The 72,089-nt window shown below is 37.7% G+C and overlaps 2 protein-coding genes, 1 long non-coding RNA gene and 1 pseudogene across 8 annotated transcripts; 3 read left to right on the forward strand and 1 right to left on the reverse strand.

Moving 5' to 3' along the window:
• The first annotated feature begins 8,659 nt into the window (after positions 1–8,659).
• Positions 8,660–9,739, forward strand: LOC141627194 (uncharacterized). The gene is made up of 2 exons (XR_012536748.1): positions 8,660–9,369; positions 9,541–9,739. It is a non-coding gene; the product is annotated as an uncharacterized LOC141627194 (long non-coding RNA).
• A 21,477-nt stretch (positions 9,740–31,216) lies between these two features.
• On the forward strand, positions 31,217–39,947 carry LOC141634429 (uncharacterized). 6 transcript variants are annotated; one of them, XM_074446611.1, is made up of 11 exons: positions 31,217–31,318; positions 31,966–32,058; positions 32,857–32,959; positions 34,853–34,997; positions 35,593–35,661; positions 36,985–37,100; positions 37,694–37,751; positions 37,884–38,004; positions 38,603–38,650; positions 38,748–38,842; positions 39,330–39,947. In XM_074446611.1, exons 4-11 carry the CDS (start codon positions 34,896–34,898, stop codon positions 39,429–39,431), a joined length of 711 nt encoding a protein of 236 aa, XP_074302712.1. In that variant the 5' UTR covers positions 31,217–31,318; positions 31,966–32,058; positions 32,857–32,959; positions 34,853–34,895; the 3' UTR covers positions 39,432–39,947. The 6 variants fall into 6 exon arrangements, with proteins under 6 accessions (XP_074302712.1, XP_074302713.1, XP_074302708.1 ...); XM_074446612.1 differs by having other exon boundaries at positions 37,697–37,751; XM_074446607.1 differs by having other exon boundaries at positions 31,239–31,318; positions 34,892–34,997.
• Positions 39,948–53,841: 13,894 nt separating this feature from the next.
• LOC141626524 (uncharacterized) lies at positions 53,842–54,321 on the forward strand. The gene has a single exon (XM_074440278.1). The coding sequence runs from the start codon at positions 53,842–53,844 to the stop codon at positions 54,319–54,321; it is 480 nt and encodes a 159-aa protein (XP_074296379.1).
• A 13,979-nt stretch (positions 54,322–68,300) lies between these two features.
• Positions 68,301–72,089, reverse strand: part of LOC141626528 (7-deoxyloganetin glucosyltransferase-like) — a 5,836-nt pseudogene continuing 2,047 nt past the window's right edge.

The raw sequence follows: 72,089 nt of genomic DNA on the forward strand, positions 1-72,089 counted from the left end.
TCAACTACATCATAAACTCTCCCGACACTAACTCCATATACTACCAACTACCATCCACTAACGCTGCTAGCTCCATAATATATCATCCACTACCAAATCCAATATCAAGACTGTAATACCCGCCCTTTTAGGGACCCTTTGACCATCGTTGACTGTCCTCGGGAACGGGAGTAATCTTAGAAAAGTATGCCAAAGCCTCTTTGAGCTACGTGTTAGGAGTGGTACTCGATAGAGTAGAGGCTACTCGATCGAGTAGCTAGGGCACTCGATCGAGTAGGGGGTTACTCGATCGAGTATGTTGGGTACTCGATCGAGTGCCTGGTTTTCAGCGGGGGTTTTATATCGCGTTTTGTTAAATCCGCAAATCACTTTCGCCACTTTCCTCCTATCCTTCAGCCGCCTCTTTCCCTTCCCTTCACCTCAAAACCTCCATGGATGCCTTTTGAAGACTCTTGAGCCTTAGGAGAGCGTCCCTTGAGTCGGGTAGCGGTCTTTCGCCTTGTCTCTCCCTGTTAGGTATGTCATAATCATCATCCGTGCCTTTGTTTCCATAGTTAGGGTTTTGCTTGTAGTAATAGATATTTACATGATGGTAATAGGCTTTGCTTGTGCGCTGGATCTTTGTGTTTGTCGGCGTGGATTGGTTGCGGATGCGTAAAGGTAGGTTCGCCTACTCGATTCTTCGTAGATCGTCTAGTGTGTCGATCGTTGTGATAGTATTGTGGTTGCTTGACATGGTAATTGTATTGTGTTGTGGTGGTGGTTGTGATCGTTGTGATGGTTCTCGAGATGCGTTCTCGGAGCGAGTGGGGTCGCTTGCGGGAGTGACTTCACGCCCTAGTTTCGCCTTTCGTGGAACCCGCCACCGAAGGGATGTGCACATTAATGAGCAGGGTTATCGCTCGTACGATGAGCGGGGCTTAGATGGGAACGGCTGCGGTCCCCATCGCAGGGGTCGGGTCCAAAGGGGGACGATCGATGAGGAGGATGTTGGTGTGTTGTGGTTGAGTGTGAGCCGTTGGCATTGTTTTGTCTTGCTAGTTGTAGTCGTATTCGCCGTGTTGTATCTCGATCGACCTTGTGTGGTTGTTTGTTTGTTATGTGTCCGCCGTGATCCCTTATGGTGAGCGAGTCGGTCTTAGCGAGGAGTTGATGTCGTGGATAGTCGAGTCCGGGCGGGGATGAGTCTTCACGAGATATGATGGTCATAGCGTGTAGTCCTTGAGTTGTACCGTATTGTATTTTGGTTTGAATCACTTGTAATATAACTTAATAGTTCTTTTATTGACGTTTGATAATTACTTTCCTCGGGCAACCGAGATGGTAACGCCCTTATATGCTAAGGAAGGCCTAGTTAAGGTTCCTCTGAATATCGGGGTGTTACAAAGTGGTATCAGAGAGACGATTTTGGAACCTGTAACAAATGAACATAATGAACGTAGAGAGTCTAGTAAAATGAACCTGGTGTATGTGTAATGGGAGCCCCGGCTGATGCTAAATTTTGGGTGAGTAGGCGCCCTCATTTCAAAATCTTGGCCCCATGACACTTAAGCCAGTCACACGGGATGGGAATGTGGAGTCCGTGTGTCTATATGTGCTATGTATGTTAATTGTGCCGGAGCTACCTCCGGTTAAGTTTGTTAGAATAAATAGAGGTGTGATAGTAATGTTTGGGCCGAGTATGGTAATTATTGACGAGGTTATCAAAGCTCGTTGGATGATTAGTGAGCTTATAGAATAGCTAGGAGCTATGTGACGAGATTATACGTCATGGAGATGCGTGAAAGTGTGAATTTGAATGTGTAATATGAATAGCGAACACGTAGGTGTTTGTCATAAAATTTATGATGACGGAAGTTGTAAGTGAACTTGTAGATCCTACCGCGGTGACTATAATGATAATTATAGTATGGATGAGTAATAATTCGAATCACGGGATGTGGTAATGTGTATATGCTTCGCTATTTAGTTGAAATTTTCCATTTGCGTAATATTTGATTTAGGCAAAGTAAATTGCTTATGATAGAATGTGAAACATGGTAGATTAGTTTGTTTTGAAAAGTACGCATTTATGCAATACGTGAAAGAATGAACTCATATTAGTTTAAATGTTTCAATTTAGTAGTAATATACATAAAGTAAGCTTAAATGTAGTATGATGGTGTGATTATGTTTACGGAAAGTCGGTGGCAGGTAAAACCGAGTAGGGTAAAGGTTGTAGTGTACGTGGGATAAGCTTCATTTGTTTGGCAATATGGTAGACTTTGTTCATAATGGTAATACGTGAATAAATTTGATAATGAGTGCCGAATTCGAACTTAGTGGGAATCGACACGCAGTTGTTGTTTTTGCGGAATCTTCAAGTTACTTCGTACTTTTGATCGAGCACTTAGCCATACTTGACCGAGTGCGAGTGCGTACTAGACCGAGTAGACCTCACTCGATCTAGTCAGGAGGCTATAACGTCGGAATGTGGGAAAATTCCCGCAGTTACTCGATGATTTAGCTCCTACTCGATCGAGTAGGGTGGTACTCGATCGAGTACCCCAGGCACTCGATCGAGTAGGTTCTTGTGCAAAGATTCCTACGGGTTTTCTTAAAACCCTTCACCTTTCTATTTCTTCTTCTTATTCCTCCATATTTCGGCACAACCATCCTATATCACTCTTAAATCCCTTAATCTCTCCCAAATCCTCTCTTTCTCTTGGGTTAGTAGTGATTCTTGGGGTCGATTTTCCTTGTTTAATTCGTTTCTTTGCTCTACTAATCAATCAAGGTAAGTTATTCTTCTCAATTTATGTGATATGTTACTTTGAATGTGTTAGAATGAGGAGGTAATCTGAAATTTTCGATTCACATGATGTAATAGTTGCTTTAGATAGTTGAAACATGATTCATATGCCTCTTTTCCATGTTTGTTGGTGATTAATTGCTGTAGATTAGATTAGAAAAGTTGCAAAGATGAAATCGAAATTTCTAGGGTTACAAATTTGAAAATTGATTTTTGATTGTTCTACATTGATTAGGTGATGGAATTAAGTATTATACATTGTTTATATCATGTGGAAAGGTGAATTCTGATGATTATCACCTTAGAAAGTTGCCTTAAAACTCCGTCTTAAAAGTGCCTTATGGGAAATTCGTGACTTAGAATTGGAAAATTGAAGTGGTAATTGACAATATAAGTATAAATTGAACTTCAATATAATAATAGAAACAATGATTGATGAATACATGCCACAATTTTCACAGCTGTAAAGACCGTCTGAAAATTTTGATTGAGTTGTTTTACATAATAGTGAAGAGTGATATTGATTTGTCATAAATTATTCTTTCTCTTGCATTAGTGACATGTAGTTTGCAATGTAAATGGAACGACCTTTAGAAGCATGCTAGGATATTCAAATTGCTGAGTATATGTGTCCACATGCCAAACTTTCGTAATTATGGTTTATAAGTGGCTACAAACTGAGATCATATGATAAAATTGAGGAAACTATTGATGAAATATGAATACCTAGCGAAACATCTAAGCTTAATGACATGAACTATGAGCCTCGAGTATGGAATTGGTTAACGAGTTAGTGAAGTTGCCAATTATATAAAACTCGAATTGTATGAAGTGTATGCCTACATGTTTTATACAAATTGCTTGAACTTGTATGTCAAAAAAAAAAATTGGAAACTGTTGATAAACATGTGCACTTATCTTAATATTCAAGTTTAATAACATGAATTATGTGCTTCACATGTCAAAATTGTTGGAAAATTGTGTGCTTAGCTGGATATGTGAATTCAAGTTACATGAAATAAGTGTTTGGATGTTTATACAAGTTGTTTGGACTTATGCCTAGAACAGATGCCGAGACTAAACCTTGGAACCCGTCGGAGTAAACGGGAAGGGTTGATCCACTTGAGAGGGGGAGGCTAGTGGGCCGGTAGTACCCGCAGCCTCCGAGTACCCTTCATTTGTCTTCGTTGACTTTAAGCAAAGAGAGCGTTTTGTAGCTTTACAAAAACGCAAGATGAGACCCACAAAGTGTATAGACACCGGTGTGCTAGAGGAGTTGGAAATAGAGACGGATGTCCGTCATATATTCGTGACCTTGGGTTTTATTGGTTTGTACCTTGAGGAAGCACACTTACCCTTTTCTTACCCTAGAATTTATGAGTTCCTTTAACTATGACCCAAATGGGTCGATGTGGAGTTCGGACTAATGAATACCAGTTTCCTTTTGACCATGGATTTGTTTGCCTCTCACCTTGGGTTGGCCAAGCCTCCCAAGGACTCCATCACCGACATTCCACCGAAGTGCGGCGTCTGCGCGCCTAATGCCTTGCTTGATCGGGAAGCAAGCTCCCACCGCGAGCAATATCTTTGATTAATGACGTTCAAAGACATCACTTTGAGAATCTTTCTCCGTTCCCTCTCAAACCTCCTCTATGATCGAAAAGATATCGATAAGTTGAATAACCATGAGGTCTTGCTTTTGATGTCGTACCTCAATCCGGAGCGGGCCAAGAAAGTGGTCTTTAATGCTCCTTCCATAGTGTGTCTTTGCTCTTGCCTTGATGGCTTCCTCTACTTCTCGGTACACAGTTTGTGGTGCCATTGCCACTCGGTTAGGCTGAAAAGCTAACCTCCTTTGAGGCTTCTTCAAAGATACGTGCCTCTAGCTACCCCTGTGCCTACCATGGATCGTGAGTACTATCTCGACCTGAAATGGTTGAGAACCTTGGCTGACGGTAGCCTAGCGTGGAGGGTGCTTGGCATGAGTTGGATGAAGATTCCGGCTCCAGCACCTCCCAGCCACGAGCCCTTGGAGCGCGGTGGTGACCGTGGATGGGGACGATGAGGAGGAGGAGGAGGAGGATGAGGACATACCCGCCGCCACTACGGACCTATCTCATTGATGGCACGATCCTCCAGGAGATGCCGGAGCCGACGAAGGGCGAGAATGCGGAAGTTCGGAGGGTGGGGAGACCCGAGTGGTGAGGGGACCCCGTCGAGTGAGGAGAGGGCCCCGGAGGCTAGGCCACGGCCGGTAGCACCACCACGGCGCAGAAAGCGGCCCTTCCCATGCTACCCTTACCTTGACACCCGGAGACGCGATCCGATTACAGGCGGAGAGAGTGTCATCTACCTTGACACTCCGGAACATGCACGAGGTGGCGTACGCCCGGGGATAGGGACCGAGGGGACCGCATCCGATCTGGTGGAGTGGCGTTGGGGATTACTCGGGGGTTTTCCATTCCTACGGGGTGGAACAGTCGACATGGGGAGCACCTCAGTCCTTTCCTTATGGAGGCTTGACGCCTTGGTACGTGGGCCCGGGAGCAGGAGCAGGGGGTGATGCGGGAGTAGGTTCATCTGGAGGTGGTGGTGGTGATGATGAGGTGATGTTCGAGCAAAGGCAGCGGCAGGAGTGATACTCCTTGTTTTTATCTTCGTTCGTGATTGTTGATAGTAGTTGATGTTAGCTGGTGGTATTGTTGTTAGACCCTGGTAGTTGTTTCCTTTTGTTTTGAGACTTAGTTGGATCTGTATGATTGGCCATAAGGCCGAATGTGATATTCTAACTGTTTGCAGGGTATTAGAAGTCGGGGAGTCGTCCCGACTCGATTTTGTATGTCAAGTATGCGCATTGGTGTTAGCTCGTGATGCATTTATGAGGGGTTGGCCTGTAGGTACTCGATAGAGTACCCCGTACTCTATCGAGTAGCTGCAGGATGACATGAGAAAAAGCATTCTGATCTCGGGCTACTCGATCGAGTAGCCAAGACACTCGATCGAGTAGCATGGCACTCGATCGAGTACCTAAACATACTCGATCGAGTGACACCTTTATTACAGGAGGTTTTTGAAAATTAAAAGTGTTCAATTGTTTTATAATTACGATCTTAATGATTAAAGCGATTGTGAGTGCATAGTAACACATTTGAACCGTTAATTTCATATGTTACAAGTCATGATTGAAGTTTTATAAGCGTATTTGTCACAATTAGTGAGGCGATAATAATTTCTTGTTGCTTTTATTTTGTATGCGCCTTTTTACGATCTATTTATCAGAGTTGTAGCTTCTCGTACTTTTGTGCTTACCATATTAATATATGTTATCAATCGGTGGCTTGTTATTCCGGTGACATGTGTATGATTTTAATTTAACGAGTGTATAATTAGTGAGTAATGTCCATAATAAATAATATGGTTATCTTTAATGATTAGGATACAAGTAGTAAATTATGTACGTGATAATTTGGGGTGGTGAACTTCGGGGACGAAGTTCCTTTTAGAGGGGAAGAGTAATGTCGCGGAATAAAAAGGTTGTTTTGAATAATGTCTTGCTCGTTCATAATGTTGTTAATAGTTGTTTGTAATATTGTTGGTATCATGTATGGATAATGTTTTGCGTGTTTATAACATTGTCGGTAGTTGTTTAAAATGTTGTTGATGTTATGACCTGCCTTAGCATAACGAATTATCTTAGTCCTTTAAAATGAAAGTGAGTGTGGTTGTATGTTTCATTATGATGGAATCACGTTGCCAAATAACAGGGCGGTAGTTGTCACACCACATGAAAGTTGATATGAGACATGTTCCGTTGACAATTTGATAATTGTTATGGTATGTTGGGAGATCACGAGTGACGTTTCGCATTGCGCGTTGAATGTTTTATATATATATACAAAATAAAGGTTAACTGTGATAAAGTTTGCATGATAGTGGCAAGAGTCGATAGGTATATATGTGGTCGGTGATGATGATGACATGGGGGGGGATGGTATTTTCAAGAGGTATTGGTTTGGCCGGGAAGTTTGGTAAGGTCGCGTTGTTTCCATGTGAGCGGGAGATAGGTGAGGTGAACTTCGGGGACGAAGTTCTTTTTAGGGGAAGATCGTAATACCCGCCCTTTTAGGGACCCTTTGACCATCGTTGACTGTCCTCGGGAACGGGAGTAATCTTAGAAAAGTATGCCAAAGCCTCTTTGAGCTACGTGTTAGGAGTGGTACTCGATAGAGTAGAGGCTACTCGATCGAGTAGCTAGGGCACTCGATCGAGTAGGGGGTTACTCGATCGAGTATGTTGGTACTCGATCGAGTGCCTGGTTTTATTGGGGGTTTTATATCGCGTTTTGTTAAATCATAAATCACTTTTGCCACTTTCCTCCTATCCTTCAGCCGCCTCTTTCCCTTCCCTTCACCTCAAAACCTCCATGGATGCCTTTTGAAGACTCTTGAGCCTTAGGAGAGCGTCCCTTGAGTCGGGTAGCGGTCTTTCGCCTTGTCTCTCCCTGTTAGGTATGTCATAATCATCATCCGTGCCTTTGTTTCCATAGTTAGGGTTTTGCTTGTAGTAATAGATATTTACATGATGGTAATAGGCTTTGCTTGTGCGCTGGATGCTGTGTTTGTCGGCGTGGATTGGTTGCGGATGCGTAAAGGTAGGTTCGCCTACTCAGTTACTGTAGATCGTCTAGTGTGTCGGTCGTTGTGATAGTATTGTGGTTGCTTGACATGGTAATTGTATTGTGTTGTGGTGGTGGTTGTGATCGTTGTGATGGTTCTCGAGATGCGTTCTCGGTGAGTGGGGTCGCTTGCGGGGAGTGACTTCACGCCTAGTTTCGCCTATCATGGAACCCGCCACAGAAGGGATGTGCACATTAATGAGCGGGGTTATCGCTCGTACGATGAGCGGGGCTTAGGTGGGAACGGTGCGGTCCCCCAGCGGGCGGCTGTCCGTGGACGATCGATGGAGAGGATGTTGGTGTGTTGTGGTTGAGTGTGAGCCGTTGGCATTGTTTTGTCTTGCTAGTTGTAGTCGTATTCGCTGTGTTGTATCTCAGTACTGACCTTGTGTGGTTGTTTGTTTGTTATGTGTCTGCCGTGATCCCTTATGGTGAGCGATCGGTCTTAAGCGAGGAGTTGATGTCGTGGATAGCCGGAGTCCGGCGGGGATGAGTCTTCACGAGATATGATGGTCATAGCGTGTAGTCCTTGAGTTGTACCATGTATTGTATTTTGGTTTGAATCACTTGTAATATAACTTAATAGTTCTTTTATTGACGTTTGATAATTACTTTCCTCGGGCAACCGAGATGGTAACGCCCTTATATGCTAAGGAAGGCCTAGTTAAGGTTCCTCTGAATATCGGGGTGTTACAAAGACACTCATAGACAGCAAACGGAATGTTACAATCTTACCTTTCTGTCACATAACCCGTTCATGCTTGTAATTGTGAAAGCAGAAATCTTCGGTATAATTCTGATTTCTTTGTGTATTGTGACGAAGGGGCATTATATATGACAACCAGTTTACGGTCATCAAGTTCATCTAAAGGTCTTCCAGTCAACTACTGCTCTGGCTTTCACTCTTCTATCTGTCCTATTTTTGAAATTGATGGTCCGTCATAATTTGCAGCATACTTGTGTGTTTACATTTCAAAGGTAATATGTATTTATATCTGTTGTTTATTTATTTTATTTTTTCCCCACTAAAATCTAAAAGCTTACTCCATATGTATCGTGAGAGAGTTTCAATTTTGAGGTGAATGCTGAGGACTATGGTATCGAGCCCACTGATACAACGAGGACTGATAGATGGGTAAGGACTATGGAGTATATTTCTTTATTTGTATGTTCATCTAATTTATAACGTCAATTTCTTACTCCATTCATTTATTTAATACGGAGTACTGGATAGCTCACATTCAAAGCACAAAATGCATTTCCATTTTGAGGTGCTGTGTATTTCAGGTTCAATAAGTACACTGGAAATGCAATTTTTGTTTTGTTATCATTGATCTTTAATTTTGGTTGTTTGCATTATCCTACTCATTAAGTTCAAAGATTTCTAAGTAAAAAAATTACACGAGAAGCAAGAAACATGTTATTGATTTAAGTAGTTTTTTCCCTTTCAGTTTTTTCTTTCCGCCCTTCGATCTCTATGTACTTTTTATTATGGGTCATCTAGATTCCAGAAGTAGTCTCTTTGTGCTGTTGAAACCTGTGATTACATAATGGTAGTTTGGGTCCTGCAAAAATATGTCCCCGAGTCCTTGATTTGGAGATTTTAAGGATCTCGCACTCGGATCCCTACCTATATCAGATCCTTGTACCGAGGTCGAGCATCACATGTTATATAGTCGTAAGACTGTGTACACCTCACAACCTTGTTCCGCCAATTATGAGTGAACTTAAGGCATTTGGGTTTATATTATTGTTGGTGATGACTGAAATGTATTTTTAATATGCAGCTCATTCAATGATGTGCCTCCAAATGAAACTGTTGTTGACCATTTGGACAGGACCTTTTCATAAAAGAATAGAACGATCTCCTAACTGATCTTAAAGACATCCCAAAAATCGATGAGTAAGTTTAAAGTTTTATCTCACACTAAGAATGATCCAACCAACAGTGCTGGTGCACGTTTGTTTAGTCTGTGCTGGTGCACGTTTGTTTAGCAAGTTTAGTTTGTTATATGTGTGTCTCTTTTACTTGATTATTCTCTAAAGTTGTGTGCACACCGTTAATATTCTTTAGGGGGGTGTCACAGAAGAACAGATGCTGCAATACATGGGGCCGAACACACGCATGATAACATCACAAGCAAAGCAGCTTATTGAGGTCTATATATGAGTGAACGGTTGATCTAGATACTCGAATAGTTAAGGGTTTATATGTATGTGATTTTGTTGCCGGATACAATTCCTTGAATGGCTGTATTTTATTTGGATTTGTTGGTATTGAACTTATGAAATTTGGATTGCTCAATTTATGAAGTGTCGAATTTTCTATAGCGTTTAGAAAATAAAATAATGCAGGTATGATTGTCGAATTTCTATAGCCAATAACTTATTTATTGGCTAGGCACAAATTTTTTTTATTGATGATTGACATCGGTTCCTAAGTTACAACCGATACCAATAATGCAAAAATTGGCATCGGTTTTTATGGTACAACCGATGCCAATATGTTTAAATTGCCATCGGTTAGAACCGATGCCAATTGAATAACAACCGATGTCATTGGCATCGGTTAGGAACCGATGCCACCAATCACTGTTTATAACCGATGCCAATTGCATTAATTATACTAGTGTGTGTGTGTGTGTGTGTGTGTGTGTGTGTGTGTGTGTGTGTGTGTGTGTGTGTGTGTGTGTGTGTGTGTGTGTGTGTGTGTGTGTGTGTGTGTGTGTGTGTGTGTGTGTGTGTATATATATACATACATACATATACATATACATATACATATATATATATACATATACATATATATATACATATACATATATACTCGGATTACTTTGCTCAAGTCATTCTTGCTTGCAGTTTTTGATTTTGGTGGAAAATAATCTTTGCGTGACCGAACTCTTATTACGGGTGGTTTTTTCTTCAGTACAATAGTGTTTCGCCCCAAATCTGTTAATGATCTGAGTGATATTTTCAGGCAGTTAAAAGACAAACGCAAACTACATGGAAATGTAAACAATTAGCTCCATTTTTGAACTGCCTTAGTGAAGCTCCAACATTTTCGAAACCTCCTACTTGTTGCTTGCATAGCTCGTGTGTCAAACTAGCACCAACATTCGCTTTTGAACTGTTGACAATCATTTTCATATGAAATTCGTTTATACTTTCTACAAGTGTCTCAAACTCCCTATTTCACCAAAGCGAGTGGGTGATTATGACCCTCAATTGGTCAACCTGGTATATGTTCTCATGGAATTTGAATTTGATCATCGCTGGACAATCCCACCTTCTCAGTTTTGTTATTCTTGTGGGTGCTTGCTTATTTGAACTCTTCGCCTCATCTGCACCTCCACTTTTTTTAGCCCCTGTTTTCGCAGCAGTTTTAGCACGTGGCTTTCTAGGCGCACTTTTTTCACCAGTTTTTGTTGTTGCACCAGTTTCATCGGCCTTTTTTTGTACCACCAGCTTTTGGAGGGCAACTTTTCTTCTTATTAAACCCTTCACGGTGGCAAACCATGCATTTTGTTCGAATTATACTATCACGAAACCTCTTAGTTGAAGACTTCCTTACTTCAAACCCGCAAGCAATAGCATACATTTTGTAAAACAGCATCGTTAACTCTGAGTCCACAAAAGTTTTGCCAATCATGGGTGTAAACATGTCATCAATACTAGTTATCCATTGCTCACTGTCATCCGGTGTTTAAGTTATAACAGTAGTTGTCGTGGAAATAGATGGAATTGTAGGGCTTGTTAAGACACTAGAACCTTCGCCATCCTGATCAAAACCAACATTAGAGCAAGAAGCTTCACCGCAACTGATACGAGGCATCACACTACCCTCTGCGTTGGAGTTGACATTGGAATCAACACCTGAAAAGACTATTTATTCACAAATCAAGCTCTAAGATTCATTAAATAAGGTCTTAGATTCACAAATAAAGGAAGAGAGCAAAATAGGTGATTCACAAATCAAGTCTCAGAATATTATCTTCGAGTTACACAAATTAAGCCTTAAGATTCACAAAACAAAGTCTGAGAATCACAAATAAAAAAAAAAAAAAAAAAGAGCAAAATAGGTGATTGCTAACACTTATGATGACCAAGTTTAAGAAAATGATCTTACAGGTTCACAAAACAAGCTCTAGGATTCACAACACAAGGACTGAGATTCACAAAATAAGGCGAAGAACAAAATAGGTGATTCCTAACACCTATGATGACCAAGTTTTAGAAAATTATCTTACAGGTTCACAAAACAAGCTCTAGGATTCACAACACAAGGACTGAGATTCACAAAATCAGGAGATGAGCAAAACAGGTTATCTCTTATCACTTATAACCAAATTTCAGAATATTAGCTTCAAAGTTCACAAATCAATCTCTAAGATTAACAGAATAAGGCCTGACATTCACAGAATAAGGCTTGAGATTATCAGAATAAGGAATAGAGCTAAAAAGATGATTTTAACCACTTATGACCACCAAGTTACATAAAATTAGCTTCTAGGATTCACAAAACAAACTTTAGGATCCACAAAATCACCTTCAAGATTCACAAACTAAAACAACAGTATAAAACAATTATTTAACATGAGATTATACAATACCTGTTTCAGTACGACTATTATCATCATGCATTGTAATATCTACAATCTACATAACAATTAGAGCTGCAAAATCATCAAAAACGATGTAATAATTAGTATTAAATCGCGAGCTAAAAGAAGTCGCTCAATTTTGATCTAAATCGAGCGTTATATTAATGAAATCGCTCAATTTTGATCCTTATATTAACGAAATCGTTCAATTTTGATCAAACAATCCTTATATCATCAATTTATGAGTGAATTAACAAAATTATATGAATATGCTCAATTTTCATCAAAATTATGAAATTACCTGGAAATTAATAGAATAAATTCTTCTCAAATTGCTTAAATCACGTTCTTGTATGTTGTTTTGATGAAATCTACCAACAATTTTCGCTACAATTGATTTTTCTTATTCGATTTTGGAAATCGCCGCAATCGTCGCTTTGAGGAACAACGGTTTTGCTTGTGTTTTATGTTTTAATTGTGGGAGGAGTAAGAGAGAGAGAGAGAGAGAGAGAGAGAGAGAGAGAGAGAGAGAGAGAGAGAGAGAGAGAGAGAGAGAGAGAGAGAGAAAGAGATTAGTATAATAAGTTGATTTGTTTATTTAATTAACAACCTCACCGCCCTTCGCCCCCTCTCTCTCTCTCTCTCTCTCTCCATCCATATATATATATATATATATATATATATATATATATATATATATATATATATATATATATATATATATATAAAGTTCTAATGAGTCCACAAATTTGGTTGAGTCCATAAGAGCAAGTGCAATGGTAATTCTTAAAATAAAGTTCTTCATTTCCATGTCATATTTTGACAAACTTCATAAACTTGAAACTTTTACCTACAATAGAAAAACCTAAATAAAGTTCTTAAGAGTATTGGTAATGAACAAAATTAAAATAAAGATGTGTATTCATTGGTCAATTTTTTTGTTTTTGGGACAAACTTGGTTCTTATTTTCAAACCAAGGTTGTCATATGAAAAACCCAAGAACAAAAACTTTTTGTTACAATGGACAAACTCATCAAAATAAAGTTCTTGTGACAAACCCAAGAAGAAAAACTACCCATTGCTATTGCTCTAAGTCCACATCTTTACCATTTAATCTTATAAGATGAATGGTTGCGATTAAAGAAAAAAAAAACTCACCCAACATGCAATTAATGCTTTGTCTCTCATAATTTCAACTAGTTTTCTTGCTCGTGCATTGCACTGATATTAAAATAATGTGTGATAAATTTCACAATAAAATGGAATGTAGACATATAGTACATCGTTCATCTAAGATTTTATGCATGCCGCATGACCAACAAATAATTCCCGTTAACATAATATTGACATAAGAAGAGTATTTGATTAATAAAATACTTTTTTTAGGAAAATAAAACCAATATGAAGTTTATATATATGTACTTGGACTGATAGTTTTTAGAATTTGTTCATTAATACCTGTTTGTTTTTCAATTGGTCAAGGAAAATAATAATATCTACTCTGCATAATCAACTCAATGATGCAACAAATCTTCTTCTTTCGATTAACAACCATAATTTAATCATTGCTGGATAAAATTGTAATTATGTAAAATCATTTAGAGGTAGTTAGAATGTTATATCTCCCGGTCAAACTATAGAAGTACGTTTGAATGTGAACCAAATTCTGACACAATACCACATGGCTAGGGCTACTTATCCCCCTCCCCCCCTTCCTCTCTATAACAATAGTCTTCGCCCCCATCTTCTCATTTGAAACAAAATCTTTCACGCAGATCTCTGTTTTTATTCTCTATTCACACACATGATCTAAAACAATCTCATCCTTAGAAAGATCGATCCTTGTCTCCGAAACTTATCTCAAATTTATCCAACCAAGTGAAAAACTAAACCCCTACTTCTAGAAAAATCCACCATCCAATGGAAACTAACCCTTGCTCTCGACAATGTATTTTTTTAGGAAAATAAAACCAATATGAAGTTTATATATATGATACTTGGGGACTGAGAGTTTTTAAATTTTGTTCATTAATACCTGTTTTTTTTCAATTGGTCAAGGAAAACAATAATATCTACTTTGTATAATCAACTCAATGATGCAACAAATCTCCTTCTTTAGAATAACAACCATAATTTAATCATTGTTGGGTTAAATGGTAGTTACATAAAAATATTTACAGGTAGTTAAATGTTATATCTCCCGGTCAAACTATAGACGTACATTTGAATGTGAACCAAATTCCAACGCAATACTACATGGCCGGGGCTGCTTATGACACCCCACTATAACAATAGTCTTGCCCCCCATCTTCTCATTTGAAATAAAATCCTTCAGGTAGACCCCTATTTTTCTTCCTTATTCACACACATGATCTAAAACAATCTAATCCCTTGAAAGATCGATCCTTGTTTTCGAAACTTGTCTCAAATTTATCCAACCAAATGAAAAACTAAACCCCTACTTCTAGAAAAATCTACAATCCAATTGAAACTAACCCTTGCTCTCGAAAATGTTGTTAGAATTAAGATTTTACTTTAATTTGGATTGATGGGGTCAAGATTAAGTTTATCAGTATGATCTTTTGAGGTTTCTTGTTATTATTCATATTACCAATATGTTTTAATGTAAGCGATATTTTACGGATAAATAACCTTATTTATTATCACTATCCTCGTTAAACTCATCACCCTCCACAAATGCACCCTCCCTCCACCCCAATAATTTACCCGCAAAATAAAACATCAGCCATTGTGATTAGTTCTCACTACTTGAAACAACCTCCAATCCACTACCATTATCACTACCTTTCTGCCACGTTTTACATCTAAGAAGTCATAAATCACATTCAGCTCCATGGAACACCAATCTTTACTCTAGATGATATGGATCCTCGTCTCCCTTATCGAAGATAATTTATTTCTCCTTCAACAAAGAAAAATTTAAGAAGCAATCTTTCCTCTTATCCCTCTCCCTTTCCCTTCTTAGTCTTTTTCTCGTCCCCTACCCTACCTCCATTCCAGATACTCAAACAAAGTGTTTGGGTACTATGTTTACGTAAACTGAATAAGTTTGAATATTATATATATACACGAACTTTGCTATTTATTTCATTTTGCATAAATAAATATTACTACCTCCATCTCATTTTTATTGTCCTTTTTTCTTCAAATTTTATTATCTCATAATTATTATCCCCTTTCTAGATCTAGTAAGGAAAAACTTTAGTCAACCAACTCGTCGCAATCAACCTCATTCCCACTCGAAACAACCTTTAGCCCACTACTTAATCCCTTCGGTTCACACATAAAATGGTCTAAAATGCAAAGCTTTCATCTCTCTCTTGAAAACTGCATCTAACTAACAGAAAACTAACGCTACTTTCTGAACTTCATCATTTTTACATCCCGTAAAGATCAAGTTGAACATGACAAAAAAAAATGCAGAAACTTAGGTTTTCTTTGATAACGACAGATTGGACATTTTTTTTTTTTAGCATTTTGAGAGTTTTTACACTATTTAAATAACAAATGTGCTATTTTGAGTGTTGATCATCGACATATTGAAATAGTAGATTGTGGTGTAATTTCCTATTTTACATTATGGCCTTTAATTAGTATATTATAAGAAAATAAAACTTTAGTTTTTTTTTTCTCTGTGGAAATTAAAGATCAAACTTTATCTTTATCATATTTATAATTAATATTCTTCACTTAAAATATATAAATTTAAGCAAGTTCAAATAAGTTAGCTAAAAGTTATAAATCACAAATTATACGAAACAGTATAATCTTTTTTTTTTATTAATATGAAATAAATGTCATAAACTTCATGAGAATATTAATGCGGTAGAGAACTATAGAAGAGTTGGCAAGTACGTGACCCCCTTTTAGGTTTAAATTTTTTCATTTATTTTTATATTTTTGCCTAAAGGTGGTTAAAGTATCGTATTATTCATGACGAATATGTCTCACCCTTTCCTAATTTGTATCTCTCTCTAAATTATAGTGATGATGTGCTCAATTTACACACACACAAAAAAAAATTATAGCATCAACAATAATTAGTTTGCTTCATATAATTGAATAGTACCGTTTTTTATGCATGTAAATTTGTCAGAAGAAAAGCTTGAGAGAGACGGTCTTCACTATGTTAGGGAAAGACTACTCTTACCCTTTTATGTGTTTATCATGACTTTTTTTTTAATGTTGATCGTTGCTTGAATTGAATCTTAACCTTATAGATATTTCTATAATAAGTGTATCTAATTTACCTTCAAGCCTCATTCAAATCAATTTTATTACTCGTGGTTCCATTTTTACTTTAAATTGTAAAACAATTGCACAATAAAGTTTTTCAAAACATTTACTCATTTGTCATAATATGATATTTCGATTCGCATATTAGCAGCAACTTTTTTTATATTTTAATACTCCTTGAAAAATAGATATCAAACTTTGTACTTATCAATAATTTGTGAATATCTTATTTAAATTTTGATTAATATACTTTTATATAATGACAAATGAATGTAAATAATATAATAATAAATTATCAATAGAAGTTGAAGTGTATTGTGAGGGAAATAACTTTAAAATTAGTAGGAGAAATACATATGACATTTGAAAAATAAACTTCGTATTATGTATAATAAATATGACATTAGCAATAACAAAAGACGTAGGGGCATATTTCAGCGTTCATTTTACTCTTTACATGAGTAAATTCCATGTAGTACGTATTATGCATGCACATTTGTCACAACCCAATTCGGCCTAGGGTCTTTTAGCCTCACAATACCTCATTTTTCTAATCGAAAGTTGTCATAAAACTGGATATTATAAATATATCAAAGGTTTTTTTCCTTCTAATTTAATAAAAAAGTGAACAAATACTAATGAATAATTTTTTAGTATTAATAAATTGTAGATAATTAATTTATTTCCTGTTTCTAATTTTAAAATTGTAAAATAATTAATTAATTCTCATTTCTAATAGGAAAATCATATTCCTAATTATAATAAAAAAAATTTAAATAATTATTATCTCCTATTTCTAATAGTATAATTAGTAAAAAAAAACCTTAATAAATTGTTAATTTATTTCCTATTTCTAATAGGAAAAATGTAAAATAATTAATAATTCTCATTTCTAATAGGAAAATTATATTCCTAATTATAATAGAAAAATTGTAAATAATTAATTATCTCTTAATTCTAATGCTAATAGTATAATTAGAAAAAAAGGCTCCTTTAGTTATATATATACTAGTATTGTTGTATGTATTAAACTATTAACTGTTAGGAATCCCACGTTTAATATATATCTAAATTTGAAAAGATAATTTTTATTTTATTTAAGTAGCTCAAAAAGGTTGGACTCTTTGTAATCGCTCGGAAAAAGTTTCCTTTAATAATATAAATAGATATTGATTGCCAATTTTTCTAATCAATTATTTTCTCTTTCTTATCAACTAATTTATTAAACTAATATATCATTTATATTTCAATTATCAAAATATAAGATTTAAAAACGAAATTTCATACCCGTGTAAAATAAAAGCGGGTTCGTAAAAGACTCTGTAAATCTTCATTCGGACTCCGATTAAGACGAAAAAAAATCCTAAACTTACTATTTTTTCGAGCTCGACGCAATGGTAATATTTTCGTATACCATTGAGTTTTCAAAATTTTGAGTACTGCTAATTACTCGGAAGTTACACCCTATTTGCTTGAAATTATCTCATTTGCTTGAAGTTACAACATACCCGCTTGAAGTTACACTATTTCTACTTGAACCTAATTAATTAATTAATTTACTCATTTAATTAATTGGAGTCTGAATGAAGAGGCAAGGGTGGTAGGATGAACTAAAGTTACACACTTGCTTTATTAATGTTATACACGTCACCTATTAAAGTTACAACTTCAACAATTCAAATTAGATAGACATGTGATAAAATTACAGAAATTCAAATTTTATATATACAAAATGACCTTAAAAGACTAAAGTTACACCCGTCAAGGATAAAAGTAACACTCGTAAAGCACTAAAGTTACACTCGTAAATTAATAAAGTTACATAAACTTGTGCTAAAATTACAAAAATTCAAATTAATATATTCAAAATTTTATATACAAAATGACCTTAAAAGATTAAAGTTACACTCGTGAAAAATTAAAGTTATACTCATAAAGCACTAAAGTTACACTCATGAAACCCTAATTTACATAAACTTGTGCTAAAATTACAAACATTCAAATTAGTAATATTCAAATTTGTATATACAAAATGACCTTACAAGATTAAAGTTATACTCGTAAAAGATTAAAGTTACACTCGTAAAGTACTAAAGTTACAGTCTTACAAAATAAAGTTACACGATGTACAATTGAAGTTACACACTACACCCTTACAAAAATAAAGTTACACACTATATAATTAAAGTTACAACCTTCATCGACAATCATCAATCCAAACCAATCAATCCAAATCTCACATCTTCATCGTAAATCTATAACACCAAAGACTCATCAACATCTTCATCATCAATCTATATCGCCAAAGACTTATCATCATCATCATCATCATCATCATCTTCATCTCCATCTTCACAAAAAACTACAATTAATAATTCAAAAATGTAGATATAATTCATCAAAAAACAATCATACAAATCACTATATATATTTCAAATTATCAAAACATTTTAAATACCTAAGCAACGATTTCAACAAAATCCAACAAAAATTTAACAAGAAACAAACACAAACCATTATATTTCGAGCACAACCAAGTAGTACTGAATATTTTGAAAACTCCATGGTATATAAAAATATCACCATTGCGACGGGATCGAAAAAATAATAAATTTAGGCTTTTATTTCGCCTTAATCGGAGTCCGAATGAAGATCAACGGAGCTTTTTATGAAGCGGCTTTCATTTTATGCGGAAATGAAATTTTTATTTGGTTTGCAAATGAAATAAAAATGAGAGGTAGAATGAAATTCTAAGAGAAAAAATTAATTAGTGTATGGAAAATTGTTGCATGAGGGACAAACAATTAATTATACATAGGGAGTGTGAATTGTGTGTTTTTTATCTTTTAATCTCAACCATCCATTTTTTGAGATTCAATGGCTTAGATGAGGATTCATGGACTCAACTTAAAATTGTGGACTTATATATATATATATATATATATATATATATATATATATATATATAGGATTCATATATATATATATATATATATATATATATATATATATATATATATAATATATATATATGAATCGAATCAGATCTCGTGCAAACTAAATTAGGGTGCGAACTTACGAACTCTCTTATAGCCATTAGATCAAATCAGATCAAGGGCTCATATTAAACCTTTTAAAAGACATTACCTCTCCTCTCCTTTCCCGTAAAACCCAACTCCAACTCCAGTACTCTCCAACACTTAAACTTTCTGATGCTTATCCATCCTCATCGTCATATCGCCGGAGCTCCGGCATCAAACTCGCCGGTGCGCTACTGCAACTCCACAGTCATCGGCGGATCACCAATTCCTATCTTCGTCCATTTATTTCTTCTCTTTGTTCTATCTTCGTCGTCGGCCACCACCATCACAAATGGAGTCGGTTTTCGCAGTAATCGACTCTTCTGGACTACAATTTGTCCGATTAGCTTGTAAGGACAACAATTTTTTTCAAGTTCTTCATTTTTTAGATCTATGATTAAATTTGAAAAAAACATGAGAAAATGAGTAAATCTCGATGGTGCGAATCTGAGGCCGAATATGGCTGCGCGGTGGTCTGAAGGATAGAGATGGATCTATGGCGGTACGAGTAGTACAGTGACGATGTTGGAACATGGACGGTTGGGGTGGTGAGATGGTGCGCTGGCTAGACGTCACGATGACTGGAGGAAGTGATGGTGGTAGGCCGCGACGACAACGGTTGTTATAAGGTTGTAGATGGTTAATTAGGATTGAATGCATCCTGGTCTTGGAGGTTGATGGATTAGGCAACATGGGTTGACTGATGTTACTCGGATACACATAATATTACACTAGGTACACGTAACATTACCTTCACATACACAAATCGATTTGTGCATTTGGGGGTATAAACTTGTGTATTAGATAGCTCATGGTCGTGGTGGTGGTTTGTTGTGGTGTGGGGATGGGCTTGGTGGATCATGGTGGAGCGGTGGATACACAAGATACCATTCCGGATACACACGGTATTATTGTTGGTTACACAACTCGAAAAAACTACCCCAGTTGCACGAGTATAGTTCTATAGATGCACAAATTGACTTGTGTATCTGGGTGTACTAATTTGTGCATCTGACATTACTAATTTGTGTATCTGACAAGTCACGACACCTCTACTATTCCGGTATTATAATTTCATGAATATTACCGCTACTACAATGTCGAAATGTTCAATTTTACGACGACAACCTCGACTTGATGTAATTTTGTACCACTAAAATTCACTACAGAAAAAATGGGTTGACAGATATATGTATAATTTTAAATCCATAATTGATCTTAGTTTATTTTGACATAAATTGTGTACATCAGTACATGTGACAATCTTTGCTAAAACTAGTTAGAACTTACAACCATTAAAAAAGTCAGAATTCACCATTCTTTTAAGGGATCCCTTCTTTTAATGCAAGGTAAGTTACCATTTTTCCATAAACTATCTAGTGTTATGTAGCTCTGCAAAATTCACTATAGGAAAAAATGGGTTGACAGATATATGTTTTCGGCTCTTTGGGTTGGTTGACAGATATATGTGAAGTGTATTAAACCAGACAAAATATTGATCAAGAATCAAAACAATGTTGACAACCTTAAACAATGTTGACTTGAACTAAGTCACTAATTTCTTGAACTCAAGAAAGAGATCATGGGCATTCATTATTTTCTTTTAATTTAGCAGAGGAAAAAAAAGGATTTGGGTTTGAGTGAACTGATTTTTGGATGTATATTGCGATGCTTAAATGACATTGAAACTACATATTTAGGTCTAAAGCGATTTTATATAAGAAGTTTGTACAACCGATCTTTTAAGTGCCCATTTTTTAGTCAAAAATGTGTAATCATGTGTGATTTTAAGGTCGTCTTACAGAATAATACTTTGTCCCCCTTCATTAAGTCGTTAGATACACTTCTTTAAGTTGCTAGATACGTACCTTTAGTTAGCTAGATACATACATGTATCTATCTAGATATATTCCTCTATGTTGTTTGATACATACCTCTAACTTACTAGATACACATCTCTCACAAGGTAGATACATTTTTTTTACACTACTAGGTACATTATTTTACCTTGCTAGATACACATCTCTAGTGAGCTAGATACACTCATTTGTTTTGCTAGATACACATCTCTAGTAAGCTAGATACACTTCTTTACCTTACTAGATAAATTAATTTAACTTGCTAGATACACTTCTTTACCTTGCTAAATACACATCTTTTGCTATATACACATTATTAAACGTGGTCCGTATTATTTATATACAAAATACAATATCGTACAATAATTGTGCAAGGACTGAAGCTTTGTTCTTGTTCTATGACCTCAGTTTATCAAAAATGTTACTGCAACACGCGAACAAGCATTTATTCCAATACAATTTTTTGACTCTCATTTGTATGTTATACTCCTACTAAACCATCCAATTATCTTTCAATACACAAGACCATAATGCCACCACTCATCATGAACAAGTAGGATCATCTGCTACTAAAAATCAACATGATTTTTATAGTCCTCTCCAAATATAGCAGCCTCCATAACAGCCTCAGGTGAAGACCATTGTTGCTAAAAATTATATCCCGAAGCTCCGTCGCTATAATTATCAAGAAAATGACCGAGTCACCATTGTTATGGAGCTAACTTCTCGGTGGCTGGTGCGACTGTTCTGGACCCGATAACTGTTATGTCAAGGGAACAGACAAGAATAACAAACAGCTAGGTGCAACATAATACAATGATGCAATTGGATTAAAACTAAAGCCCTTATAAGTTAACATTTGAATCAAAACTAATCTAGTAGCTTCAAAAGCAACCGCACCAAGTTGCAAAGCAACACCATATCTGGTCGAGGAAACTGGTAAATGGGCACCAAGCATTTTTTTCCATTAATTTTCAGAACTCAAGTGACGACATGGTCATTATAAAAGGCGTAGATTGGGTTGTGGAAATTACCATTCAAACGGAGAAACATCCAAACATTTAACAAAGATGTATTGCCCACTTCTGTATTTAAATCCTTCAGGTTTTGCAATCACTAGAGACAGAGCATCTCCTGTTGATTTTTTACCAGATGGAGAATCTTCTCCATACACTGCAAACTGCAACAAGAACAATGTTTTTCTTTTAGTAACAATTTAGATATGACTAAAAAAAAGTGTAAAATTGAATATACTAGAACAATACTGTAATGCAAAAATTACCAGCATTCAAAATCTTCACTTTTTGGTTACTCGACTTAAGTGCCTTGACGGTTCTTTCATAAATGTATAACAGAAGTGGCACGCTGATATACATCTATGTCTATATTCATCAAATAAATTTCATTAGCAAACTTAAGTACTACAGTATTATTTTTTAGCCTCACCATATGCAGCAACAACAACATAAATAGACATCGTATTTAGAAGAGACAACATTTACAAGATCAAAACCCGGAAATCAAAGCATTGTACCTGAAGCTTCTACCATTATAGAGCCGTCTCCATATTTTTCATTTTGAGTGATTGACGCATCTCTTCAACATGAAAATCTGCAATAAAACTCAAAATACCATCAATTAAAATAATTTAATCTCACATGATATATGATTCAGCTACGATGTAGCAACACATGGTATTTTGTTTTATTTCAAATTTAGCTGAGGAGCACATTTCCCGAGTCAAAATGTATCGACTAGTCCATTTTTACAACGTTTTTTTTTTCGAATTTCCACCTCATTTTTAGTAGATCTATAATTAAAATCGCAAATTTTTAGGAGTTGAAAATAACTAACTCACCTGAAAAGGGAGATGCAATGGAAATTCAGCGATAGCATGCTGGAGCGAGTCGCCGGAGAAAGGAATTGGTCACCGGAGCAATGGCGATTGCGTGAATGATAGAACGAGGAGACATTAAAAACAAGAATGGATAAGATGAAAAGCAAGATTGTCGGCGACAGAGTCGCGTCTGCGTGATCGGCGTCAGAGTCCCGTCAAGTAGATCGCCGTCGGAGGGTGGTGGTCTGAGGAGGTGGAGGGAGGGTAGTGGGTGGTGGAAGGGGATGAAAGAAAACATGTCAGCAGGGTTGGTTTGTGTAAGTTTGAAAGCTTTTAATGTCGGCGGGTGGTAGTCACGTGTTTGTTGATTTAAGGCAGTTCGTACGGTTTGCACCGTAAGTCAGTTCGTGCCTGAACCCGCCCATATATATATATATATATATATATATATATATATATATATATATATATATATATATATATATATATATATATATATATATAGAAATAGGATCCTGTGCGAACCTAAAGTTCGGTGCGAACTTACGAACTAAAGCAATAGCTGTCAAATTAAAAGAACCAATGACCCACGTATGCACAGTACTCACACAAACCAACAAATACTAACCCCACATACCACAAATCCTACAATCCCTTTCTCTTTCACCCCTACCTCCCACGACATCAAATCGTCGGGGCCAGAGTACCGTGCTTCACCGGCCACCTCCGTCGATGCCACCGACGACGTCACCGATGATGCATCTTGTCCTCCATTCAAACAACTCCTCATTTCCCTCACATCCCCGACACAAATGCCAAACACTCAGAACGCCGGTTTGCCTCGTCGGAGGTTCGACGACTTGTAATTTCTGCCGGAGTTAAGATCAATGGGCAAGTAATCACACATCAACGGCGCATATGCTTCTCCATTCAACCTCTATATGGGCAATGAAACGCTCACCCTTCCGTCATTCTTCATCCAAATTTCGTCGACGACGAGTCGACAAAGTTCACGAAGGCCATTATTCTAGCTTGAAGTTTGTCGACAACTTCTCAGGTGGAGTAATTTTTTGAATGTTACTTCTTGTCTTGTAGATCTGGGCTCCAAATTGGTGTTTAATTTATCGAGGTTCACTATCTGGTTGTGTGAGGATGGTGTTTGTGGGGGAGGGTGTCCTTATGCGGTGATACAGTAGATGGATTGGGATTGTGGCGGACTTGGTGGTGGTAGGCTTGTGGTGGTCGTGGAAGACGCCTCAGTTTGTGGTCGTCGTGGTTGTATGGTGTTGGGCTGATTGTTGTTGTGTGGTGGTAAAATGGCGGTGAGAGTGGTAGGCTGGCGGCGGTGATGGTGGTGACGGCAGCAGCGGTGGTAGGTGGTGGGCTTGGTGGATCGTAATGGAGCGGTAGATACACAAAATACAAGTCCGGATACACATGATATTACTACAGGTTACACAAATTATTACGGCTCTTATTGTACAACTTCCCACAAACAGCGGTGGTAGGTGGTGGGCTTGGTCGGAGGAGGTGGATACACAATTTTACATCCCAGATACATACTAATATCATTCTAGATACACAAGTTAATTTGTTTATCTGGAAGTATAATATTGTGTATCTAATAGTATTAGCTTGTGTATCTAATAATATTAAGTTGTGTATCTAGCTATATTAATATGATGAATATCTGTAGAACCTCTCTGGCCCTCCCATTTTGTCTTTCTTGAGTCTTGACAAATTATGTAATTGTATTTAAATTAAATTACTAAAGCGATTTACTTTATATTCAGTGTTATTATGAAATTTCAATTCCTAACGTTCACAATTTCGTTCAACGTCAATCTAACACTAATAGTTGAAGTTAATCTTAAGCTAAACAAATTACTGTCTTTTTATAACGCCTTCGTTTTCAAATTTTTTTCTCTAGGAAAGATGCATCAGTTAAAGAATGTGATTAAGAGCTCAAATGAATACTTTTAGGCTGAAAGTTGGGTAAACGTGAGAGGCTTTCAAGTTGAAACTCCCCTCGACTTGTTTGTGCACATCATAATAACTACTTTCGTCTTTCGGTTGCAGTTAATTTGAGGACTCAAATGACTTACGATTTTACAAACAATTCCAATCACAAAGAACCCAAGCCTTACGGCTTGTCACTGGAGTAAAACAAACAAATTCATTACTTTGGATGAAAATTAGGAAAATTATGATAGAAAAAGATAACAATATTAGTACCCACACAAATTAGCTGGAATATATTAGTAAACAAACACGTTAGTAAATGCTTTATAAATCTCATTTGCCAACTTTAAGTTAGCATGGAGTAAAAATTTGGCTTACAATTGGAATAGCTCTAATGATTTAAACTCTAAATTCGTTTCCGTCCTAAATTTAGGATACTCTCTCCCTTGTTTGATCACATTAAGTATTAGATACACTTATTTAAGTTGCTAGATACATACCTTTATTTAGCTACATACACTCGTTTAAATTGGTAGATACATACCTCTAACTAGCTAGATACACATTTTTAAGTTTCTAGATACATACCTCTAGTTTGCTAGATACATACTTCTAACTAGCTAAATACACTCCTTCGTGTTGCTAGATACATACCTCTAATAAAGGATACCCGTCTCTATCGCTTGATCTCATTTCCCTTTGGAAAGGGTTCACTCTAACTTTTTAGGGTTTAATTTATCCAACTGCTGCGAGCTTTGCTCCTTTTTTACCACTGTCGACAACATTCTCCAAAAACTCAGTTCACCTCCCTATAATCTACGCACCTTTTATCTTAGGTTCAGATTCCGCTATCTTGATGTAGACCACATCGAGCATGTCAATGCTTACGAATTCTGCCGCACTTTTCTGCCTCCCTTGTTTCACCGACGATTCGAGGTATCTGAATTCGATGGTTACCTGCAAGTTCATATTCAAAATAAAGCAAAAAAATAATAGCCTTTAAACAAAAGGTTTTAGGATCATAGTCATTCTAAGGAGGCAATTCAAGTATTGATGATGCTTTGAAGTTAGAACAATAACAAATAAATTTAGAAGAGAAACATAACAAAATGAATAATTGAATCCAAAACTCACAATATTAGTCTACCCGACTTAAAACCGGATGATTTACACTGAAAAAACATACTTTTGTTAAGCAACTTATGAACTTACTGAACTTGAAAAGACGTCAAAAACAATATAAGAAACCAAATTAAGCATTACAAATAAAGGATTATAAATATTAATCATGGAAAATTACAGTCACTGACTTTTCTTTTTGAGGCAAACATGAAGCATGATATTATTAGAGTAAATCAATCTCCGCTAGCGCTAAGATAGCTGGCGGAACGTCCAAACAGACACAAAATTTCTAGTTTATTTTCACAAGTGTTGCAAAACAGCAAACCCCAAACTCACAAAACTACATTAGGAAGCTCAAAAAATACTACGTGGTTCTTAGTAAAGTTGATCTTCATATATGAGACCTACGGTATGAACAAATGCTCAGTGCTGACCTGAAACCATGGGAAAATAAATTTGCATCAGTTTTGCAAATAAGGTAATGAATGTCGGAAACTAGGACATTGCGTTAATCAATCAAACTGAAAACAGATGGAGTAATAAAATTAATCAAATTGAGAACTCTTCAAATCATGGCCAGTCAAAATGTTGAGTACAGGTAAAGCGAGAGCATATCCTATATACTAAGCACAATAGCACTTTCTTCTTTTCACTATTTTGCCAATTATAACTCTGAAAGCAATGTCGCTTGACTAAAAGTCATTGAGTCATCGATAATGCTAAATGAGACTGATCTTCACTAGACTGAATACAAACAAGCTACAGTAATCTTCCTCGGACTAAATTCAGATAAACTGCAGTGATCCTCCTTGAAACCAATTCATTCAAACCCAACCTGATTTTCAATGCTCAAACTTATTTGACACTAAATCTAAGAAAAGAGACGGAAAACAAAAACTATGTACTCCGTATTTAGTTATCTAACACTCCATCTAATTAGTCCTAGCTATAATTTAGCTAAGCATGAATTCTGTCACCGTCAAACAATCAAACAATCTCGCAGCAAAATCAAAATTCCAGCAAGCAAGGTAAATTGTCAGCAGCAAATCGTTCAGTTCGCCAAGCTCATCCTTAAACTCCACACTAATCCTGAATGTACTAATTACTGCTAATCTACTAAATAAACTTCCACACTACTTCGTAATCCTCAACAATTAGGCGAAGATGATATAACGAAATGCGGAAACTACTGTCAATCTACTAAATAACAACTGAATTTAAAAAACCGAACTGAACTAAAAAACCGAACTAAACTGAAATTTGCTACACAAAACTGAACAAAAAACCCAAACTGAATTGAACATTGCAAGACGCAACGAAACTTAAACCGAACTGAATTGAAATTTTGCAATAACCGAACTGAACAGAAATTTGCTAGACCGAATGGTACTAAAAAACCGGAACTGAACTGAATTTTGCTAAACGCAACTGAACTAAAAAAAACCGAACTAAACTGAGCTGAAATTACCTGATCAACACCAGCAACGTCAGCGAAAGTGACATCAGTCTCGGTGACCTCCTGAAACGTAGACTTAGACTTACCAAAATCTACAAAATGGTGACAATTCGTTAGAGTTCACTCCAAAAATTGTATCTTCAACTATAACGCATAATAGTAGCTCTTGTTTTCTATCAAGGTCGTGTTTTTAGCTAAAACCGACTGCAATAACTTTTAAAAAATCCACAAAATGGTGATAATTAGTTCTGACCTCTCATGATAGGTAGTATACTCCTAAATACTACTCCGTAGCTGTTGAAGGCTTTGACATTAGGCGCGAATAAGTCAATAACTAAACATTAAAGGCTAAACAGAACATAAATGAATATTAGCAATAAAACTAAAATACCCCCAGCACCAAAATAGCCTTATTACTACTTCAGATACACATGTTATTAGTACCGGATACACATGGTATTACTACCGGATACACAAATCAACCTGTGCATCCGGTAGTAATACCATGTGCACCTGGGCTAGTATTTAGTGTATCCACTACCAAAACCTACAACACCACCTGACCAATCATCCCCACGACCAGTACCTCACCCAAACGACCACTACATGCACATTCACCGGCGAGTACCTGTCGCTGAATAAATCAGATAGTTTCATCGACGACATAGCACATATGCAAATGGGTAATATATATGCATTATCTACCATCAAAATCACAAAATTGTTTGACAAAATACGATCTCAAAATCAATTACTAAACCCTAAGTTTTCGAATTCCAATTGTTTAGTAAAACCTAATTTTGTAGATAATTCATGAAAAATGGAAATAGAAGTTGGAATTAAAGCTTACCTTTCTGAATATGGAGGTGTAGTAATGGAGTTAGTGTGCATGTGTATCGATGGCCTGCATAGAGGAAATGCGGAAGAGAGAATGTTAATTAGACGGAAGTTGGAGATGAAACGAGGGTAGTGAAATGAGACGCTTAGTAGCGGTGGTGGCGGTGGCGGCGGTGGTGATAGTGGATGGGGGAGAAGGAAGTCAGATGTGGTGGTAGGGGGGATAAGAATGAGATTGAATGAAGTCAGGGGATGACGCGCGTGTTTTATTGATTTGGGGGAGTTCGTATGCGGTTAAATACGGAACTTTAGTTCGCACGACCCCGACCTAAAATATATATATATATATATATATATATATATATATATATATATATATATATATATATATATATATATATATATAAAACACCCAAAATATGTCAAAAATCCAATTAATCGTCCAATCATGGCCAGACAAAACAATTCATCGTCCAGACTATGGTCAAACATTGAATTTCAACGTCCAACCATGGCTTGGACAATGAATTTCAACGTCCAAGCGTCCCCCATGGTGGACGACTAATTTCAAAGCCTCCACCCCGGTGGTGGAATTGAACGCCCCATTTCATTTCGAGGCAAAAATCGTTACAATTAACAACCAAGCAAAAACATCGCAACACGAGGGCACAAATTAAGAATAACAACGCAAAAACTTGATTCAAATCAACAACCAAGGCAAGCAATAAATCCAAAACCATTTAAATCCTGACCTAATACAAGCCAAATAATATACTCCCTCCTATTCTAAATAACTCTCCCTATTTTCTTTTTCGTCTATTCACAATACTCTCCCCATTTCCTTATTTGGTAAACTTTTATACTTATTTTAATCACCCCACCCCACAACAATACCCCACAATACTCATACTTTATCTTATTTTAATCACCTTACCCTACAACAATACTTATTTTAATTACCTTACCCCACAACAATACTTATTTTAATCACATAATATCTTCCCTCTCTCCAGTCTCCTACCCCACTACAATACTTTACCATATAATACTCTCCTCCCTTAATTCCCGTGCCCTCCCTAAAAGGGGAGGGTTATTAAGAATAGGAGGGAGTAAAATAAATAGGTTGATGCCAACTTACTTGTTCTTGGTGGACAGTGGTGGCGGGTGCGGTGGTGGCTAGTGCTGCGCTAGGGGTGGTGGTTGTAAGGGGGAAAGAGAGAGTAAGAGGGAAAGGTAAGTGGTGGTGTAGTGCTGCGGGTGTCGAGAGGTGATGGTGATTGTAGTGTAAGAGGGAAAGAGAGAGTAAGAGGGAGGGGAAAGAGAAAGTCAAATGTGTGTATCGTTTTTTTTAAGGTTTTTCTTTTGTGTATCCTCGTGTTTTTTCAATTTCTATTTTATACTTCTTCTTTTCGGGAATGTATCTCGTATACCCTTGAAGTTAACTAATGATTCTAAACCGTGACCTAAGGTGTGTCTGACGTCAAATACTCCGTTAACGTGCTGAGTTGGACAAATGGGTTGACTTGTTGGTAGATAATGACATGGATTATAAAGCTTTCTTAATTAAATCACTCATAAATCCTTTCACATTGTTCATGCATCTTTTCTGCGTTCATCACAATTGCTCCTTTATATTTTTAATTTCATATGTCCATTTCTCTTAATTCCTGCTCAATTCACTCTGGGCAATTTCATAGATCTTATCTTAGAAAATTTTACAGTGAATTGCAATGTGTTTGACTGTAAATTTCTTTTTTGTGAGCAAACCTATATAAACATCATCTTTAAGATATTATAATTTCTAAAATTGAAACACATAATTATAAAATTATCTTTACCTTCATAAACTGGAAATTTTGTTCGTAAAATAAAGCCCATTAATTGGGTAATTTCTCACGGTAGAGGACGGACGATGACTTGTATAGTGCAACTGGAAAAAAAATGGGAGTATGAGGGGAGGGGGGATTACATAAAGGAGCTAATTAAGAACTTAAAATTGAGAAAATAAAGAAAGTAAAAAAAGGAAGGAAGAAGCGGCAAAATTGAAGAAGACGTGGCGAAATGAATAGGTGAAATTTGGGAAAATGAAGGAGACATGAAAAGAAATAAGAAGTAGCAAATACGAGGACAATAAAGCAAGGAGATAGTAAAGAAGCACAAAAATAATGTCAATATAAAAGAGCTAAATAACCAAATCGTCATCCACATGAGCCTATTAACGGAGAATTTAACGTCTAACTCAATTTAGGTTATGGTTATAGTCATTTGTTAACTTCAAGGGTATAAGAGATACATTCGAGAAAGGAGGGAAAAGGGAGGGTATAAAATAGAAATTGAAAAAACATGAATGTACACATGGGAAATTTTTTTAATGAAAAGCGTCGATTCGCTACAAAACGTCAACGATATTTCGAAATCCAGATTTTTGTAACCCTCTTCCATGTGTGAGCGGTGTTCTTTGTAGGGTTCAAAGTCATCTATCTTTATTTCCTTAAATCTTTGTGCCACAAACAATAGTTAACTACTAATCGGGACAAGACAGTAACATCAAACCGGTTGTTGTACCCAAAATGCCATTAAAAAAAGTAAATTTTTTTTGGAAAGACGATCTCCAATTAGTGTAAAAAAATGTGCAGTAGTAGTTTACCAACCGTTTCACTAATAACTCAAACCTGAACCAAACATTTTCCCTCCCAATTTACCCAATTCCTTCTCCTTCACCTTTCTCCTCAAAATGCCCATTTTTGTTATACAAACCTCACAAAATCACCATTTTATTCCTATTTTACCCCTCTCTTTCCACCATCACCGCCATACCCACCTCCTAATTTTTACCAGGTAAAAGTAATTCAAGATTCTCTTTTTGAATATTTTGGTTACTTTTAATTTGTGGGTATGCCATAATAATGTCATATTTGTTTTATTTATTTAATTGTTAGAAACTTGTACTGTATAATGCAATGTTGATCAAATTTATTGTAAAATGCATTACTTTGACTTTGTTGCGCCTTTTTTTTGATTTATTTTGATATCTTCATACATTGGAAGACATAATTCAGGAAAATATTAGATTTCTAGCATTTATGTTTTTAGGTGAAAAATGTAATTATGGCGACATCGATCCCTTTACCTTTGCAAAGTTAGCCATACCGCGGTTTTGTTCTTTAAATTAGCGTTTCAGTTGTTAAAATGGTTACCACCCCTCTGCAAATTGGCTTTTTCATCGTTTTCGTATGAATGTATGATCCAAGCTTATGCTTTTTCTTTTTTATATTCACATTTTTCTTGTTTTAGATTATTGGTTATTACATTGATTTAATTTAAATTCATTTTCCTTTTTTTTTTTTTTTGAGGAGCATTTTCCTTTTCTTTTTGATTATTGTTATTATTGCAGCTTGGAGATTAAAATGAATTTTGCCTCTAATTAGTTGATACTCCCTTTGTCCCAATCATTTGTTTACCTTTGGTTTTGCCACAAAAACAAGGAAGAAGGAGAGGACCAATTATTTGATGATAAGTGGACCAAATTAAGTGCAGAGGATCAAATTGTTCATCAAAAGCATACCCAAAATAGAAAGGTAAACAATTGTCCAAGATACCTAAAAATGGAATAGTTAAACAAATGACCGGGATGGTGGGAGTATTTTCCAATGTTATTGTTGTACTCCGTAGCACTAAATGGGAGGTTCTTCCATCGTTGAGCAAGTTCTTAGATTTTGGCATTGGTGAAAAATGACGAGTTCCTATAGTTTGAGATATTACTGCTTTGCCGTCAATCTGATGTCACATTTTGTGCTGCTGAGATCTCATGTCTCGTCTTCTAGTGTTGTAAGAAGTTGTCAGGTCGTCGTCTTTTATTTGGTGGATCCAAGATGAAAGGTCATTATGTCATATACGGAGTGGTTGTTTCTAGGCTTTAGCTTGTGGTAAAACCTATACTGAAAGTCCTTACCTTAAAAGTTTTCTAAGGGTGTGTTTGGATTGAGAGATTTAGAGGAAAAAGAAAGGAAGGGAGAGTAGGGGATTTACAATCCCTTGAATCTCTCCACAATAGACAAGATTTGGAGAGAAATTGTATGTTTGTTTGGATAAAATTTTCCTCCAAATTTTGCCTATTGTGGAGAGATTTTGATTATGCTTGGAGGAGGGGAATTGGATCCCTCCAAAATTCCCCGGCCCCCCCCCCCCTCCCCTCCATTTCCCTCCACACTCATTTGCTATCCAAATAAGGGATTTTAAATCCCCTACTCTCCCTCCCTTTTTTTTCTCTCCAAATACATCAATCCAAACAGACCCTAAATGTTAAGAAAACAAGTTATAATGTTTGTGATGTGTTGGTTCTGAAACTGATGGTAGCTGTCGTACTTCAATTGCAGGTAGTCGGGGATGAGATTTATTGGCAGAAAAAGAAACATGATGATGACTTTAAATGGGTGCAACGATCTTTTAGCTTAATATCTCAACTATCTCGATGTTACAGTGAGTATCGTCTCTTAGAGCTGTAAAATCTACCGTTAAGCATTGATTTCTCTGCTTTTGAATCTCCTATTTATTTATTTTATTTTTTCTGTTTTAAGCTCTATACTTCGATAATAGTTACCTTCATTCCAAGTGAGCCCTCAATTTTTCTTAGAAACTAGTTCCACTTATTATGTTAGTTCTTTTTTTTTTTTTTTCACTGGAGGGATAGTAATTTTGTGCATTGTTTGAAACTGGAATTTGAATTTTTGAAAATATCTTGTAACAAAGATGGTTCATAGTTCTTCACAGGGTTATCGAATTCATAATACGCATAATTCGAATTCGCAATTTGCTCAAAATAGGGAATCCAATACGCAAAGTATTACAAAAAAAAGTAATTCGCGAATTCGTAATTACTAATACGCTTATAAGAGTTCTTAATTACATTCTGAATTAGGATATTTTCTTACAATTAATTTTTTGTTTTAGTATTTTATAATATATTTGCTTTTGAAAATAAATCGTCTCACAGTGTGAGACCGTCGTAAGACCGTCTTATTGTAAAATTTGGGTAGCTGTTTATGACTATTAGTCCTTACTCAATATTCCCAAAGGAAATGCCTAGAATTTTAAAGGATAAAGACGAAAAGACTCCCTAAAATAGGCAAATTCATATTGAATTTTTAGTTTTTAATACACGAATCGAACTTTAGGAATTCGCTAATTTTAATATATACTTCGTGAATTAGTGCGAATTAATTCGAAAACGAATTGCGAATTAATACGCGCGTATTAATTTGCAATTCGCACCCTAGGCCAGCGAATTAGGTAACCCTGGTTCTTCATACTTAAATACCCTCTAATCATCTACTCCCTCTCTCCCGGTCATTTGTTGTCCTTTTCCATTTTGGGGTGTTTCAGTCATTTGTTGTCCTTTCTATTTTAAGAATGAATTTGATGAGTAATTTGATCATTCACACTCAATTTATTCCACTTGTCATTTAGTAATTGACCTCCTCCCCTTTCCTTGGTCTTTGTGCCAAAATCAAAGGACAACAAATGACCGGGATGGAGGGAGTATAATGTAGTTAGATACTATTTCAGTAACGTTGCTTAAAGAGGGTCTGATGATGGGTGTCTTATTGAGAGAACTGAAAGGATTTATCTTCTATGATAATTTTGGTTTGTTACTGTAGTATAGTTGGACATTAACAGTAACGTCAATGTTCAGCTTTTATAAGTCTGATTGGCTTCTTAGGTAACTCAATCTGCTTGATGAAAGAGTAGTATATTTAAGAGTAGAATCCATATGTCTTGATGTGGCCTTATTCAAACATTTTCAGCCTAGTTGGACATTAGAAGTAACATCAATTTTTAGTTTTATAAGTCTGATTTGCCTTATGCCGCCTTATCCCAACATTTTCTTTCTTTCTTCACCCTTTCAATGGATTATCCATACAACAGATTTCAAAACGCTCCCATTTCCTTCTCCATTTCTCTCTTTTCAAACATAGTGTTTGTTATGAGAAACATAGCTTGGGATGGGAAGTGAAGAAGGGTACATGTCTTATGAGCTGTGAGCTGAAAGATCACCATCTCATATATCATCCTTATTTCTGTCCAGGTTACTAAGCTATCAAGTCGTGAATTTAAGATGCTACATATTGCACTTTATTGAAATTCTTATTTCGTTTCTCATGTGATGTATTAACTATGGAGGAAACAGAGTTTACAATACTTGTATTACATTATTGTTTTAGGTTAATGTGAAGCAAACAGTTCAATCTTTTGTTCAATTTTATGAATAATGATGGAACTTGAGTCAAAAAAGGATTATGTTGAACATAATTTTATGACTAATGGTTACTAAGATTTAACCCTTGTATAATGCATGAATTTCTTCTTACACAGAAGTTTTTATTGATGTCTATGTATGGTGGTTTGAGCTAGTGCTATGGTTGGATCCCGAACATGGTTTGGCGGAATTCTTCATCGAACAGGTCTTAGGCGTCACGGAAGTGAAAGATTTCTTGACTACCAGTTAAGTCCCATTCAGGTAAAAGGAACTGTTTATATATTGAGGTCTTCATTTTTAATTTAAATCATTCATGAATAAATACTGGATACACTTCGAAGGTGCTATTGGTGTTTTAAAGTGGTAGGACTATCAACACTAGGTATTTACGGAATATGACCAGCATGCTCATGGCAAGTTGATTCATGTGGTTTTCCTTGTATCTTATTGAAACCTATTTGCATCTTTCTCCTCTTCGGAGCACACATTGCCTTTTTTGGAGGAGATGTGTAGTAGACATTCGACAATTGACCCATTAACCTAAACCACAGATAAGAAGCATTGTTAATTATGTCAACAACTCATTGGTTTTGTTACAACAAAAACACTTGTGCTACTAAGATTAAATATAACATCATCTAACAACCATTAATATTACTCTGTATTTATATCCCTGAAAAAGGGGTATGCTAAAGACTATTTTGTTCTATATTTTTGGCCTTTTCAAATCTTACAGAAGACGTGCTCGATGGCAACCTGTGTTGTTGATGCTATTTTTCATTCTGTTCTTAAAAACTTCATAATAAACCCATTAAAGTCAAAGTAGCTTTGTGTAATTTATTTTGGCTTTTGGCAGGAGCTAAGGCTTCAAAGGCTCCAAGATCGACTGCAAGTACCGTTCGACGAAAATCGGCCGGATCACCAAGTATGGTCCTCTTTTTAAAGTGTGTGTTTGTAACTTTGTATGTGTGGTCTATATGTATTTTTTAGATGGCGTTGTCTGTTTCATATGGTTTAAATCTTGAAGATATCCAACCACTACGTTATACTTTTGAAAGTGCACATTAATGAAAGAAGACGTAGTTTATCACTTGAATGGCATGGAGTTACTTCTTCTATTGCCGATTAGGTTTGGGAAAAACCATCCTTTAGGCTGATTGATTATTCGCTCTCCTGAGTCCTGACCTAGGCTCAATGGATCATAATAAGTTTCGTAGTCCTTTCCAAATTTGATGTTAAAAAAATAATAGTTAGAAAATTAGACCATAATGTTTGAATAAAAGCATCCTCAACATAAACCTTTTCTGAATGTGGACCAATCCTGCATTTGTCTGTTGCTTCTTCATATTCATACAAATTTTGTGTGCTTGGAGCATTTTTGAAAGCACTATCCCTTTATTTGATTAGTTTTGATTCCTGATTCTGAAAGTATAGTTCTGTACTCTTAAATTTTGCATGGTTTGCTTTATTCCATGGTATTAAATGGCGAAAAATGTTATCAAAGTATCGTCTCGTAGACCATGAATAGTGCAATGGATAGTTTAGAATGGATGGTTACCATGACTAAATCCATACAAACGGCTATTTTTCGACAAAAGTATCAGGGACTTGTGTCTTTTTTGAGGAAAAAGAGGTTATAACTCTTAAGGGACTTGTTAAAGAGAAGTGATAACACAAAAGATAGACTTCAATCACGAAAATGAACTCGATTTTCAAATCTTAAAGACATGAAAATTTGATGTATTTGGTAAACTTATGGTAATTGTGATTGCATTAATAGTTACCCGTTACACTACATTCATGACAGCTTGATACCAATATATTATAATTGTTGCATCAACGACCACTGATACCACATTTTTATACCGTGATTGTCTGACATCTACTTTACAACTCATAGAAAATGTGAAGGCTCTGACACATCTCTATTCACATACATTTTTGGGGAATCTTCTCTCCACACATTCTATTGTATGTTACCCGGACTTGGTCGAAGGGTCTGACATGGATGTGCCTCGTAATGTGGGACTCAGCGATTTTGTGAAAAATTCTAATGGTTGAGCAAGTGAGGGACACAATCTAATAGAAGTAGAGAATATCATGTATATTGTTATGTTTCATGCCTTTTCTGTTCTTGTCTTCTGGTACAAAAATCCCAATAGTTGCTAGAATTGAAAATACGCCAGCGTGTTGTGCGCAGTCTTAATTGATGCTTCCAATGCCAACCACTTTGCTCCTTCTGATGCAGGAAGCTCTGAGAGCATTGTGGGATACTGCATTTCCAAGTGTTCGTCTCAATGGTATGATCTCGGAGCAATGGAAAGATATGGGCTGGCAGGGTCCGAATCCATCGACAGACTTCAGGTACATTTATCTCTCTACCTAATTAGTCTAGAAGACTTGTGATTTGTAGTAACCGTAGACCACGTCATCCCACTGATGGCTGCACTTTTTCATATATAGGAATTTGTTTGATGGATTGATAAAGTAGTGAAAGAGATAACTTCCATCTTTATTACGGAGTACTAATTTTCTGTATTTGAAGGTTTTTTGGCTTTAAATCAAGCTGCTTCACTAAAGAATTTATATTTGCTAATCAATTTTATTTGGTTATTATTGTTACGTCACATGTTATTCTCAATAACAGAAATAAACGAAAAACGAATGATCATCCACTACTTCATGAAAAAGAAGAGCAAATTTTTTTTGAACTATTTTTAATTTAGTCCATTATATCCCAAACCCAATCGTATACTATGTTCTGGACCAGTCGGAATCGAAGATTTATCCATTGGGGTAAATAATTTGATTGAAGTAAAATATTGTCGTACTATTATTGTAGCCCCTTTTATTTTTTAGAGAAAGAGACCAAATAGTTTCCATAGTTGAATAAATATTTTCGTCTTAAATATAATGTAAACGATGTTACTCCTTATCGACCTTGCAACTATTGTCAGCAGGGGATGCGGTTTCATTTCACTGGAAACACTGCTCTTTTTTGGACGAACATATCCAGTAGGCTTTCTGCTCCTCAACATCGTTTTATATTGACTGCAATTGTTGATTACAATTGATTAGATTGCTTCAGGTTATGGTTTTGATTTGTTTCTTACACTTTATGTCGTACGTGTCTGCTTGTGAATGCAGATTTCTTTTCATAGGTTACTGTTCAAGGAAGATGGCGATCGAGCAACGTGGGAATACCCATTTGCTGTTGCTGGGATCAATATAACATTTATGCTCATTCAGATGTTGGACCTATTTTCAGGTTTGTTTCTACCATGGATGTGTGTTGATTTTCTTTGGCACTGAATTTTCAAGTGTGGTAGGCTTTATTTGACAGAGCTTTCGACATTCTGAGATGCCGTTGGAAGTCATTTGGCCACCTTGACTTGTCAGTGTGTCTTTGCCATTGCGTTTTATTTAGTAAAAATTAGTGCACGTTATGGCAGGAAAACTGCGGTCAGTATTCATTTTATCTTGCACAAAGAGTATCGTAAAACGAATCTTATTGTGAGGCAGTAGTCTTTGTTTATATTGAGAAATTTGGAGGGGTTAACTAAAAACCAGGGTCCTGAATTTTGCAGAAATTCAAGATGAGCACCTGAACTTTACGTGTTTACCTTTGAGGCAATATATTGAAGCAATATATACCCTCAAAAATCAATTTAAAAGTGACTATATGCACATTTGCCAGTATATTATCTGATTTAATTACAAGAATAATGGGAGTGTGTGTGTGTGTGTGTGAGTGTGTGTGAAACTTGCTATATATGAAATGTATACTATCAAATAGAAAATATACTTCTTGTCACTTGAAGTAATATAAAACATGTTACTGACTGACTTGGTATAACTGATTGCAGATAAGCCCAAATGTAGACCAGGCGTAAATTTTGTCAAAATGCTTGGGGGTGAGTTACCTCCAAATATCATAACTTCAGTTCAACAATCTAAGTTCCGCTGTTCTTTCCTCCCAACATTAATTTGATTTGGTATGACTGATTGCAGAAGATGAAGAGTCGTTCGATGTTCTATTTTGCATCGCATTTGAGATGATGGACGCTCAGTGGCTGGCTATGCATGCTTCTTATATGCAGTTCAATGTACTTGAGTCCTACTCCTTACTTGGTTTTTGCTAATAAAAACCCGGCCCTCTGTTAGAAATGGCAGAACTTACCGACATGAATAAATTGATTAGATTTAGACAGACCTGAACCTGAAGTAGGCACGAACTGAACAACTCAAAGGAGACACAAACCGAATTGACTTGATCCAAAAAGTACTCAAGCCCAATTGTGTAATAATAAAAAAAAAAAGGTGATCTAAGTTCTCGCCTACGGAGTAGTAAACAATAAAAACATCAATAGGCATGACCCGAGTTGACTGAATTTAGGCCTTATTAACCTAACTCATGAATGGACTCAACAATAAAAACATCAATAGGCATTGACCCATACAAACCTGGCCATAGGGGATGTCTTAGAGCACAGCACAACCAAACTAACATGCCAAATGACCCCTATGTTAGTTCTACCCTTTGTTCAACCATTCCTCCGTCTCTGATATTCTGTAAGCTGCTCTTTTGTCCAGGAGGTACTTCAAGCAACGCGTACACAGTTGGAAAGAGAGTTGTCTCTGGATGATGTTCATAGAATACAAGATCTACCAGCTTACAACCTCTTATATAAATAGGCATTTAGAATCTTCTTGGCTGGATTGGGCATCATTCAATGAGCAAGGTATTAGAAATTTCTTGGGATTCGATTGACAGTGAAAATTCCCTAGCTCATTTTGAGCCAGGTTGACTAGCGTTCATGAGTGAGAAGTTGATAATTTGTTTATCGTGTGAACATAATCCTGGAATAGATCAGAAGACAACTTTTGTGTTTTCAACGTAGGTGTTAGACTGGCCACATTGAGCCCTTATACTCCACCCCCAACGGAAGCCTTTAGTGCACTAGGCTGTTGTGGAAACGCACAAGTTTGATGTTGTAATATGTATATACTTATTTTTTCGGGTAATCCAAACTAGCGGTTTAGTACCATTCGTAGAGAAGCACCCTTTGTAGATGGTAAGTTAGTGGCACACATACAGAGAGCTAGTTCGCGGCTTACTAAGGTAACTGATGCTCTGATGTGTGTTAATGGATTGTGGGTACCAGTTGGACTTGCTGTTGGAAATATGCTAAGCACTATTTTGTCGGACAATTTTTTTTTTTCAATTATTTGTTTCACTGTGAAATGAGTTGAGGCACGATTCATGAATACCATTGCTTAAATAACTTTACCACCTAAGCCAAGATGGTAGCTTTTGGACCTATGGTCGGACATGGTAGTATTGAGTTTTTCAACTGATTCAACTCTTTTTGTTTGTTTACAAAGCTGAAACATTTAGCTTTTTACGAAAGGAGAAGGGACAGAGAAAGGGAAAGAAACACCCTCGTTTCCTTTGTTAGTGGTTGTTTATGTCATCAATCATTCTCTTACTCATCTCCTTCCCCCCTAATCCCTCTACATTCGTTCCCCCCCACCCTGCAAGGCTTTACCATTATTTCCTTTCCCCATCCATTCTATCACCCCCAACCTACCCACCATCACCACCCAAACCCGCACCCCCACTGTATTGGACCACCCATTGCCCACATCACTAATGGGCCAACACCAGCGCCGGCGAACCTACTACCGGTTGTTTCCACCTTCAGTGGCTAGCACCACCCACTGAATCTGCTCATCCCACCCTACACCCACATTCCAAAGCTAACTTAGGGTGGGGCAACGACGCCTAGACCCATTCTTTCTTACCTTTTCTTATTCCTTTCCTCTAACCAAAAGCCTCCTAAGTTCTTATTTGTGTAAATCAATCAACAAATAATTTTCTCTATTACATTTGCTATTTTAGTAGTCGAAATATTTAGCGTATATTGAATATTTAAAATTAGAAGAAAATTGAATAAGAAATAAATATTTAACCAATTTCAGTTTGGAATTCTTATTAAGTAATGTAACGCTGATGGAGTCAATTGTGTCGTATCTAACTGTGTCTATTAGGTTGTTTATTCGAGTTTTGAGGCCAAGTTATGCACTAATCTTGGACATGCACGAGCCTATTCCGCTTCCTTGTAGCTTTGGTCACAATGAGCTTTACCTTGGGTTGTTCATCTTATAAGACAAATTCAAGCATCCATATCAATGAATCGAGGTGAAGGTTTCGTTTTGCATCAACCAGGATATGAAGCTCACGCTAACCAAACAATGACAAGTGAAGACGGGAAAGCAAAGGACCAAGCTAATGATTAGATTTTAGAGTTGGAGTCCAGTCAAAAGCGCAGCCTGCGCCAATTTGCGCAGCCTGCGCCTCTTCCCGGATCCTGCGCTTTCTTAATTAAACACGAGCTTAACTTAACATTCCGTGTTTGGGCCTTCATGAGACGGTTTAACCTAGAAGGGGGTGCAGCCCTATATATATCTCATGTTTTGAAGACCTAGATTAACACCTTATGATTGAATAATCTCAAAAACTTGTATAAGAGAAAAACTTGGTATTTTGGAGAAAGTTGTAATCTTTAGTTGGATTTTGATGTCAATCTTTCCATTAACCTTGGATTCATCTATGGTTATGGAAGGCTAGACCTTTTTACTTGGTGTAATTTGGAATCCTCTACTTCCTTTAAGCTTTGTAAGAACTCCTTAATCTTTCTTCAATAATTATTTCATTTCCTTTTGTTTACTTGTTTATGTTAGATGTTTGTGTGTTGGGAGTAATTAACCTTACATGTTCTTCATCTAACTATTGCAATCTCTAGCCTTGTGTTCACATCTCTAGAAATATATGAAGCAAACTTGTTTTGTTATGAATTTGTTGTAAAGTTTGTAACTTTATGAATAAGGTTTGAAAGTTAGTCTTGGGTTAGTTGGTTTAAGCTCTCACAAGTTAATCCTAGCTCTTTCATTTGGCTTTGTTAATGCTCTTTTGTGCTATCCTTTCTGTGGTTTTCATTTGGGAAAAATACATGAGTAGAATTGTTTTCTTCTAGCTTAGGAAGGAAACTCTTACCATCTTATGAAAGTAGTATTAGGTAGTTATTGAAGAAAGAAAAGAGGTGTCTTTGTGGCTTAAGGAGTAGTGTTTGACCAAGTTACACCAAATTTTCTCCCTTTATTGAATCTTGCACACTAGTTGTTTGTAGAATTGTCTCAATAAGAAAATCTCCATTTTTACTCAATTTCCATGTCCATGCCTTTTCCATTTATGTTTCCTACTGGTTGAACATTGTTAATATCCATCGTTTGTGATTATTTCCATTTGTTAAGTTTAAATTGTCATTAGGGTTTTAATTAGTGGTAGAGTCTTACTTAGTATCTTAAGTAGTTTACCATTCAAGTTTTAGTTGTTAGACCTTCTCTTGGGTTCGACCCTTACTTATGCTATACTACTATTCTTAATTGCATAGTGTAGAATTGAGTTTGGCTTTATAAATTGTTAATTTGATAGTTAATTCTAGCATTTACGACACCTAGTAATTTCTCTATCAAATTTTGGCGCCGTTGCCGGGGAGGGCAACGGAACTTGAGTTGTGATTTATGCTTTGTTGTTCTTATTTCCTTGTTATTGTTAACAGTAAGTGGTAGTTCTAATATATCTTGTTTAGTGTAAAGGTTTATGCCTAGGCCCCAACAAGGTAGTGAGTCCACTCCCGACGAAGAAGACGGATTTGGAGCATATTTTTGGTTATTCACCAATCCTTGGTATCATCGATCTCAAAGGGAAGAACAAGTTGAAGTGGAACCATCCACACCCCTTTCGGTTGATCCAATGGAAGTAGAATATCCACCAATGGCTAATGATACAAGAACCATCCGAGAGCTCCGGGCAAGAAACTATGATACCCAACCCCTATGCATTGTGTCACGGTCCGGGACTTTGAATCGGAACGTGGCGCGCACCCTTGTCTAACACACGATAAGAATGCAAGCGAGAGCGTCAAGCACTAGTGAAGGATCACTAGTGCATTCCTAATCGGTCTCGGTTGGCATGTGTCGGGAGTCCTAGTCACGATTATCAATTTCGGCACACGAAAGCAATAAAAGTAAGCAATACGGTTATTGAAAGCAAGAACACAAGCAATATCAAGCTTTTGTATGAGAAGCGGTTTAGTTGACTAGCACCTCTCATAGAGGCAAATTTGATAGTTTGGTCCTGGTAGCATGATACATTGATTGTGCAGAATAGTGATATGTTTTCTAAACGCCTAAAAACATATCTTAAACTAAAAACGAGACTCCAAGATTCGACACGCAGGAAGTAGTCTTGGAGTACTAAATGAAACTAAAAACAGAAATTACAATACATAAGTACAAATAAGAAATCTAAGAGTTCGAAGTGAAAGGACCGCGCGCGCACGTTTCAGGGATTATGCGGCTAAGTGTGCGTCTCCTTACACTCTCCCCCACCTAATTTGTTGGCATCCTCGGCAACGCTTGAAACTTTGCATGGCTGGTTCACTTGGCTGATGTCGCTGGAAGTTGATTGGAACGGATGTTGGCACGCTTGCTCTTGTTGCGGGTGGGATTCTCAGGATCTGGATGGTGCCCAGACAGCTCACATGAAAGACAGGGTGACACTTCATCCAGGTAGGGCGGTCAAGCTTGTATGCTACTTCCCCAATCCGCTTGATCACTTGGATGGGGCCTTCGTACTTTTGCACTAATCGCTTGTCCCGTCCTCAGAGGAATCTCATCTGCTCTTTTTTTAGGTTCACCATGACCATGTCGCCTACTTTGAACTTTCTTGGTCTTTGATTCTGATCTGCCTACTTCTTCATGCGGCGAGACACTTTCTCCAAGTAAGCTCGTGCGATATCGGCATTCACGTTCCATTCTTTAACATACTCATGAGCTTTATTTGTCCGGCCTCCATAGGTATCTGCAACGGTGGGAGGCAATAACGGCCGTTGACCTGTAACAAGCTCAAACGGGCTCTTGTCGGAGGAGGAGCTCGTCTGAACATTAAAACATAACTGAGCAACATCAAGGTGTCTCACCCACTCCATTTGAGTTGCCCCCACAAAGTATCTCAAGTACTCTTCCAACATGCTATTGAATCGTTCAGTCTGGCCATCCGTTTGGGGATGTTAACTTGAGGATATTTGCAGCTTGGAACCCAGGAGATTGAACAGCTCTCCCCAAAATAGTCCCGCGAAGCGAGAATCGCGGTCACTGACTATACTTTGAGGCAATCCCCCGTATTTCACAACATGCCTGCAGAACATTGTGGCAGTTTCTTCCGCGCTACACGCCTTAGGAAGGGGAATGAAAGTCGCATATTTCGAGAATCGATCCACAATGACAAGGATCACACTTAACGCCCCTACCTTCGGTAACCCAGAGATAAAGTCCATTGAGATACTCTCCCATGGCCGTGTTGGCACCGACAACGGGTTTAGCAGCCCTCCCGGCTTCTGTTTCTCTCCCTTATCTTGCTGGCAAATGAAGCATGTCTTCGTATACTCCATCACATCATCCTTCATTTGCGGCCAATAATAGTTCCTCTTTAATAGGCATAAAGTTCTCTGCCATCCCGGGTGACCCGCCCACAACGTATCATGGCACTCTTGTAGGAGGATCTTTCTCAATCCTGCCGCCTTCAAAATGAAATTATGATGTCCCTTCGTGAATAGAAGTCCATCTTCCATCCAAAACTTACGAGTTTTCCCCTCTAAAACCAATTGTTTCAGATTCCTCGCCATCGGGTCTTGGTCGAGGTGTTCCTTCGCCTTAGATTGAATATCCGTGACCACTGTAATAGTAGACAAGTGAGCAATCATATGTAGTGCAGACAAGTCACACCTACGGCTTAAGGCATCAACGACCCTATTCGCTGCTCCCGGTCGATAAATGAACTCCACATCGAACTCCGCTAACAACTCTTGCCATCTAGCTTGTCGGCTGTTGAGCTTAGGTTGAGTCAAGAAGTGTGATGTCGCGGTGTTATCAGTCTTGACGACGAACTTCGATCCCAAGAGATAGTGTCTCCATCCTCGCAGGCAATGAACAATAGCGAGAAGTTCTTTCTCTTGGACAACATACCGAGTTTCGGCCCTATTCAACTTTCTACTCTCAAAGGCCACTGGGTGACCCTCTTGGAGGAGTACTCCCCCAAGGGCATAATCAGACGCATCTGTATCCACTTCAAAGGGTTTTGTGATATCCGGCAGCGCCAATACAGGCTCTTACATCACCACTTCCTTGAGCCTCTCAAAGGCCCTTCTCTTGTCGATGGAGAACTCCCACTTGTTATCCTTTTTCAACAAATCGGTAAGTGGGGCGGGTATTTTGGAATACTCTCGAATGAATCTCCGATAGTAGTTTGCTAGCCCCAAGAAAGAGCGAAGCTCAGACACGTTTCTTGGGGTGCCCCAGTCCTTGATGGATGTTATCTTCTTCGGATCCATTATAAGTCTCCCTTTTCCCACGATGTGGCCGATAAAATTGACTTCAGGTTGGGCTAACACCCACTTCTCCTTTTTGACAAATAAGTGATTGTCTCGCAGTTTTGCGAACACAAGCTTCAAGTGTTCTACGTGTTCAGCCAGAGAGGGACTATACACAACGATATCATCCAGGTACACCACCACGAATTTGTCCAAGTACTCATGGAATACATGGTTCATCAGCGTGCAAAACGTGGTAGGTGCGTTCGTAAACCCGAAAGGCATGACCAACCATTCGAAAGACCCATATCTCGTCACGCAAGCTGTCTTTGGCTCATCTCCTTCGGCAATTCGAACTTGATGATAACTCGATCTCAGATCTAACTTGGTGAAGTACACAACGCCCTGTAACTGATCGAACAAGTCAACTACCAAAGGAATGGGGTAGCGATTTCTCACTGTCAGCTTGTTTAAGGCCCGATAGTCAATACATAATCTCAGACTACCGTCCTGTTTCTTCTGAAAGAGCACGGGGGCTCCATAAGGAGCTTTAGAAGGTCGAATCGACCCCGAGCGAATCAAATCATCTAGCTGTTTTTGAAGTTCAGCTAATTCCGGAGGCGTCATGCGGTATGGTCATCGAGAAGGAGGTCTTGTCCCTGGAAGTAACTCGATTTGATGGTCTAACGAGCGTCGTGGCGGAAGACTCATAGGTAAAGAATCTGGCATCAAGTCCTTGTTGTCATCCAACACCCGCATTATCGAGGGTTCCTCTGATTCGGCAGAAGTGTCCTCTTTCATGGACACGGTACACAAATAAGTTGGCTCGCCCTTTTGAAGTCCTCTATTCAATTGCATCGCCGAAAGGAGGGGTCCCTTCATCTTACGATCTCCTCCCACGGCCTTCACCAAGCAAGGGTTTGATCCGACCATCATAAGGGAACCATTATGAGGTACTAAGAAGGTCGGTGTTCGCTTTAGAAAATCCATTCCGAGGACAATCTTTAAGCCATCCATCGGGACACTGGTGAAGTCGAGCTTCCCGCTCCATTCACCCATATTGATCACTACATCTTTGGCCACGCCCTGAAATTGGCTTAGCACTGGAGTTAACAGATTTCATCTTACCTCCTTCTCGGTTTATCTCCATCCCGAGCCGCTTTGCCTCATCTGGGGTTACAAAATTATGGGAGGCTCCCGTGTCTATCATGGCATGAGTGCAAATTCCGTTAATTTTTACTTCAACGTACACGAGCTCAGTGGACTTGGCCTCAGAAAGGTTGGTGCCTTTTCCCATCGAACACATCATGTGCACCGCGCCCATCCGTGCCACTTCTCCCTGTTCGTTGAACTAGTCATCGTCCCCTGGGTCGACTTCATGGTCCGTCCCTTCGGGGTTTGGTTCAACCGACATTTTAGACAAATTCTTCTTGAGGGTGTTAAACTCCCCCTGGTGCGGACACTCAGACATTCGGTGTGGTCCTTTGTATAAGAAACAGGCAAACGGTTTCTTACCGGTAGACGCTTCCGACGTGCTCCTCTTCGAGGAAGTTGGGATGGAATTAGCTTGCCCCCACCTCCTATAATCTTCTCCTAGACGGAATCGACTGTTTCCCGTAGAAGGAGTTTTGGCTTGCGACGTGTTTCCTCCAAATATGGGGTTACCCCCGCTTGCTGCTGGGAATACCTTCTTCTGCGCCGCTTCACGCTCAGTATAATAATCGACTAGTCTCTCGGCCGCGGTCATTGCAACGGAGAGAAACTCGGGTCTATGTCGCATGATCTCTCGTTAAGCCCACTCTTTCAAACCATCGACGAACTGGAACACGCGATCCTTCTCGGTCATATCAGTTATCTCCAGCATACACGTCGAGTAGACTTTCACGTACTCCCGGATAGAACCCGTATGCTTCAAGCTCTTGAGTTTTCTTCGAGCTAGGAAGTCGGGATTCTCCGGATAGAATTGTTCCTCGAAGAGTCGTTTGAAATCGTCCCTTGACTCCAACACTATGCTCCCTGCCTCAATCTCCGCGTTTTTGGAGCGCCACCATTGTTTGGCATCATCGATTAGATACATGCTCGCGGTAGTGACTTTCAGTGTCTCGTCGAGCGCACTTGCTCGGAAGAATTGCTCCATGTCGAAGAGGAAGTTATTGACTTTTTTCGAGTCTCTCGCCCCACTATACTTGTGGGGTGCAGGCGGCTTCACCTTGGGAGTCCCACCAAAATTTTCGTCTGCGGCCATTTTCATCAATGTATTACACATGTTTTCGAGCTGTCCGAGTCTCTCGTGGACATAGCCCATCTCTTCTGCGAACTCACGCGGAATTAATGCCTTTACGGCGTCAAATCAAGCCTCATGCCCCTTTATCGTCTCGTTTATGGTTTCTAGGCGAGCCTCATGCCCCCTTACCGTCTCATCAATGGCTTGGTGAGTGCCCCCGAGACTCACCACGAGTCCTTCCAGGTAAGGAAGTTTCTCCTCAAGTAGTTTCTCTAAGGCCGACACCCGGGCCCTAGTTTCTCCTTTGTTCCCACTCGGTTCTGTGGTCTTTCCCGTCATCGTAAGCAGCATCTCCTCGTGAAGACCGAGCTCTGATACCAAATGTCACAGTTCGGGACTTTGAGCTAGAACGTGGCATGCATCCTTGTCTAACACACGACAAGAATGCAAGCGAGAGCATCAAGCACTAGTGAAGGATCACTAGTGCATTCCTAATCGTCTCGGTTGGCGTGTGTCGGGAATCCTAATCACGATTATCAAGTCCGGCACACGAAAGCAATAAAAGTAAGCAATACGGTTATTGAAAGCAAGAACACAAGTAATATCAAGCTTTTGTATGAGAAGTGGTTTAATTGACTAGCACCTCTCATAGAGGCAAATTTGATAGTTTGGTCCTGGTAGCAGGATACATTGATTGTGCAGAATAGTGATATGTTTTCTAAACGCCTAAAAACATATCTTAAACTAAAAACGAGACTCCAAGATTCGACACGCAGGAAGTAGTCTTGGAGTACTAAATGAAACTAAAAACAGAAATTACAATACATAAGTACAAATAAGAAATCTAAGGGTTCGAAGTGAAAGGACCGCGCGCGCACTTTTCAGGGATTATGCGGCTAAGTGTGCGACTCCTTACACATTGCCTACCCACCCATGGGAGCCAATGCAAACTTTGAGTTGAAGGGCTACTTTATCCACAATCTACCCAAGTTTCATGGGCATGCAGGGGATGACCCCAACCGTCATCTCTCCGAATTCCATATAATGTGTGAGGGTGCTATAAATGGTGTCACGGAAGACCAATTTAAATTCCGAGCTTTTCCATTCTCTTTACTATATGCGGCAAAAGATTGGCTATTCTACCTTTCACCGGGTACAATTAGTACTTGGAAGGCCATAAAATCGGCATTTCTTGAAAAGTTCTACCCCGATTCAAGACACAACCATGCCAAGAAGGCCATCACTTCTCCGGAACAAGATCCAAGTGAAAACTTGTATGAGTATTGGGAAAGGTTCAAGAAGTTGGTTGCCCAATGTCCATACCATGGACTAAGTGGTGATGACCTATTGGTGAACTTTTGTGACGATCTTACTCAACAAGACCAAAGAATGGTGAATGTCGCTACGGGTGGAGGGGTTGGCAACTACTCCGTGGCGGAAGCAAATGAAATCATAGAGAGGTTAGCCGTGAGCACAAGGAGCTATGGGAGAGGAGGCCGAGGTTCTAAGACTCTCAACTTAATTGAAACACCCTCTCATTCCAACCAAAAACTTGAGAAGACCGTGGATGATCTCACAAAAATGGTAGCTCAATTGATGGGAAACAATCAAGGTGTAGGTGGAGCACAAGGATCCAATGTGGAGTGCAATTTTTGTCAAGGTCCCCACCCGATGGAGACTTGTCCCATCATGCAAGAACAAGAGATAGGCCATGAGAATGTGAGTACAATATAACTCTAGGAACCCCACCGGGGATGGGTATTAAAAATATGATCCAAATGGCAACACTTACAACATCGGCTCTAGGGAAAATCCAAACCTTTCTTGGGGAGGAGATACTTCAAAGAGTTTCTAAAGTGGGCAATTCAACCATTTAAGAAACCAACATTCTCAAGGCCCAAACCCGAACTACCAAAGAAACCAAAATTCTCAACAAGGGAAAGGGGGGTCTTTTGAATTTGGGAATCAAGGAAACCAAGGTCCTCAAGGAAACAACAAAAATTTTCAACAAGGGGGTTCCCAAGGGGATGACGATCTATCCACCAAGGAAATGTTGAAGATTCTTGTTAAAAGGCAAGCCGAAGCAACAAGAAGGTTTGACAAAATGGATGCCGTTAAAATCTCAAGTGATGCAAGGGTGAAGAATCTTAAAATCCAACTTGGCCAAATTTCGCAAGAAATTGCCAAGAGCAAACTAAATCTACTTCAATCCCTTCTACCACGTTCCCTCCAAGAGAGAATGCAAGCGCCACGACCTTGAGAAAAGGGAGAACCCTAGAGTCTTCCCCAAAGAAGAAGAGAAAGGCAAAGTCAAATGAGAGGATTATTAACATTGAGATACAAGAGGAAGAAGAGATTGTGGTTGAGAAAGAAAAAGAGTCATCCTCTAAGGCTAGTGGAGAAGAATTGAAGAGTCCATTGAGCATGGACAAAGGACAGAAAGCAAACAACAAAACTAATAATCATGTTGAGGAGATCGTAAGAGAACATGTTGTGGAGGTACCTTTTCCTTATGCTCTCACACATTCCAAAAGGTTTGAAAGAGACGAAGATCTCTACGAAACCTTTAGGAAGTGTGAAGTAAACATTCCCCTACTCAATCTTTTAAAAGGTGTCTCTAGGTATGCAAAGTTTCTCAAGGAACTTTGTAGGTCTAGGAGAAACACGAGGAACGGAACCCAAAAAGTAAGGGTAAGTGAACATGTCTCCGCCATATTTAAAAAATCACTTCCCAAAAAGTGTGGCGATCCGGGGATGTTCACTATACCATGCTCAATTGGGGAAAAGAGTTTCACCCATGCTATGTTAGATCTAGGTGCATCAATCAATGTCATGCCCTATACACTCTATGAGACCTTGGGACTTCCACCTTTGAACAAAACCGATGTAGTCATCCAACTTGCGGATCGCTCAAATATTTACCCAAAGGGAATGTTGGAGGATGTGTTGGTAGAGGTGGACCATTTAACTTTCCCGGCCGACTTCTATGTCCTTGTTATGGAAGTCGACTCGAGGGCCACTCCGATCCTTTTAGGAAGGCCTTTTATGAAAACCTCTAAAACAAAGATTGATGTGTCTAATGGAAACCTCACTATGGAATCTGACGGAAAGAAACACACAACATCTATGTTGCTATGAGACAACCTAACGACTCACATTCATGCTATTTCTTGAACATAATTGAACCAATTGTCTCCCAAGTGTATAATTTGGGTCAAAGGGACCCCCTTGAGGTTGCCCTCACTAACGATTTGAGCCAAGAAGGTTTGCGTGTAGTGTTGTCTCATGATGTACAGGAGTACTCCGAAGACTTGGAGAAAGAAAAGCCTCTAGTTGGGGAGATAGAAGTTGAGACTAGCAAAAATGAGCAGCCGACTCTAGCACAAAGCGCAGCCTGCGCAGAGGGGCGTAGCCTGCGCAATTTGGCACAGCCTGCGTAGGTAGGCGCAGCCTGTGCAATGGACTGGCTTCCCACACAACTAGCCTTGCTCAACTCTTTTAGTCAAAAGGGCACCTTTCTTCCACTTGAAGCCAACCTAGAGCGGCCCTTACCCTCCACCATTAAACCACCTAAACATGAACCAAAACCTCTTCCAAATCACCTCAAATACATATTCTTGGGAGCAAACAACACCCTTCCATTGATTATCTCAAACCAACTCAAGAAGGAGCAAGAAGAGAGGTTAGTGACCATAAATAAGAGGCATGACCATAGCATAGATCACCCACATAACAAGCATAAGTAAGGAAATAGTAAACACAAGACAAGTGTCTCAAGTTTTCATGCTTAATCAACAATTTCTTGTCACGATATGGTTCCTTGAAGGATGGGATGGACTTGATGAAAACCAAGTAAGAGTGGGGCGACTCGTGAGCTTCTTTGGGGAGTGAATTGGATGGTACTTCAAAGCAAATTTGAGGCGGTTCCTCCTTGCGGGGGTACATCTCTACAAACTCATTTTCCATTTCTTCTTTAGGATATTCCTTGACTCCCACACTTACAAGTTTCATAGGCTTTGGAGGTCCACAAATCACGTCTTCTAGAGCCTCCACCTTTTCTTTTTCTATCCCAACCACCTCAAAATTCATTGCTCCTTGGTCATTGTTCTCAGACACCTTACTCGCCGATTCTTTAAAGGCCAATTTCGGGCAAGAGTTACTACGAACCAAAGAGTTGTTTCCAAGGTGTGAGGCGTCAACTTCGGTACAAGAAGTGTGAATAGGGATCTCAATGGATGACAAGGCCAAAGAAGGTTTCAAGTTACACATATCACCTTCCTCATCAAATAAATCATCAAAATAAGAGTTGTCAAAGGCGCAAACAACCTCTTCCTCGACCTTACTTCCCTCATGTTCAACTTTTTCAACAATTTGACCAAATGACTCCTTATCAAGGCCACTAAGGACCGAGGATTCGTCCTCACCCACATGACTATTACTCGAGAAACCATCATCATAAGTGCACAAAGTGTCGGTAGATACTAGAATGGGGAAGTGGCATGGAAGTGTGGTGAAAACATAAGAATCATTCTCATCATCCTAAAAACAATACTCTTTATAAGAGTAGCTCGTATCAAATTTAAGGGGAGGATGGTCTTCAACCTCACAATCATTATCTTTATCAAAGAAACCATCATCAAAACACTCATTGTCTAAAGTGTGAAGAACTTCTTCATCGGTCTCATTTTGTTGGTATTGGGGTTGACAAGAGTTTTGGAACTCCCATTTCCTAGTAAGATTGGCTAAGTAGTGGAAGAGTTCCCATTTATACTCACAACTCCATTCAAAGAATCTTCCATTACTCAAGCTATGCACATGAGACATATACTCCTCATTCAAACCACAATAAACCATACGGCCAAGCTCCCATAAATCATAAGAATAATTGCATTGCAAGACATATTGCTCAAGTCTATCAAAGTAATTGCAAAACAATTCACTCTCATCTTATGCAAAAGAGATCTTAACCATTTAATCAAACAAGTAAATAATCTATGGCAAATAAATGAGTCCTAATATTTACAAAGACTAACTACACTAATTAAAGACTAATAGTTCAAAAATAAGCTTTAGCTATGTTGCCTTCCCCGACAATGACGCAAAAATTTGATAGGAATTTACTAGGTTGTCGTAATAACTAGAATTAAATATCAAATTAACAATTTATAAAGCCAAACTCAACTCTACACTATTCATGACAGATGCAAGGGATTTTGCTATTGGGGTCGTATTGGGCCAAAAAGAAGACAAAGCCTCTTATGTCATTCAATATACATCCTCCCTTCTCAACGATGCTCAAAAGAATTACACTACAACCGAGAAGGAGTTCTTGGCGGTAGTATATGCCCTTGAGAAGTTTCGATCCTACTTATTGGGAGTCAAGATGATTGTCTACACTGACCACAAAGCCATCATTCAACTTGTGGGCAAGAAAGACACCAAACCGAGACTTATGCGGTGGGTCCTTCTATTAAGTGAATTCGACATTGAAATAAGGGAGAAGAAAGGGTTGGCAAATGTGGTAGCCGATCACCTTAGTCGGCTACATCTTGATAATAAAAAAATGCAAAGGATGGGGGTAGTTGATGGAAGTTTGCCTCATGAATCTCTTTATCCATTAAGAACGACGGAACCTTGGTATGCCAACTTGGTGAATTACATGGTGACTAAAAGTTTCCTACTTCTTTGTGATCAAGTCAAAGGAACAAGATCAAAGCCGATGCCCGGTTTTACATATGGGATGATCCCTACTTATGGAAAATGTGTCAAGACCAAGTTATACGCCGATGTGTGCCGGATGTGGAGATATCACCTATTCTCAAATATTGCCATAAATATGCATGCGGAGGTCATTTTAGACCCAAAAGGACGGCTAGGAAAATACTTGAAAGCGGGTTCTATTGGCCAAACATTTTCAAGGATGCCCACATCTTCACAAAGACCTGTGACAAGTGCCAAAGGGTTGGAAACATATCAAGGATGAATGAAATGGCTCAACAACCCATGCTCTACTTGGAGATCTTTGATGTGTGGGGGGTAGACTTTATGGGGCCATTCTCCAAATCGGATGGTATCTCTACATTCTATTGGCGGTGGACTATGTCACGAAATGGGTTGAGGCCATACCAACCCGGAATGATGATGCAAGAACCATTTCAAAATTTGTACAAAGCCACATTTTCTCAAGGTTTGGGTATCCAAGGGCGTTGATAAGTGACTGAGGCACTCACTTTTGTAACCGAATTATGGAGGGACTACTCAAGAAATACCGGTCATACATAAAGTCTCCACCGCTTACCACCCTCAAACAAATGGGCAAGCGGAGGTGTCTAATGGGGAGATCATGGGGATCCTAGAGAAGACGGTGAACCCCGATAGAAATGATTGGAGTAAAAGGTTGAACGACGCTCTTTGGGCATATCGCACCGCTTAGAAGATCCCTATTGGTATGTCCCCGTACCGGCTCATCTATGGCAAGGCGTGCCACCTCCCCTTAGAAGTAGAGCATAAGGCCTATTGGGCAATCAAGTCTTTCAATCAAAGCCTAGATGATGCGGGCCTCCATAGGAAGCTTCAACTTCAAGAGATTGAGGAAATCCGTCTTAACTCCTACGACAATGCCGCCATATACATGGAGAAAGCAAGAATATGGCATGATCGAATGATAAGTCGTAGGGAGTTCAAGGAAGGTAGCAAAGTCCTTGTGTTCCAAAATAGGCTCAAATTGTTCTCCGGAAAGCTAAGGTTAAGATGGTTCAGACCATACATTGTGAGGAAGGTCCATTCTCAAGGAGAGATAGAGGTTGAAAACCCAAGTACGGGGAAGATGATAAAAGTGAATGGACAATGTCTCAAGGCATATCATGAGGGAATGGAACCACAAATGGTGGAAGAAGTCACTTTGGAAGATCCCATCTATCAAGCATGATGAAATGAAGCACTAAGTCGAGCCATCGACGTTATAAATATGGCAACCTTTGTAAATACACTCTCCTTAGAGTAGAATTTACCGCTTTCTTTTAGTATTACTTTTATTGTGTTTATAAGCATCAAATTGGAAACTTTTGATGGTTTGTTGAAGTGTGAAGGGAGTCGGATGAAGATTCTTAGGAAGCGTGCCAAAGTAGCAATGGGAGTCAAAATGACTCGGGAGATCAACTACACGGGTCAAATGAGGAGAAAGGCACAAAAGAAGGCTAGATATTTCAACAAGGGAAGAAGTTGGAATTCAACATTTCAACACGGACTCCAGCCAAAAGCGTAGCCTGCGCCTTAAAGCGCAGCCTGCGCACAAATTGCGCAGCCTGCGCATTGAGCTGCCATGGGATTGAAAGTATAGCCTATTTCACGAGATTTTACCTCTCTCATCAAAATTTCGAACAAACCCTCAACGAACACCATCTCCTACCACATCCCACCATCAAAAATCCCATCCAATCCCAACAAAACTTCAACAAAACCCCAACTTCATCATCAATTTCATTCCCCAACCAACATACCATTATCAATCACTCACTTTGCACATCAAAAATCTGAGTTTTCCCAATTTCGTCCCAAAACCCTAACTTTCCAAGCTTCTTATTTCAAGTATTTTAAGTGACTCCCTTGAGTATTGGAGCATTCTTGGAGGTTTTGTTAGCATTATACATCAATCATTGAGAATTTTAAGTGGATTCAAGGAGGTATAACAACTTTTCCAAACTCTTTCTTTATCGCTTTGAGAAAAATCCAAAAATAGATACATTTTGTGTGGAATTTTGGATTGTGATTGTTAATTATAGTGTATAATTGCTGGGATAAACTCGTTTTTTGAGTAAGGGCAAAGGTATTCATCAAACATCATTCACTTCTACCTTCTTGAAGTAGTGCATAGAAGGTGTTTGTTGAATTGCCTCAAAGAGTGAAAAACAGTTTTTGAGTGCTTTGTTGGTAGTGTTGTTACTCCTTTTTGCTAGGTACAACGGTTTTCGGAAAGAGAAAGGCCGTTCAACAAGGGGAACCTAGTGCTCCCAAACCGTTTATGGGGGATGAGGGATTGAATGCCGAACAAAAGAAAATTTTCAAAAAGCTTGAAAAAGACAACCCTTTACCCATTACCAAATTCCTCCACCGCGAAACCCTCCAAAAACTAGGCATTGAGGAACTCACATTCCAACTTTTGAGTCGGGTGGGGCTAGAGAGGTAAATGGACATCTTTGATGATACATACCGGTGTTACACTTTTGAATTCCTCGCCACCATCTCCAAAACGGGGGAGGGAGTTAATGAGAGGGTGAATTTTCGACTTCATAAGGTGTGGCACTCAATCACCTTTGATGAAGTCCGGGAAGTCTTGCAAGTCACCAAAACCCCTTCCCCTATTAACCCACCTAAAGGGAAGCTCAATGAGATATGGTGTCGCCTCACGGGGAGGCAAACCCAAGACCACAATGATAAACTTTCCGCCATTACCAATCCTGTGGTCCTAATTTTGACAAGGAGTATAGCTTGTTGGTTTTTCTCTATGGGAGAACCCACAAAGGTAAGTGATGCGGTGAGGGAGTGCATTTGGACTATGATTCCGGAAGGGGAGGGTGTGCCGGATTGGGCAAGACTCTTTGTAAACTCAAGTTTGAAGCACCAGAAGAGAAAGGGAGGTCCTATTAATAGTGGGGGCTTAATCACCCTCTTTGTGGAGAAGTATGTGGGAGAAGCCCTGGATGATCAAAACCCCGTTTGGGGAAATTATTTCCACAACACTCAACGGTTAGAAGAGACCCACATGATTAAAGTCTTTGACTCTATTAATTTTAGATGCCATTGGCTGGGAGTGGGAAAAACTCCATATATGACTCTCCCTTGGAATGGCCCGATTCCTAGTGGTTCCCATGCCATTCATTTATTTATGCCCGGCCGATGAACAAGAACAACAAGTGCCACAAGCACAAAGAAGAAGGGTAGCCACACCCTCGGTTGTCAACATTGAAAGTGAAGAAGAAAGGGAGATTGAAAGGATTGAGAGTGGCCCAACTATCTATGATACCCCAATGTATGAGGCGGGGGGAAGTTCTAGCACTCCAATCGCCCATTGGCAACAACAAATGTTCAACTACTTCAATGAGACTCATGGGACTTTGTAAGCCATAAGTGGGAGAGTTGATAGTTCTTATGCTTGGCAAAAACAACAAGCACCAAGGCTAGAGAGCTTAGAGCAATGGAGGGTGGCTAGTACGGAGCACCAACGGTTGAGTATAGAGGCCGAAGCGGCCCAAACAAGAATGCTAAGAGAAATTGCTCAAAGGCAAGAGGAGTCCATTGCTTGGCAAACACAACAAATGGAGCAATGGAAATCAAATGAGGCCTTATGGAGGGAGCAAAATGCATGGCGGGGGCAAGTCACCAAGCAATTCGGGGTACAAAATGAGCGCCACGCCTAATACCTCGATGATTCTTATGAGGATGCGCATTTACAAGAAGACTCTCTTGGCATTATCCGTGGTCTCTTTGGCATGACCATCAACACCAACAACCCCACCTACCAACCGACAATCTGTTAGGTTCATATACCTCTTATAAGACATTTCTTATGGTGAAAAAATTAACATTTTAATACAAGTTAATGAAGATCTAGTGCATGCATAACTAATTAAGTGATTAAAGGAAAAATAATGTTCCTTACATAGTATATGGTTCGAAATAAGGGCACAAATAAGGACACCTTCCTTATTTGTTCTTGAGATTAAAATATGGATGATCCTCCAACCTCAAATATAGAGATACTCCTTAAAAATTGCACCCAAGACTTTCCCTTAAAACTAATATATAAATTAACTAGATTGATATATTAGTAACCCTTAAATGATTCTAATAATATATTTATATTATTATTAGAATATATGATGAACAATTTTTAGAGTTTCTAAAACTATTTTCAGAGATTAGAGAGAAAACTACACAATACAATATTGTATATGCATTAGAATGAATGAAAAATAAGCGTCAAGACCTTATAGAGGAGGGAGGGTGCCAGTTTGTGGAGAGCCAAGAGAGGGCCAATGCATGCCCTTATCTTTTCCTTTTGTTCTTCACAAGAAACTAGATGTAAGGCTACTTACAAATAGGTTATCATTGTGTTTTATTTAATAATTAAATAAAACACCCACTAATAATCCCTTCATTTTTTTCGGTCACTTTGGATAAAATGGACTTCCATTTTATTTTGTCAATTTGTCATTTGTCACACAATATGTCACATGTAGCATGTAACATGTTATTAATTAATTTAATGCATATTTAACAATTAAATATCATTATATACATTAATTAAATTACATATAACAAATTGTCTAGTAATACATAATTACATGGTATAAAATGGGACATGTTAATATAATTCACAACATTTTGTAGTTATAATTAACCATTCATTCTTATTTCAATTGTTTCATAAACAATAATCAATTTTAGTAATAAAATCTATTAATTACTAAAGTGAATCTTATTTAATCAAATTACAATAAGATGTTTATTCTCACTCACAAATATAAATTGTTCAATTTTAAGGAATTGATTAACTTGTATCGATATACATTTAATCAACTTGTCTATTAAGGGAATTGTCTAATAGGTGTGACCTTAAGGGATCAACTGATCACCACCATCAAACGACAGTAATATCAAACTCTAGTTAGCCAATCATTACTGATTAATGTTAATCAGTTGACTATATAAATGAACCATCTCTTACGTTTCTTAATTTGAGATTTAAACATGTGATCGCACTATTGTTGAGGACACATACTCCAACAATCTCCCACTTGTCCGAGACATGTGTGCGTCACCTATTCTCTTGTCCTATTACAATCTCCACTCAATGCAAGGTGTCTTGCAGGTCGTACTTACATTTGATCATATCTTGAGTGGTTTCCTCGATTTGGAGAGTAACTGTCTGACCTGAATTATCTACCGTAAATACCTTCCGAGCGTGGCCACGCATTTTCAGTTCACTACTCCTCGAGTGGCCCTGAGATTTTCAACAACCCTGACAAGGGGGTGGACAATTCCTATCGCACTATTCCCTTCGTATAGCCACAGTTCATCATGGCCCAAAATATACTCATTTGACTTCGGTTACGACAGTCGTAGAGTATAAATAAAAGCCAATCAGAAACTTGTGCCAACTTGGGTGAATAGTCTCTTGTTAAAAGAACTGACTCATAAGAATACTATAGTAGCTCTTGCCATGACCAGGCTTTATGAATTTCCAGAACTCTATAAGCGGTCACTGCCCGACAGAGTGTCTCATACAGTCTGTCTATGTGATCGACTAGTCATCCCATATGACCCTATGGCACTTGAACTTGCCATCAATCGCGTCACACTCTAGTCACTTTGAGACGTCACCTCCTATGAGTAACTAGGGGCGCATAATATGTTAATCCAGTTCACTTCAATGGGGTTCAATATTGTCTCAACAACCCATTTGGATATAACAAAGTAATGGATGAGTTTAAAGAAACTCAAACGATAAATGCAATTATCATATATGAATAGTCAATGTCTTATTACTACTTCATATCTTATAATCTATAGTGTACATTTTACACTAGTTAAATTGCAATAAAACCTTGGTAAGTGGATATACCATGTATCCACACATTTCAACTTTATGAATTGCTATTTCCTCTTATTCAATGTTATTTCTAATGACATGAATTTGTCTAAGTAGATGTCTAGTCTTCTTACTAGACTTGGGCTCTTATACTTGGAAGATGCTCCCACTGTTTTCATATAACTTGTGATAAAGTCTTTGGTAGAGGGATCTACTCTCACTCCCTATGTTGACCATCTTATCACAATGTACTTAGATTCTGTTTGTAGAACTTGCAATGGTTGAAACTAAAACATTTTTCTAGTCACTTACTCCTAAGTCAATAAAATCAGCCTAGGATTTCGATAAATCCTTATAGGTTTGGAAACTATAGTTTGTGCAACCCTTCAACACACAACTTAGTATATCATCCAAACATAAGAACAAATCCTCAATTCTCCTCAAGAATATTAATGGATGTTCTTTAAGGCTTTCAAATGACTTCATTCAAATTAACTTGTTATTTACTTATTATACTCCAAGCATATGATTCATCACGGCATGTTCATATAATGGCATACATGATCGTTCTAATGGCGGAAACATTACCAATTGATTTCATGTGATCAACAACATATTAGGTTCAGTGAACGACTATGACTCTATCATAATAATTCCACTTTCATCAGTATGAATAATCTACTCAACCTTGTTGATGTTAAACAGATAAAAAATCTTATCAATATAGGATACTTATCTAAATGCCAATCTAAAATTCCCTATGTCATAATAGATTTGGAATTTTGGAATGCAATATGTCATCTTTCATTGAGAATTGAAAATCAAAACACTCCCTTATAGATGGTAGTGTTAGCGTGTTATCCTCAATGAGTAATATGACATCAATGTGGAAGACAATCTCTCCCACTAAATTTCATGTCTAAACGTGGCAATTTTGACTCCCACTTAAATCCATGCATACACATGGTTTCTAGACAACTCGAGTGAAACCATTTTCTTTTCACATGATTGAAAAAATCATTGCTATCTTAAGTGTTAATCAAAACCTTGTGCTTGTGTCACACACACCCCTTTCTAAATATCTATTTAGAAATTGGTTTTAACATCTAATTTGATCATACACACTATGAGGTGTAGCAACGATAACATGGATCTTAGCATAGTTACATGTTAAATTAGCTTTGTAGACATCTCTTATGTCTGTCTATGCAACTTTTAACCAAATTTACCCTTTTGCACAGATTTCACTTTGGTTCATACGGCTCTTATATAAAATAGAATTGAATTTACTTGATACAACCACTTTATAATCATATTATCTAAAGAACATTTTCTTTTGGTCTCCTCACTAGTCTGAAGATTTACCTAAGAAAGCTTTCTTTTGGTCTCCTTACTAGTTCCCAACCAGTCGTATGTTTGTTGCTAATTTTCTCCCACTATATCTTTTGAAAAATATATCTATTTTTCTCGAAAGAGAGCCTTATAAGCAACAAACAATTTCAGACTTATGATTGTGAAGGAAGAAAATAGCGCATATTATAACCTTAATGATCACTCTTTTGTAAAGACATTATAATCTAGTTTCAAGGTAGACTATTCCTTATAAGGTAAAGGATTGGAATCATATCAATGTCAAGTACAATCTTAAGGTCTTAAGCCCTCCCATAGCTTGTATGGAGTCTTATAAGTGGTCTCAAGTCTTAGTTATAAGTGGTGTAGCCAATTGGTTTATAAAATTTCCCTTTTTAGAGTTCAAATAACTCTTTTTGACTTTACAATTATTCTTCCTTATATCAAATAACATGTGATATTAAGTCACAAAATATAAGTGAGAATCAAATTCATGGCTTATGAACTAATTACAATGATCCAATCATTGTAATTCTTCATGATTGTTTTAAGTCAATTTATGTTTTGATGTAAAAGGTGTATAATGACAAGTTTTAGAACGAAAAATTTCCATAAACCGAGTGACTTGGGTTGAACACCAAGTCACTAAAATTCAAATACAACTAATTTTCCTTGAAAATCAGAGGAAATTAAACTAATTTCCATGTCCAACTAAGAAATTAAAAGAGTTCTAAAACAACAATTCAAAATACAACAATAAAAGGAAGACTATCAAAATAAAGGCTAAACTTCCATAGATCTTCTACTATGGGCGGCTACTGTAGCTTCCCTTGAAAAGCCTCCTTAGGCTTGCTTGTCTTTGCCTTTCTCTTTGCTCAGATGCCCTTAAAAACAAATTAAAAAGAGTAAGAATCACAACTTGTATCCAAATGCCAAAGTTGAGATTGAAATCAAAACATAAATGATAGGGATAATTTTATTTATTACCTACTGGAACAATCTTTCCAGCTTTGATATCACCAAGATACTTCGGGAAATTCCTCTTCCAATGTCCTATGCTATTACAATAATGACATTTGTCTTTGGAAGTAGCACCCTTTTTAGAAGAGTTTTTCTCAATTGCTTTTCCTTTTCCCTTGAAGGGAGTGGGTTTCTTGCTCTTGCTAGCACTCCTCTTAAACTTCCCTTTGCTCTTGTTGTTAATTGCGAGCACATCCTTGGTTGAACTAACATTTAGACGCATATCTCACTCGGCTTGCACAAGCAATTTGTGCAATTTATGGAGAGAAGTCTTCATATTTTGCATATTGTAGTTTACTCTAAACTGCATATATGCTTTGACTTTGTTCAAGGAATGTAAAACTCGGTCTATAACGAGTTGTTCGGGAATGTGAACCCCTTGGATCTTAAGAGACTCAACAAGCTCAATCAACTTGAGCACATGAGGGCTAACCTTTTGGCCCTCTTTGAGGTTGATTTCAAAAAATGCGGAGGCCGCCTCATATTGGATGATCCTTAGAGCTTGCGAAAACATGGTCACAAGCTTGGTGTAGATCTCATAGACCGTGCTCATCTTAATAGCACTCCTTTGGAGATCGGGCTCCATAGAGAAAATCAAGACGTTCTTGATAGCGGCCGACTATTTTAGGTAGGCCTTATAGGCTTCCCTTACGGCGGAGGTTGACTTAGTAGTAGGTGTGGTGGGAGTGGCTTCGATAAGGTAACGAAGCTTGTCGTCACCTTCCGCAGCCAAACGGAGTTGCGCATCCCAATCAGCAAAGTTATATCCATTCTTTTCAAGTTTACATCGATCCATAAAGGATCGGAGCCAAGAAGCATTGGAAAGTGGTGGAGCGTTTGCGCTAGTTGATGCGGATGAAATTGGAGTTGTCATTACTAACTAATCAAATTGACTACAAAATAAAAATGAAGGAATTATAAACATTTATCGTTTTAATAAAACTTGTAAAATTGTTAAACAAGTCTTAGCATTTTCATAGTGACCTTTACCCAACTATGATAAATGATTTCGAGACCCAAAATTTATATTAACTTGGATGTGAGCCAACGGGCCCTCTACACCTTTACTAATATAACTTGGTGGGTTAACCCTCTTAACCGATTCTACAATTAGAACTCTCGGTCGATGAATTTACGTTAAGTTCATCTTTAGCCCGAACCTATTGTGGCTACGGTCGCAAAATACCTTCGTTGAGATCAACCAAATTTTCGAAGTGTAATAACTTGTTTATTACCCCACTTACCCAACGTCAATAGAAGCACCCCGAAAAATCGTATTGTACCCCTTATGAAATTGAGATTCATGGGCTCCTACTATTTGGTAAGGCTAAGTCTCAATCTTTTGAAGGTAAAAGTCTTGTCAATTTATTATCTATCAATTTTAAGTGAGCTAAAAGTCGAATTATCGATAATTATAATTGACACGGTCGAAGACTCGATATGATATGCATGTGTTGTCATGGCGACTTGGTAATGCATGCAACATATTAAAAGAAATGCAAAGCAAAATAATAAATTCCTAGTATGGCCTTCCTAAAATAGAAAATCAAATAATCTATTACATAATCGGAAACCAACTCCTTTGGTCCCTTGAATCTTCAAGTGGCATGCCTCCCAAGAACACCGTCTTCGTCGGAACGCCTTTCCGAATGGCACCGTCTTGAAGAAACTCCGGAATTACAAATAATAATAAAATACATATCTATTCCTATTATACATTTGTAATATGAAAAACTAGTAAAAATTAAAAGTGATACGAGATCACATTAAATTACAACCAAATGAATATCCCCTTACATTACGGGTAATATCGATTAAAACTAAGGCCATACTAAGATAAATTACATAATTCAAAATTACATAAATAAAATATGACATTCAACATTGAAATATTCAGCATTATAATAGGTATCTATCATGCCAAATTATGTGCCAATTCGCCCTATTTAACTTATATCGATCATATAACCCGGTTTTATGAAAATAAACGATTTTTAACTTTTTAAAATCGTAAAGTAATACTAAAATCTAATTTTAGTCCAAGTTAATTATCCTAACTCTCTTAAGAGTCAAAAATTAGTCATTACTCAATTTTTGACAATAATTCAACTTGATATAATATTTATGCTCATTTTAGACTCTAAAATCATAACCTTTTATGAAGTAAATCCAAATTAAATTACAATAATTTCAAAATTTGAATTTTACATTTTTGAACATTCTGAAATATATCCATGACTCTCATAATGTCAAAAATCATGGTTTAAAATTTTTGAATTTATTTTGAGAAAATGTAGTTGCGATTTATCGGTTTCATCAAATAAAACATCTAAAGCATACAAAAATTAATCTAAGAAATTTTAGAACTTTAGATCTAATAAGTGGGATATAAATTCAACCTAAAATTATTTTCTCATGCCATGTAATTTGTTTTAGCTATTTATGCTAAAATAGTCACTATTTATGTCATTTTTACACTAAAAATTCATAAATCATGAAAAATGAATCAAGTTCATCTTAAATTTTAAACGCAATGAGTAAAATGTTCATCTGACAACATATTAAAATATCATGGTCTGTTTCGAAGTTTAACTATTTTTAACCATTTTACCTTCTTTTAATCCATTTTTATCTCATAAAAATCATAAATCATGGAAAATAAATCAAATTTATACTAAATTTTACATACAATAAGTAAAATATGCATGTGAGGTCATATAAAAATTTCAAGATCAAAAACTAAGTTTAACTATTTTTAGCATTTTAAATACCATTTTAGTCATTAAAATGTAATAAAATAACTAAAAATCATTAAAATGGACAATAAAATATCATAAATCATCAAAATGACCTAAATACATTTTAGGACCAGAATATACAACATGAATCATGATTTCGTGGCTTTATCTAATAAATCACAATTTTTTTAGTTTTAATTAAGTTACTAGTAACTCGAAAAAACTATAAATCGATTATGCATGCAACATCCTATGCTTTGATACCAATTGTTAGGTTCATATACCTCTTATAAGACATTTCTTATGGTGAACAAATTAATATTTTAATAAAAGTTCATGAAGATCGAGTGCATGCATAACTAATTAAGAGATTAAAGGAAAAAAAATGTTCCTTACATAATATATGGTTCGAAATAAGGGCACAAATAATGACACCTCCTTATTTATTCTTGAGCTTAAAATATGGATGATCCTCCAACCTCAAGTATAGAGATACTCCTTAACAATTGCACCCAAGACTTTCCCTTAAAACTAATATATAAATTAACTAGATTGATATATTAGTAACCCTTAAATGATTCTAATAATATGTATTACTACACTAGTAATAATGTTTATATTATTATTAGAATATATGATGAACAATTTTTAGAGTTTCTAAAACTATTTTGAGAGATTAGAGAGAAAACTACACAATACAATATTGTATATGCATTAGAATGAATGAAAAATAAGAGCCAAGCCCTTATAGAGGAGGGAGGGTGCCGGTTTGTGGAGAGCCAAGAGAGGGCCAATGCATGCCCTTATCTTTTCCTTTTCTTCTTCACAAGAAACTAGATGTAAGGCTACTTACAAATAGGTTATCATTGTGTTTTATTTAACAATTAAATAAAACACCCACTAACCTATAATCCCTCCATTTTTTTAGGTCACTTTGGATAAAATGGACTTCCATTTTATTTTGTCAATTTATCATTTGTCACACAATATGTCACATGTAGCATATAACATGTTATTGATTAATTTAATGCATATTTAACAAATAAATATCATTATATACATTAATTAAACTACATATAACAAATTGTCTAGTAATATATAATTACATGGTATAAAATGGGACATGTTAATATATTTCACAACATTTTGTAATTATAATTAACCATTCATTCTTATCTCAATTGTTTCATAAACAATAATCAATTTTAGTAATAAAATCTATTAATTACTAAAGTGAATCTTATTTAATCAAATTACAATAAGATGCTTATTCTCATTCACAAATATAAATTGTTCAATTTTAAGGAATTGATTAACTTGTATCGATATACAATTAATCAATTTGTCTATTAAGGGAATTGTCCTATAGGTGTGACCTTAAGGGATCAACTAATCACTACCGTCAAACGACAGTAATGTCAAACTCTAGTTAGCCAATCATTACTGATTAATGTTGATCAGTTGACTATATAAATGAATCATCTCTTACGTATTCTTAATTTGAGATTTAAACATGTGATCGCACTATTGTTGAGGACACATACTCCAACACAATCAACCAAGAGCAAGTGGATGAAAGTTAAGAAAGGGCAAGAAGGATTAGAGAGAGCCGTGAGAGGCGAAGAATAAACAAGAGGACATGCGAGCATGGCGGTAGCTCGGGGTCCCAAAACCAATGAAAATGAAGTTGGCACCTCCTCCACATTGAGGACAATGTGGAAAAAAAGTGTGGGGGAGGATTTATCATTTTAAGATATGTACATATTTTCTTTTTGATGCAATGCAATGCAAAAAAAAAAAAAAAACAAAAATCCCAGCTAGGTGAAAAGCTACAAGGGTGGGCGCCTAGGCAAAAATGGGAAGGTGGCCGAGGACGGAATGAAAACCCAAAAAGGCATTCCGGGAAAAATGAAAAATAGAGTTACAAGCCACCATGAGAGGTAAGGAAAAGGCTAAGGTGAAAACCCGAAAGGGCACCTTAGGCAAAATGAGGGATTTTCAACAAAAAAATCAAAAATTTTTGAAAAAGAGAAAAAAAAAATTGAAAAATGAAAAAAATGCAACACCAAAAAGATGGAGGGATAAGTAGAGAGTGATAAGGAGGGTCTTGGAAGGAGGTTAGGTCTAGGATTTAATTTCTTTTGAGTCACAAAAAAAAAAAAAACTTGTCCCAAATGGGTGGATTCTTGATTTGGCTACTTGTGTTGTTGATGCTTGAAGGACTTTGGCCAACCAAGTAGCACAATTCTCATTGTATAGAGTGATAAGGGGGTGTTATAAGTAGTGATGAGTTGTGTTTGGTAGGAGGATTGATGGTTCACTTTGCTAATGCCTTGGGATAAGGCAAGGGTGACCAATACTACTTTCTTGGGAGACATAAGAAGGGAGGATTTGATTGATGAGTCGGAGTTGGTGGTGTGTCGTGTCTTGTGTGAGGGATGATATAAAGAGGGTGAGTGAGAGAAGAGTTTGTGTCAACTTTGAGTCTAGATTTTTCTTTAATTGGTGGATTGTTAATGAGGGAGATATAAGAAGGTAGTCGTGAGGGAAGAGTGGTCAATTACCCTCATGCTCACCTAAAGACTTATGCAAATGCATGTTCCAAATTTTGCTCAGGACGAGCAAAAGTCTAAGTGTGGGGGTATTTGATGGAGTCAATTGTATCGTGTCTAATTGTGTCTATTAGGTTGTTTATTCGAGTTTTGAGGCCAAGTTATGCACTAATCTTGGACATGCACCGGCCTATTCCCCTTCCTTGTAGCTTTGGTCACAATGAGCTTTACCTTGGATTATTCATCTAATAAGACAAATTCAAGCATCCATATCAATGAGTCGAGGTGAAGATTTCGTTTTGCATCAACCAGGATATGAAGCTCACGCTAACCAAGCAATGACAAGTGAAGACGGGAAAGTAAAGGACCAAGATAATGATCAGATTTTGGAGTCAGAGTACTGTCAAAAGCACAGCATGCGCCAATTTGCGCAGCCTGCGCCTCTTCCCGGATCCTGCGCTTTATTAATTAAACACAGGCTTAGGTTAACATTCTGTGTTTGGGCTTTCATGAGACGGTTTAACCTAGAAGGGGGTGAAGCCCTATATATATCTCATGTTTTGAAGACCTAGATTAGCACCTTATGATCGAATAATCTCAAAAACTTGTATGAGAGAAAAACTTGGTATTTTGGAGAAAGTTGTAATCTTTAGTTGGATTTTGATGTCAATCTTTCCATTAACCTTGGATTCATCTATTGTTATGGAAGGCTAGACCTTTTTACTTGGTGTAATTTGGAATCCTCTACTTCCTTTAAGCTTTGTAAGAACTCCTTAATCTTTCTTCAATAATTATTTCATTTCCTTTTGTTTACTTGTTTATGTTAGATGTTTGTGTGTTAGGAGTAATTAAGCTTACATGTTCTTCATCTAACTATTGCAATCTCTAGCCTTGTGTCCACATCTCTAGAAATATATGAAGCAAACTTGTTTTGTTATGAATTTGTTGTAAAGTTTGTAACTTTATGAGCAAGGTTTGAAAGTTAGTCTTGGGTTAGTTGGTTTAAGCTCTCACAATTTAATCCTAGCTCTTTCATTTGGCTTTGTTCTTAATGCTATTTTGTGTGGTTTTCATTTGGGAAAATACATGAGTAGAATTATTTTCTTCTAGCTTAGGAAGGAAACTCTTACCATCTTATGAAAGTAGTATTAGGTAGTTATTGAAGAAAGAAAAGAGGTGTCTTTGTGGCTTAAGGAGTACTGTTTGACCAAGTTACACCAAGTTTTCTCCCTTATATTGAATCTTGCATACTAGTTGTTTGTAGAATTGTCTCAATAAGAAAATCTCCAGTTTTACTCAATTTCCATGTTTGTCTCCAAACCCATGCCTTTTCCATTTATGTTTCCTACTAGTTTATTGTTAATATCCATTGTTTGTGATTTTTTCCATTTGTTAAGTTTAAATTGTCATTAGGGTCTTAATTAGTGGTAGAGTCTTACTTAGTGTCTTAAGTAGTTTACCATTCAAGTTTTAGTTTTTAGATCTTCTTTTGGGTTCGACCCTTACTTATGCTATACTACTATTCTTAATTGCATAGTGTATAGTTGAGTTTGGCTTTATAAATTGTTAATTTCATAGGTAACTCTAGTTATTACGACAACCTAATAAATTCCTATCAAACGCCCTGTCACAAATTGGACATTTTGTTGAGTCCAAACTAAGTTGATTTTGAATTAAGAACATGTCTAACCACTTGTTCCAACTTCATAAACGAGGGTCCATAAGGGTACAATGTTGCCTTTGTTGCCATTTTCTTCAACTGAATTGCCCTTTCCTTCATTCCTTTACCCTTATCTCCTCCAATCACTTCATTCACCAACTCTGCCACTTGATCCCTCTTAACATCGGCATCAATCTCGACCCCAACGCCCCATTTTTTGCAACACAGCCAACAATTGGTTGGCTGATCCGCAAAGAACGGCCAGCAAATCACTAGCACTCCATTGTTTACGCTATCAAGTACTGAGTTCCACCCAGAATGTGTCAGAAACCCGCTTATAGACGAGTGACTCAGAACCGCTTTCTGGTCACACCAACTAGCAAGAAATCCTCTTTCTTCTATAACTTGAAGTGTCTTAAACAAATTCTGGTGGCAAAATAACATCTTCACCAATGAAGAGATCAGGTCTAATTATCCAAACAAAGCTTTGTCCACTATCTGCTAGTCCCCAAGCCATTTCAACGTTATTTTCTGATTCATAACAGTAATGCTACCAAAATTTACGTATATAACCGATTTGGGATCTTTCATATCCAGCCATTCGAGACACTCAGAATCTTCTTTCCATAAGTTGGACCCTATAGAACTTGCTTCTGCTTGATTTAAATGAGCTTCTAGAAGTTGGAGCGAACCAACTGAGCAGACAGTCGAGTGAGCCATTTCGAAAATAGCCTGCACAATGTCGTGCTCGAGTGCATCCAATGTGTGGAAAATTATAGGAGCACCTGAATTGCAAACTTTGTCGACTCTGTGCATTAATATTTTGAGGAGCATGTCGTCTTTGTTTGTCGTCCTAACAAAGCTTGGTAGATCTTTTAAACTTATAACTTCCATGGCTAGTTTCTCATCTATGACTCTTTCTAGGTATCCATTTGTTAGATCGCCAGTGTGGACATGGGCCACGCCAAGGCGCGCGCGGATGGCACTTGAAAAAAGCGTGCATTTGTGGGAGTCGCCACCAATTTTTATGGGAAATTGGAACCGTTCGAATACCTCGTGTCATGTCAATAAACAAAGTAATGACATAGACACTAATAACTCGTTACCCTTAGCATTCCATATCTAGAATGACTCTTGTGGATGCCAATGAACACGAATGTTCACAGAGATCTGGAGTAAGGGGTGAGGGTACGTATTAGGAAGTCCTTTTACTGAACACGTAATCCCGCCCGCCTCGATAGCGGCCTATACTAATGATTAGGGAAATCGTTCGGATTTGATATGTCGTCGATTATATGCATGGAATGCAACATCCACAGATTAATCCTAGCCTGCGAGATTAAACTAGGTCGGTTGACACATAATTTAGCAAACAATTGAGGTTGAATTTGATGTTAGATTAATTACATGTGGAAAAAACAAGGAAATAAATCATACAAGAGCGATAAATAAATAAATTACAATAATTAAAATTACAATGATTACAATGGTTTAATCGATTTACATCAAAAATACACTTAAGACGGAATTTTGAAGATGAAAGTAAAGAAAAAATGAAAGGGTTAGAATTAAAGCGATAAAATAGGTCAGATTAGGGGCGATATTACGATTAATAGTTAATTAAACACGTAATTAGCGACTACGTCAAGGCGAAAACGAGTTCAGGGACAGAAATCATCTCAGAACAGGCGTAACATATGCTGCGTCCCTTGGAAGAGGCGCAGCTCCTCCTGCGTCTGTTTTGGAGTTGAGCTCTGTCTGTGAAGTCAGAACCGCAATCCGTTAATGTTCGTTGGTAAGTTTAAGATTGATTATTGATTGGGAACTCGAGTAAATGTGATTTAGCAGGTTATATACGTTTGTAACCGTCATAAAAGCGATAAGAACGGGTTAAAATGAATTAAAACGAATTAGATTTATTTACGATGTAGGAATTAATTTATTTACTAAAATTAGGTTTAAGACGGTGGAAAACAAACTAAACAAAATATAAAAAGGGTATGTACAAAATACGAATCGCAGAAACTTGATATGGACAAATCGAGTTCCTAAAATCCAGGTTTGATTTAGTGACGAAAACCCGCAAATATCGAATTATAAGGGATTTGGGGCGTTTGGTTCAGGGGCTTTAGGAAAGGGAAAGGGAATTAAAATGGGTGATTCCTTTTGTTGTTGTTTGTTTGACACAAACAAAGGGTAATCCATACCCTCTCTTACCCTCAAAACCATCCACATCCATACCCCCACACCCCCTAGGGTAAGCCCATACCCATACCCTTTCCCTCCTACTCCCTATTTCCACCACTACATCTGTACACCCACCGTGAACTACTATTACCAACACCCACCACACCCTCCCACACCGACACAACCACCACCAGCGACGTCGACGGTCCCTGATAATTCCGGCCCACTCACCGGCGTAGTCATTCGGACCCCACATCCCCAAGCACTAAACACCACACCAACACCTTCAATAACTCTCCCACCCTATCGAAACTCCCTCCCCCGCCGGTAACCTCTCTTTCCGACAGCCCCAACACTGTCGAAGCCTCTGCCAACCACAATAAAACACCAGATCTGGTGTTTACTACGGTGAGGGAGGGAGTTTCATGTGTGGTGGAGGTTGTTTTAGGTTGGTTTCGGGTTTGTGTTAAGGGATGTATGGCGGTGTGATAGGTTGGGGTCGGCAATACGACGGCGAGGCGGCTACTGGGCGACGACGGTGAATTGCCTAATGGTGGTGGTAGAGTAGGATAAGGTGGTTTGTGGTGGTGGTGGTGGATATGGTGGAACTGAATTTCCCTTTCTTGTTTCCAAACAACTAATAACATCTAAGGGTAACCCATACCTTTCCCTTCATTTCTCTTTCTTTTTTCCATTCTCTTTCCCTTTCCAGTACCAAACTTTATAATTAAAAAGGATTATTAAAAGATGATTTATGTACTGAAGGATGAAAGAAAGTAGGAAAATAAGACGAGAAGAACAAAACAATGGAAACCGAGGAGGAAGAAGAAGAGCAGGAGTAGCAAGCAGCCTCTGGAAGAGGCGCATCATATGCTACGACCCTTCAAAGAGGCGGAGCTGCTACTGCTGTGTTTCTTCTCGACGTCTGATATCCACTGCTGTGTAAAACAGTTTTACAAAAGGGTTTTTAAGATCGGTTTTGAATGTATTTTTGACGTGAACCTTACATTAATTGGTACAAAAATAAAAACATAAATTAAAAGTTGGAGTTACACCCTCAAACTTACATGTTTGACGGAATGAGATTAACTAAGTTAACCTTAGTGATTGCTCGACTCGAATGTATGTAGAAAGTGCCCTTGTTAGAGGATTTTAGATTAATTGATTGATGTAAAGTGGTCAAATTGGTCGGTCATGCAACGTGACTGGTACTCAGAATGATCTGAGCTTATGTGGTCTACTGATCAAGCACGTAGGCGTCGAAAGCTTAGAGCAAGGTCTAGAATGCAGAGGGAGAAGAGAAGGGCGGGCACTCGCGTGAAAATTATGGAGACCGGAAGTCTCTATTTATACCAAAAAATGTGAAGAGTTTTGGAATGACCAAACTTTGGAAAGAAATCACGGAAATATTCCGTAAACAGCCAAAGAGGGCTGAAAAAGAGGCGCAGTAGCTGCTGCGGTCTTTCTAAGAGGCGCATCATTTGCTGCGTCATTTCCTTAGAGGTTTCCTCCTCCTGAAGAAAGATTTCCGCGTTTCTGTTATGGAATTGCGGTAGATCTATACTTCCTTATTCCGTAAAATATTATATACGGAAGATA

The sequence above is a fragment of the Silene latifolia genome, chromosome Y, assembly GCF_048544455.1.
Source record: "Silene latifolia isolate original U9 population chromosome Y, ASM4854445v1, whole genome shotgun sequence".
NCBI lineage: Eukaryota > Viridiplantae > Streptophyta > Magnoliopsida > Caryophyllales > Caryophyllaceae > Silene > Silene latifolia.

Bases quoted from the DNA above. Each gene is read 5' to 3' on its own strand.
- LOC141634429 (XM_074446607.1), top strand. The intron at 37,752-37,883 runs GTAGGCTTTCTG...TTGTGAATGCAG, and splicing joins TTTTTGGACGAACATATCCA to ATTTCTTTTCATAGGTTACT. The intron at 38,005-38,602 runs GTTTGTTTCTAC...AACTGATTGCAG, and splicing joins GATGTTGGACCTATTTTCAG to ATAAGCCCAAATGTAGACCA.
- LOC141626524 (XM_074440278.1), top strand. From the start codon at position 53,842: ATGTCCCCGTACCGGCTCATCTATGGCAAGGCGTGCCACCTCCCCTTA.